General features: G+C 37.4%; 2 protein-coding genes across 3 annotated transcripts; one reads left to right on the top strand and one right to left on the bottom strand.

Annotated features, from left to right (window-relative positions):
* Window positions 1-45196: 45196 nt before the first annotated feature.
* LOC116625396 (shugoshin 1-like) lies at window positions 45197-46649 on the bottom strand. Of its 2 annotated transcripts, none has more exons than XM_032393899.1 (2): window positions 46184-46649; window positions 45197-45441 (listed from the first exon to the last, which is right to left on the bottom strand). In XM_032393899.1, the coding sequence occupies exons 1-2, from the start codon at window positions 46647-46649 to the stop codon at window positions 45197-45199; spliced, it is 711 nt and encodes a 236-aa protein (XP_032249790.1). The 2 variants fall into 2 exon arrangements, with proteins under 2 accessions (XP_032249790.1, XP_032249791.1); XM_032393900.1 differs by having other exon boundaries at window positions 45197-45446; window positions 46237-46649.
* Window positions 46650-55782: 9133 nt separating this feature from the next.
* LOC116625398 (transcription factor BTF3-like) lies at window positions 55783-56263 on the top strand. The gene has a single exon (XM_032393901.1). It carries the CDS (start codon window positions 55783-55785, stop codon window positions 56188-56190), a length of 408 nt encoding a protein of 135 aa, XP_032249792.1. The 3' UTR covers window positions 56191-56263.
* Window positions 56264-72089: the final 15826 nt, after the last annotated feature.

Below are 72089 nucleotides of genomic sequence, written 5' to 3'. Positions count from 1 at the left end.
TCTAATGCCAACAAAATTTAGACAATATTCATAATATATTTTTAAAAACCATAATTCCATGTATGCTAGAAAAATCCTCATGAATTTAGAAACTAAGAAACATAATTCTAAATAACTCATTGGTAAAAGAAGATAATAATGGATAATAGAAGATATTTAGATCTTGATAATGATAGCAATGTTACACATAAAAATTGTGAGATTTGAAAAATCTTTACAGCAAATTTTATAGCCTTAAATGCTTATATTAGAAAAAAAAAAGGTTAAAATTTAATGAACTAACCATTCAATTTAAGAAGTTAAAAAAAGGCAACAGAATAAAGCCAAAGTAGAAGAAAGGAAGAACTAAAGATAATTGAAATTAATAAAACGAACTAAATACACAGAGTATCAGCAAAGTCAAAGATTGTTGAAAAGACTAGTAATATGAACAAGTCTCTGGCAACATACATAAAAGAAACAACAAAGAAACAATTGTAAGAATGAAGAAGTGTAATAGTTACAGATGCAAAACATTAAAAGATAATAATATATTGAGTTTATGCTAAAATTTGAAAATTTAGATGACATGGACAAATTCTTAAAAATATATAACTTACTGAAATGGAATAAACTAGAAACAGAATATCTAAATAATTTTATAACAATTAGAGATAATAAATCTGTTATTTAAATTATCCTTCCCCACCCCACCACAAATACTGTAGATCAGACAATTTTACTGGACAGTCCTAATAAACATTTGAGGAAAAAATATATATAATTTGAGACAACTATATTCTTATAGTATAATAAGAAATATATTTGATCCTTATCCTCTATTCCTCACAGAGAGCTCCTAAAACTTTTGGAATTCCCTGAGTGATAGGAATATCTTTTGTTATTCATAATGAGCCCCTTTAAACACATCTGAGTTTATGCTAATAAGGTGACTTAGGGTGGGGCCCTTAGATAGCCGCAAGATGGGGCTGGTCACCAGAAACTAGTTTGGCTGCCCATCACTCAAAAGACCAGTACTCAAGAGATGAGCTTTGATTGGAAAGGAATATGAGCTTTAATCAGGAGGCTGGCCACATGGGGAGAAGGCAGACACTTGACTAAAGGCCAACTCCTAGGTTTCTGCCTGGCCCAGAGATTTTTAAAGGGGTTTAATCAGTTAAGAGCGTGCAGTGGTCTGTGACATACCTTTTTTTAAAAAAACATTTTATTTATTTGTCAGAGAGAGAGAGAGATCACAAGCAAGGGGGAGGGTAGAAAGAGAAGCAGACTCCCCACTGAGCAGGGAGCCCAATGTAGGACTCGATCCCAGGACCCTGAGATCATGACCAGAGCCCAAGGCAGCCGCTTAACTGACTGAGCCACCCAAGCACCCTGTGACATTTCTTGATTACATGTAGACTCAATGATGTCAGCTACAGAGTTATCTCCATGCTCAGAGGTTGTGCAAGAAGTTCTAGCTCTTTGGTGCCCAGGGGAGTTGTGCAAGAAGGTCAGGTTCCTTGGTACCCATGGGTTGTGCAAGAGTACTCTGTTCTTTCTGCAAAGTAGGACAAAGTCTACAGATGTGCAAAGGTATGTCAGTAAAGTCATTTGTGTGCCTTAAAAAAGAAAAACATTTTGCTAAAAGATTGCTTGGCTAATCAGAAAGCTAAGTGGGCTTCAAACAGACTTGCTGTCCTCTGTGGCCTGGGGATGTTCTGGTCCTTTATTCCCCAAGGCACAGTGGTCTTCAAGTCTCAAAGAAAGTAAATTAGTTCTGTTACAGATGAAAGACCTTAAGTCAGTCAGCAAGCAAGCAAGGAGTATGTTAACTTTAAGTAAGTTAGCCCTTAAGACCAGCTAGAGTGCTGTGATAATTAGAGGGTTTGAACTTTTGGCCCAACCCACCAATCTTCAGGAAGAGGAGGGGTTCTGTTTGGAGTTTCTCCAAGGAAGAATGCACTCATTGGTGGGTGCAATTTTTGTTCTCCATCTACCTTGCTAGTGTCCCACAGCCAAGATTTCACCCAGCCCTGATCAAGTAGATAAAGTCTGCAGACTTGCTCTGCCCCTGTGATCTCCCACAGGCCCCTTGAAGCCAGTGGAACTGCCCCACCCCCAGGCACACCTTTAGTCCTGCTGTAACTCACATGCTCACTCTGGCCCAGGCTTCCTTGTCACCCTGCTGCAGCCAGTGGGCTTGCACCTGACCCCAGGCTCGCTCAAAGCCCAAAGCCCTGCTGAAGCTGGCTGTGTTGGCCTGCTCCCACATGCTCCCATAGCTTTGCCATAGCCAGCAGGACTCTCTTGCCCTGGGCACCCCCATAGTTCCACTGAAAGCCAACAGCCTTGCCTGGACTCAGGCTCCCCCATGGCCCTGCTGAAGCTTGCAAGCCTGCCCTGACCCCAAGCTCCTTGGTGCTCCTGCTGAAGCTGACAGGCCTGCTCCAGCCCTAGGCTCCCAAAAGCCTATGCAGAAGCCAGCAGACTTGTGCATTCCACAAAGGGGACACCACTTAAACACCTGGCTCTGGTGACCAGGAGCACTTACATTGCTGAGCACCAGGGGACTGAAACAATTGGCAAAGTAGTTCTTGACAGGCTAACTACCCAGGGCACAACACAGCAGACTGAAACACATCCCCAGTCCTCCTGTGAAAAGGGCCTATTTACTTGTCCTAGAGCTCAGCCTGAGGGGCAGATTTCAGGTTAATCAAGTCTAGATGTTACAGAGGAGCTTTTAGAGAATATAGGCCAAGGGACACCTGTTTTGCATTCTCCCTAGGCCTCCCTACAGCTTGCTGGTACTGCTCAGAAAGGAGCTTATAAACTCATCTGGAGCCCCAGTTGTTGCAACTGTTGCCCAAGGGCCACCTTTAAATTACCTGGTCTGAAGACCAGCAGGGGTTATAATTGTAAAGTATGTTTGCATACTTTAGAAGCTGCTGCTGGTGAGTCTGCTTGAAATCAGCCTGAAATTACATGCTGTTATCCCTCCCTTTGGAACACTGACAGGTTTTGGCATAACCTCAACAAGTGAGACCTATCAAGAATAAATCAGGCTACTGAGAAATATGAAAGTATGAAAAATAGTGAGGCCAAGGAGTAATGAGGTGCCACACATAAGTGAAGAAGTCTTCTTGGAAGGGATCTTCCAGTCTCAGGTATCAGAGCAGGCATCAGGTAGATCAGAAACTACCTAACCAAAGTCCTTACCAAATTCCTGACCTAGAAAATCATGAAATATAATAAAAATGGTTGTTTGAAGTCACTAAGTTTTGGGGTGGCTTGTTAAGTAGCAATAGATAACCAGAGCAATATTATACCCCTTTGTCCTACATAATGGTTTTATCCTTTAACTCCACTTTTTCCAACAATAACATTTCTCCTTTAGTATGTCAAAACATTTTTTTTAAATTCTCCTTTTCACCTTTTTTTTTTTTTTTTAAATGTTTCTCATAAGCATCATAGTTTGTGTCTTAATCCAATATTACAGATTCTCTTTTGCTTGGAGAATTCAGTTCTTTAAATTTTTAAAAAAATATATTTATTTATTTGACAGAGAGAGAGCATGCACAAGTAGGGGGAGTGGCAGGCAGAGGGAGAAGCAAGCTTCCCACTGAGCGGGGAGCCCTATGCGGGTCTCGATCCTAGGACTCCAAGATCATGACCTGAGCCAAAGGCAGACACTTAACAAACTAAGCCACCCAGGTGCCCTGTTTGTTTACATTTATGTTGATAACTGAGACTTGGTTAATACTTCTATCTTTTTAAATATTTATTATACCTTGTTGTCATTTCCTCTTCTCTTTCTTTCTTTGGCTGACTCACTTTTCCCCTTTCCTTAATTTTTCTGGTTTTGTCAGCTTTCATTTATTCCCATTTTCCCCAATGTTATTTTGAAAGTTCTACTAGTTTTTTAAATTCAGTTTTGATAATGGCTTCATTTTCATGTCTCACAACCTTAATTTTCTCTATTACTATTAATTGATATTTAATAACTGTATTTTTGCCAGGATGCTTTACTTACCCATAACCCTCTTCTCACCCATAGACTAAATTGGGACCTTTGCTCACTTAAACTTCCCTATTACCCAAGATTCATCTTTCTCTGCACTCTGACACAAACTGCCATCAGCCACATCGACTACCAATAGCAACAAGAAGAACAAAAATAACTACTACAGTGATTGCAAAGACTTTTAGACGTTTTAATTCCAGGTAATCATTATGTTTTCCTTATATCATTTTCATGACTCTTCTGTTTCAACAATCTTTAATTAACATTTAAATATTTTTGGCAGTATAGTATCATTACTCACTTAACATTAATTATATACACACACATTACAAGATTAATTGCTAACTACTCTTTTTTTTTTAAAGATTTTATTTATTTATTTGACAGAGAGAGAGAGGGAACACAAGCACGGGGGAGCTGGAGAGGGAGAAGCAGGCTCCCCTCCGAGCAGGGAACCTGATGCGGGGCTTGATCCCAGGACGCTGGGATCATGACCCGAACCGAAGTCAGACGCTTAAGGACTGAGCCACCCAGGTGCCCCTAACTACTCTTTTCTTATACTTTTCATCATAGGTTAGCTTAAGAACACTGTTAACATTCCATTTACATTTGTTTAGGGCACTTCCTTAAATATTTTCCTCAAATAGAGGAAAGTAAGTGGCACTGTATCTCATGCTATATATGTACACATTTTTTTTTCCTTTTCCTATTTTAGCTTATTTCAGGATTCATTGCTCTTTTTCTCTTAATCATCTACATATATTGATTGTTTCACTGTCTTCTGGCTTTCTGTGTGTATTAGTTAGGATACAGATTAGGTTTCTGCAACAAAGGGAACATACAAAGAGTTATCTAAATAAGATGTAAGTTTATTTTTCTTTCATATAAAAGTCAAGGTAGGTAATCTAATGTAGGTATGTCAATTCAACAGTGGAAGAGACCCATGCTTCTTGTATTTTATTGCTCCTTCATTCTCAAAACATGGCTTACATCTCATGTACAAGTTGGAATAAATAGCTTTCACTATCATATTTAAAGTCCAGGCAACAGGAAGGCAGAGTAGAAGAGGGGAGGGCTTGTTTCTTCCCTCTAAGTGTATGACCCATATTTTGCACAAGTTACCTCCATTCCCACCAAATTAGTCACAATTTAGTTTTATTGCTGTTTAACTACTAAGAAAGAAGGTTAAAATGGATATTGGGGGATTTGTAGTTTTTTTCAACATTCTACCCTATTGACCATCTAAATGTGTACCCTTCCTCCCACATATAAATATGTTCACCCCTGTCCTCAAGAGACACACTTGCATCAAGCTCAAAGTATCTGAATGATGAGAAGTTATTGCCATCTTGTCTAGATGTGGCTTCCTGTAGCAGTGACCAATACACTAATAGACAAGTTATCTGTACACACACAATATACAATGGAGGAAAAGAGACAATATGCCTGCATTAAAACACCAATGTGGAAAAAAAAAAAAAAGGGTCCATAAAAATTATAAGATCTTACTGAGTAGAAATTGTAACAATTCTCTTTCTTAATTGTGAAGTAATCTTGGTGAGCCCATGTTTCTTTAATCTTGGAGGCATTCATTCCCTTGTCCATTGACTTTCTTATTGCCTGGCTTTTCTTTCTGGGAGGTTCTCCCTTATCAGTTACCTTACAGGCACTGTTGGAAATGTCTTTCTTTTCCGCTTCTAGAATACTGTCTCTCTTTTGGTAGCATGGAAGATTAAATCCCATGCCAGCCCTTTCTTCTGTAAATCTCAGAAGAACCTATAGCCTCAAATGTGTACTACAGGACCAGAAAGCATGTCAATTGGTTGTTGTGCTAGTGCAGATAAAAAATTACAGGGGAGGGGCGCCTGGGTGGCTCAGTCATTAAGCATCTGCCTTAGGCTCAGGTCATGATCCCAGGGTCCTGGGATTGAGCCCCACATCGGGGTCCCTGCTCCACGGGGAGCCTGCTTCTCCCACTCCCCCCCTGCTTGTGCTCCCTCTCTCACTATCTCTCTGTCAAATAAATAAATAAATAAATAAATAAATAAATAAATAAATAAATAATATTTTTTAAAAATTACAGGGGAGATGTGCCCTGAGGCCACAACCTTCCAGGATCCTTATTAGACAGCACTATTGTTTGGATTATAAAAATCTGGAATTAATTAAATGTCCCTCAATATGCAAATGGCTAAATTGCAGTACATCCACATTATGCATAAGGAGCCATTAAATAGTATGGTATCAGCCTACATGAACTAGCATGCAAAAATGACTCATATACTACTAAGTAAAAATCATAAGTTTCAGAAGCATATGTATTGTATTTTTCCATTTATAGTAAGAAAACCATGTATCCATATATATGTTAAAAGGCATAGGAAAGTATCAGAAATATACCAAAATAGTTAATACTGGTTATCTCTGGTAGGAGAAAAGAATAAGGTGAGAGTAGTAAAGGGGGAATCTTCCATTTTTTTTCTGAGTATTCATATTATGGCAATATTTTAATATTAGACAAGTCAGTTTTAGTCCCTTTAATTCCTGTTGTCCTACACCCTCTCTCCTTTTTAGATAATGTTTGTGAAATATTAGTTTACTCTTTGAAAAGGAGGCCACAGAAGAATAACAAATGACAAGAGTTCATTTTTGGATTCTGATTTTCAAAATACGCTTTTGAATACTAACAGTCAAGATATATTCAATAGTTTATAGATTAGGAAGAATGAATGAACACATAAGAGTTAGTTATCCCACTCTAGTGGTGGGAGTTATCCATCTAGAGATGGAGATAGAGAGAGGGAAGTAAGAGGTACAGACTAGTGAGGGTCACTGAAAAAAGTGTCAATCTGATCCCTCTAAGAAATGGAACATCGGAAACCTCTAGATGGTTTTGTGCAGATGAGAAAATTATATCTTTATCTTGCTTCTCACTGCTTTCTTAGGAGGTGAATGAGAGAATAGAGTTGGTGGAATGGGGAGCTTAGTACAAATGGGCCTATGTTAGGCTCATGGAGCCTATCCTCTGTGTTCAAGGATAAAAAGTTTATATTAGATACAGTAAAATTGAGGTAAGGCTTAGAGGTATTATGGTCAGGCTGAGAACTCCAGAGATTTGTTTAGACCAATGAAAAGATGTTGGTTGAGGTTCCACACTTTTCAGTAGAAGTCAGTTGGCATAGATGTCAACCACTATGGACTAGGTAGTTCCTCCGACATGAAATGGACCATGTTGTTAATTTCCTGGAACTTAAAAACAACCCAGGAAAGATGGGAGAAAAATAACCTTAAATTACTTTGGACTTAACTGAAAAAAAAAAAAAAAAAAAAAGCAACCCTAATTTGATGGGATTTTGATCTAGAAAATAATATCATCCTTTGCAACCAGAGTTTGTAGCCTATAAGAACTATTTTCAGTTAAGATGGTGGAGGAGTAAGGGACCCTAAGTTTGGTCCCTGGAATTCAGCTAGATAGTTATCAAATCATTCTGAACACCTGTGAAATCAATCCGAGATCTGAGAAAAGAAATGTTGCAATTCTACAAATAGAAAAGCAACCACTTTTGGAAGGTAGGAACTGCAGAAACTTGAATCCGGGTTGATATATCTGAGGATATGGGGGAAGAGGAGGTTAGGGAGCCAGCTTAAGAAGGCTACCACAAAGTATTATAAGCAGCAGAGTGCAAAATTGGAACTTTTAGAAATCTGTTACAGTGGGGGATGTCCCTAGCTTAAAGTTGCTCAAGTGGCAAAGCAGGGCAGAATCTGAGGTGGGACAGCATGGACTCAGGATCCCCGGAGTCATAAGAAGAATGGGGGTGCCTGAGTGTGGCAGAGTTCTCAGGCATTGGAGCAGGAAAGCCGGCTGAAAACAGTGAGTGTAGGTGCTGGCTTTATGCTCTGTATTGCCATAAACTGCAAACTGCTGCACAGTCATGCAACTGCTTTCAGGTCAGGAGACCAGCAAAAGGCAGAAGCATGGCGAGATCCCCCTCCCCCCAGGAGAAATGGTATGGGTCCTTGCTGCAGGAGTCCATAAAATTTGGAGTCTTGAAATTCAGTTCCATGTTTGAGATAAAAAAAGCTCCATCACAGGCTGGGTGAACAGAGTTCGGATGGAAACCAGGGATACAAGAGTTAATGACTGCTTTTCTGTGAGGGCTCACTAAAGAGTGGGGGGCATGAGCTATCAGTTCCAGGGCTAAAGAGCGGGGGCCTGCCATTTTAACCCTGCCCATCCGTGCTGAATGCCTTCAGGGAGCAAAACAGCACCACATAGTGGAATCAAGGGCCAGTTACACTGATCCTGGCCCCCTGGCAAGGGAGGCACATTTCCACAAGAGCAAGGGCAACTGAGAATCAGCACAACAGGCCCCTCTCAAAGAACAACACAAAGTTTACTGACCATAGAGAACTGCAAAGTTTCAGTTCCTGGGGAAAAGAGTATATAGCATTTGTGGGGTTTTTTATTATTATTATTATTTAGTCTTTCAGATTTATTTTTTCAGTTATTGTCTTATTTTTTCAATATTTTATTCTTTTTAAAATTTTTATTTTCATATATATGATATATATATCAGATATACATATAGTTTTATTTTTGGTTTCCTTTCATTATATTTTATTTTATCTTTGTAAATATATGTTTTTCTTTCTTTCCTCTTTTGGGATCTAGTTTGTTTTAACAAGCAGACTGAAACACACACAGAATCTAGTTTTTTGTTTTGTTCTGTTTTGTTTCTTGTTTGATTTTTCTTATTTTGTTTAGTTTTTGGTTTTTTCTGGTTTGTTTTGGGTTTTTTTTTTCTTGTTACTGTTGTTGTGATTGTTGTCTTTTCTCTTTCTTTCTTCTTTTCATTTCTGGACAAAATGACAAAATGGAGAAATTCACCCAAAAAGAAAGAACAAGACAGAGTAGTACTCAGTGCTAGGGATTGAATTAATACAGATATAAGTAAGATGTCTGAACTACAATTTAAATGATTATAAAGATACTAGGTGGGCTTGAAAAAAGCATAGAAGACACTAGAGAATCCTTACTGTAGAAATAAAAGAATTAAAATCTACTCGGGCCAAAATTAAAAAATGTTATTACTGAGATGCAGTCCCAAATGGAGGCTCTAAAAGAGAGGATAAATGAGGCAGAAGTGAGAGTCAGTGATATATAAGATAAAATGATGGAAATAAGGAAGCTGAAAAGAAGAGAAAAAAGACAACTACTGAATCACAAAGGGAGACTTCGACAACTCAGCAATTCCATAAAGCAAAATAGTATCTGGATAATTGGGGTCCCAGAAGATAAACAGAGGGAGAGAGGGGCAGGAGGTTTATTTGAACAAATTATAGCTGAGAACTTCCCTAATCTGGGGAAGGAAACAGGCATTCAAATCCAGGAGGAACAGAGAACACCCCTCAAAATCAATAAAAATAGGTCAGCACCTTAACATATAATAGTGAAGCTTGCAAATTTCAAAAATAAAGAGAAAATCCTGAAAGCAGCTTGGGACAAGAGGTCTTTAACCTACAAAGGTAGAAACATAAGGTTGGCAGCAGACCTATCCACAGAGACCTGGCAGGCCAGAAAGGACTGGCATAATATATTCAATGGGCTAGATGGGAAAAATATGTAGCCAAGAATACTTTATCCAGCAAGGCTGTCATTCAGAGTAGAAGGAGAAATAAGGAGTTTCCAAGAAAAAAAAAAGGAATTTGTGAACACTAAACCAGCCCTGCAAGAAATATTAAAGGGGATCCGTTGAGCGGAGAGCCCAAAAGTAACAAAGACCAGAAAGGAACAAAGGAACAAAGACAATCTACGGAAACAGTGACTTTACAGGTAATACAATGGCACTAAATTAATATCTTTCAATAATTACACTGAATGAAAATGAACTAAATGCTCTAATCAAAAGACAAAGGGTATCAGAATGCTTAAAAAAAAAAACAAGACCCATCAATACACTATTTACAAGAGACTTTTTTATTTTATTTTGTTTTGTTTTTTTACAAGAGACTTATTTTAGACCCAAAGGCACCTCCAGATTGAAACTGAGGGGGTGGAGTACCATTTTTCAAGGTAATAAACATCAAAGGAAAGCTGGAGTAGCAATCCTTATATCAGGAAAACTAGATTTTAAACCAACAACTGTAATAAGAGATGAAGAAGGACAGTATATCATAATAAAAGGGTCTGTCCAACAAAAAGATCTAACAGTTGTAAATATTTATGCCCCTAACTTGGGGGCAGCCAAATATATAAGCCAATTAATAACAAACTTAAAGAAACTCAATGATAATAATACAATAATAGTAGGGGATGTTAGCACCCCACTCACAGCAATGGACAGATCATTAAAGCTGATCAAGAAGGAAACAAGGGCTTTGAATGACACACTGGACCAGATGGACTTCACACATATATTCAGAGCATTTCATCCAAAAGCAACAGAATACACAATCTTCTTGATATACAATCTTCTTGAGAGCACACGGAACATTGTCCAGACTAGATCACATACTAGGTCACAAATCAGGTTTCAACCAATACAAAAAGATTGAGATTTTTTTTTTTTATTATCCAGCATATAGTTTTATTGTCATAAGGGTTTTTTTTTAATTTTTTATTGTCATGTTAATCACCATACATTACATCATTAGTTTTTGATATAGTGTTCCATGATTCATTGTTTATGTATAATACCCAGTGCTCCGTGCAGGACGTGCCCTCTTTAATACCCATCACCAGGCTAACCCATCCTCCCACCCCTCTCCCCTCTAGAACCCTCAGTTTGTTTTTCAGAGTCCATCGTCTCTCATGGTTCATCTCCCCCTCCAATTTCCCCCCCTTCATTCTTCCCCTCCTGCTATTTTCTTCAAAGATTGAGATTTTATCATGTATATTTTCAGAATAGAATGCTTTAAAACCTGAACTCAATCACAAGAAAAAATTGGAAGGAACACAAATACATGGATGTTAAAGATCATCCTACTAAAGAATGAATGGGTCAACCAGTAAATTAAAGAAGAATTTAAAAAATTCATGGAAGCAAATGAAAATGAAAACACAGATCTTCAGAACCTTTGGGATGAAGCAAAGACGGTCCTAAGAGGGAAGTGTATAGCAATACATGTATTTCTCAATAAACAAGTAAAGTCTCAAATACACAACCTAGTCTGACACCTAAAGGAACTGGAAAAAGAACAGCAAATAAAGCCTAAACCCAGCAGGAGAAAAGAAATAATAAAGATTAGAGCAGAAATCAATGATATAGAAATAAAAAATCAGTAGAACAGATCAACAAAACTAGGAGCTGGTTCTTTGAATGAATTAATAAGATCAATAAACCCCTAGTCAGACTTATTAAAAAGAAAAAAGACCCATGAAAGAGGAGAGATTACAACCATCACTGAAGAAATACAAATAATAAGAGACTATTATGAGTAATTGTATGCTAACAAATTAGGCAATCTGGAAGAAATGGATATATTCCTGACTGATACATGAAAAGATGCTCAACATCACTCATCATGAGGGAAATACAAATCAAAATCACAATGAGATGCCACCTCACACCAGTCAGAATGGCTAAAATTACCAACACAGGAAACAACAAATATTGGTGAGAATTCAGAAAAAGAGGAACCTTCTTACAATTTTGGTGGGAATGCAAACTGGTGCAGCCACTCTGGAAAACAGTACAGAGGTTTCTCAAAAAGTTTAAAATAGAACTACTCTATGACCCAGCAATTGCACTACTAGGTATTTACCCAACGGATACAAAAATACAGATTCAGATGGGTACATGTACCATTATCAACAATATCCAAACTATGGAAAGAGCCCAAATGTCCATCAACTGATGAATGCATAAAGATACTTTGTGTCTATATATACATGTGTGTATTATATATATAATGGGATATTACTCAGCTATCAAAAAGAATGAAATCTTGCCATTTGCAATGATGTGGATGGAACTAGAGTGTGTTATGTTAAGTGAAATAAGTCAGAGAACTACAAATCCCATATGATTTTACTCATATGTGTAATATAAGAAACAAAGCATGAACATATGGAGAGGAGAAAAAAGAGAAAGAGGGAAGCAAACCATAAGAGACACTGATAGAAAACAAACTGAAGGTTGATGGAGGGATGTGGGTGGAGTATGGGCTAAATAGGTGATGGGTATTAAGGAGGGCACTTGTTATAATGAGCAATGGGCATTGTTATATGTAAGTGATGAATCACTAAATTCTACTCCTGAAAACAGTATTGCACTATATGTTAAAGAAGTAGAATTTAAATAAAATTTGAAAAAAATTAAAAAATAAGTTTAAAAAGGAGATCAAGGTTTTCTTGTTTGTCTTTTCTCCTTTGTTAATTTTTTGTTTCTTAAATTGCACATATGAATGAAATCATATGGTATTTTTCTTTCTCTGACTTATTTCACTTAGCATTATACTCTCCAGATGAATCCATGTTGTTGCAAATATCCATTGATAGATGAGTGATTAAAGAAGATACACACACACGCACACACACACACACACACACACACTGGAATATTCCTCAACCATAAAAAGAATGAGATATTCTAATTTAAAAAAATTAATTCTACAAATAAATGAGATCATAAGGTATTTGTCTTTTTTTTTTTACTTATTTCACTTATAATACCCTCCATGTCTATCCATGTTGTCATAAATGGCAAGATTTCCTTCCTTTTAGTGTATGAATAGTGTTCCATGGTATATATACTACATTTCCATTAACTATTCATTTGCTGATGCACACTTAATTTGCCTCTATGTCTTTGCTATTATAAATAAAGCTACCATGAATATGTTGGTACATATATTTTTTTGAGTCAGTATTTTCCATCCCTTCAGAAAATGGGTATAGAATTGCTGAAAATCTTAAAAAAAAAAAAAAAAAAAAAAGGAAGCATCTGGGTGGCTCAGGTGGTTAAGCGTCTGCCTTCAGCTTAGGTCATGATACCAGGGTCCTGGGATGGATCCTTTGTGGGGCTCCCTGCTCGGGGTGAAGGGGGGGGTCTGCTTCACCCTCTGCCCCTCCCCCCACTCATGCTCTCTCTCTCTCTCTCTCTCTCTCTCTCTCTCACACACACACAAAGATAAATAAATAAAATCTTTTTAAAAAATAAAAAAAGAATTGCTATAGCATATGCTAGTTCTAGTTTTGATTTTTTGAGATATCTCCATACTGTTTTCTATAGTGGCTGTACTAGTTTACATTTCCTCCACTGCTGCACAAAGGGTCTGTTTTCTCCACAGACTCACCAACACTTGTTACTTCTTGTCTTATTAATAATAGGTATTCAAAGAGGTCTGAGGTGATATTTCACTGTGGTTCTGATTCACAATTCCTTTATTAGTAATGCTGTGCAACTTTTCATGTACCTGTTGGACATCTTTATGTCTTTTTGGGAAAACTTCTGATTCTTTGCTTACACTTTAATTGGATTGTTTTTATTTTCTACTTATTTTTATTTCTTATTGTTGAGTTGTATGAGTTCTTTACATATTTTGGATATTAACCCCAGACAGATAAATGATTTTCAGATATTTTCTCCCATTCTGTAGGTGGCCTTTGAATATTACTGATGGGTTCCTTTGCTATGCATAAGTATTTTAGCTTTTTTCAATTGAAAGACAATTAAAATACGGTGTTATAATAGTTTCAGTTGTATAAATAATGATTCACCAATTTTACACATTATTTAGTGCTCATCAGGATAAGTGCACTCTTAATCCTCTTTATTTTACTCATTCCCCAACCCACCTCCCCTCTGGCAACCACCAGGTTGTTCTTTATATTTCAGTCTGGAGTTTTTGTTTGTTGCTTTTTCCCTTGTTCATTTGTTTTGTTTCTTAAATTCCACATATGAGTGAAATAATGTTTTTCTCTTTCTCTGACTTATTTCACTAGGCATTGTATCCTCTAGGTCCATCCATGTTGTTGCAAATGGGAACATCACATTCTTTTTTATGGCTGAGTAATATTTCATTATATACATATAAGATATATAATGAGTATATATATTAAAAATATAAATATATTTATATATATGAAACATATTTATCCAATTATCTATGGATGGACACTAGGTTTGCTTCTTTATGTTGGCTATTGTAAATACTGCTGCAATAAACATAAGGATACAAATATGTTTTTGAATTAGTGTTTTCATTTTCTTTGGGTAAATACCCAATAGTAAAATTACTAGATCTTACAGTAATTCTATTTTTAATTTTTTGAGGAAACACCATACTGTTTTCCATGATGACTGCATAAATTTGCATTTGCACCAACAGTGCCTGAGGGTTCCTTTTTCTCCATGTCCTCACCAACACTTGTTATTTCTTGTCTTTTTGATTCTGGCCATTCTAGTGTGAGGTGATATCTCATTGTGGTTTTGATTTGCATTTCTCTAATGATTAGTGATGTTGAACATCTTTTCATATGTCTGTTTGCCATTTGTACATCTTCTTGAAAGAAAATGTCCATTCAGTTCCTCTGCCCTGTTTTTAATCAGGAAAAAGCTTTTTAGGTTCATATAATTCCACTTATTTATTTTTGTTTTTATTGCCTTTGGTTTTGGTGTCAAATAAAAAAAAAATCATCTCCAAGACTAATGTCAAGGTTTACCTACTCCCTTTGTTTTCTTGTAGGATTTTTATGGTTTTGTAAATGTAATTTCGCATAAGGCATAAGAAGTGGTCCAGTTTCATTTCTTAGCATGTAAGTTGTCTGGTTTCCCAAAGTATACAAATATATATACTCCTGTGGGATTTGAGCATAAGCCCCACTGGCCACCATATCTGGTATTGTAGAGTTGTTCTCTAGGCAGTAGCCACAAAAATCAGGGTGCAAGATAAGGTTAGAAGTTCCTTTTCAGAAGATACCAAGGGTCTTAAATGAGGCAGAAGGATAGAAAAAGATGGTATCTACCAACCACTTTCCCAAGAGAGACCCCCCTCAGGAGGGTCCTGGATGTGTGCCAATCTAGTATCCTGCCTTTTAGGTCAAAGCTCCAAATTCAGAAAATAGGCATTTTTCACATAAAGAGCAGGTGTGCATTTCAGTCTGCTGTTTGTGCTAATAGGTGGCCATGAAATGCCTCTCCATCTGTTAAACTCTGATGGAACACATGAGCAGAATCCTTATTCATCACTGAGCATGAGATCAAGGGACATCTACTTGGTGGTATACATAAAAACCAAAGTACCAGATATAAAAACAAGGGCACAAGATGTGTGTGCAAGTTCCCCTCCAGGTGATAATGGAAGAGGAATTTTATAGCAATAAATGCATACATCAAGAAAAAAAAGATCTCAAATAAACAATTTAACTATATTCCTCAAGAACTAGAAAAAGAAGAAATTTAGCATAGAGCTAGTGGACACAAGAAAATAGCAAAGATAAGTGAAGTAAGTGAAATAGAAACAGAAAATTAATAAAGATTGATACAAGTAAGCGTTGTGTTTTTTGAAAGGATAAACAAAATTTAAAAAATTTAGCTTGACTAAGGAAAAGAGAACATGTAAATAAATAAAAACAGAAAAGAAAGGAGTAATTAAAACATATCACAGAAGTACAAAGAATCAAAAATAAGTACTTTGAATAATTATATACTTACAAAATAGAAAACCTAGAAGAAATAAATTCCTAGAACATTCAACCTGCCAAAAATGAGCCATGAAATTGAAACTCTGAACAGATGAATAAAATGCAAGGATATTGAATCACTAATCATAAACTTCCCATCAGGGAAAATGCCACGGCCAGGTGGTTTCAATGGTTACAAATGCACCAAAAAAAAAACAATAAAATAGCTAGGAATAAACTTAACCAAAGGGGTAAAAGAACTGTGCTCTGAAAGCTATAAAATATTCATTAAAGGAATTGAAGATGAAACAAACAAATGAAAATATATATCATGCTCAGGGATTGGAAAAATTAATATTGTTAAAATGTCCATATTACACAAAGCAATCTACTGATCCAATACAATCTCTGTAAAAACACCAACAGCATTTTTCATAATACTAGAACAAATAATACTAAATTTGTATGGAGCCACAAATGACCCTGAATAGCCAAAGCAATCTTGAGAAAGAAAAACAAAGCTGGAGGTATCAATGCAAGAGTTCAAAATATACTACAAATCTGTAGTAATTGAAACAGTATGGTAAAATTCTAGGGAAGATGGCAGAGTAGGAGGATGCTAAACTTACCATGTCCAGTGAATACAACTAGATAACACCCACATCAGTGTAAATAACCCAGAAAATGACCCAAAGACTGGCAAAACAGACTCTCTACAACTAAATGTAGAGAAAAGGCCACATTAGTAGGCTGGGCACAGACAGCTGGTCTAACAGAAGGCCCTACCCACCAACAAAAGCTTCTCAGGTGACAACACAGGAAAAGTGCCTGCTACTTCAGTGGTATTGCATTTCTGGCAAATGGCTGGTCTGACTTAACTCAAACACAAGGTGGCCCCAGACTGGGCCACTAAATACAGAGGGACAAAACTCTGCTCACAGGGCAGATATTATAGAGAACTGGACTAAAGACAAAAGCTGTTCAGCCTCAAAACAGGACACATGCAACACATGGAAGGCACCCCTGAAGAGCCAGGGTCTGGTGAACAGGGGACAGTGTACTGCAGGGCACTACAGGAACTTTTCATCATAAAGCCACTACTCTCAAGGGCGGGAGACACAGCTGACTTTCCTGCATGCAGAAACAGTAACAGAGAGTTACACAAAAGGAGGAGACAGAGGAATATGTCCCAAGTGAAAGAACAGGGCAAAATCACAGCAAACGACCTAAGTAAAAGGGAGATAAGTAATATGCCTGATATACCTTTAGGTATGTAATGTATAACACCATATACATAAAATATGTGGAGGAGAGGAGTAAAAATGTGTTCAAACTTTAGTTGCCATCAACATAATATAGACTTATATATGCATAATATGTTATATACAAACTTAATGGTAATCACAAATCAAAAGCTAATAATAGATAAGCAAAATATACAGAGAAATGTATCCCAGCACATTGCTAAAGAAACCAGCAAACTGTGAGAAAAGAGAGCAAGAGAAGAAAGGAAGAGAGAAGAACTACAAAAACAACCATAAAACAACCATACAAAACCTCATGATAAAGAGGGAATTTTAAAAGCAACACATGAAAAGAAAGCAGTTACGTATAAAGGAAACCCCATAAGGGTACAAGGTGACTTTTAGGAGAAACTTTGCAGGCTAGAAGGTTGAGTCATGATCTATTCAAAGTGCTGAAAGAAAAAAAAAAACTTGGAACCAAAAATATACTATCAAGGAAGGCTACCATTCAAAATAAAAGGAACAATAAAGAGTTTCTCAAACAAAAGTTAAAGAAATTCATGACCACCAGCATCCCGATCAGAAATGTTAAAGGGCTTATTTGGGTGGAAAGAAAAACAAAAACAACCAAGATGGCAATAAGTACACACCTATCAATAATTATATTGAATGAAAATGGACTAAACATTCCAATTAAAAGACATAGTGTGATGGAATGGATAAAAACACAAGACCCATCTATATGCTGCCTACAAGGAACTCAATTCACACCTACAGACACATACAGAGTAAAAAGAAAGGTATGGGAAAGCATCATGCAAATAGGTGTGAAAAGAAAGCCAGGGTAACAATGCTTATATCAGATAAAATAAACTTTATAAAAAAGATCGTAACAAGAAACAAAAGAGGACACTAATAATAAAAGGAACAATACAAGAAGATAAAACAATTGTATATATTTATGTACCCAACATAGGAGCACTCAAAAACATAAAGGAGCTAGTAACAAACATAAAGAAGTAATTGATATTAATACAATAATAGTAGGAGACTTTAACACCCCACTTACATCAACAAATAGATGATCCAAATAGAAAATCAACAAGGAAACAGTGGCTTTGAATGACATATTGGCATGATGGATCTAACAGATATGTTGAGAACATTCCATCCTAAAACAGCAGAATATAAATTATTTCAAGTGCACATGGAAGCGTTGTGCTTATATTAGGTCACAAAACAAGTCTCAACAAATTCGAAAAGGTCAAAGTCATACCATGAATCTGTTCCAACCACACCACTATGAAACTAGAAATTAAGTACATGAAAAAAATCTGAAAAGAAAACAAATAAATGGAGGTAAAATAATGAATGAGTGAACTAAGAAATCAAAGAGAAATTAAAAAATACATGGAGAAAAAATGAAAACACAATAGTTCAAAAACTTGAGTTCACCAAAAGTTGATTTAAGAGGGAAAATTAACACTGTATAGGGGAGGAGCTAAGATGACGGCATAGTAGGAGAACCTTAGGCTTGTCTCCACCCTCCAACACAACTGGATACCATCAAATCATTCTGAATACCAAAGAAATTGATCTGAGGACTGACAGAACAAACTGCACAGCTAGAGAAGAGAAGAAACCACATTGAAGAAGGTAGTAAGTGCAGAGATGTGGTTTGGGGGAGAATTTGATTGTTGGTGCTGCCAATGGGAGGGAGAAAGGTGAGAGAGAGGAGTTCACAGGCAAATGCACAAGGAGAACACTACTCCAAAGCCGTTGGCTGGGAAAACAAGAGGGGCTTTTTCATGAGTTTTTGCAACCAGTGGGGCTCAAAGAATGGAGTTTTAAATGTAGGTGGGCTTGGCTGAGATAGAGCCCTAAGGGCATTCCCCTACTTCTGGAGAAAAGGCAGGCAAACAATCCGTGGGAAGACAGAATGATCTAAGGATCACCCAAAGCACATCGGGGAAAGACTGTTCCTACTTCTTGGAGTCCATCTGTGAGAGGTGGTGTTCACAGATGTCTCTCTTGGGACAGAATAGCTGGTGGGAGCCATTTCCTTCCTCTGACCCTCAGCATAGGTGCAGAGATACCTGCTGAGGGCAGCTAACCCTAACACTGGCTGTTTAGCTTACTTGCTCCAAATCCCACAACCCTGCACTCTGGTGTGACTGCCCTTCTCAGTCAAACCTGCATCTGTCTGAGTGTGGTGAGTCCGTCCCCCAGAAGACCAGTGCAGGCCCCTGCCACAGCATGACCCTAAAGTATGGAGTTTTAAAAGTCAGTAGGCTTGGCTGGGATAGAGCCCAAAGTGCACTACACTGCTCCAGGCAGACAAGCAACAAGAACAGACAGCATGAAAACGGTGATCTGAAAAAAGCCTGGGACACACAAGGGGAAGTTATTTGCTCTACTGGGAGTGCTTCCCTGAGAGCAGCAAGCATGGAGATCACTCTCCAGGGACAAAGGAACTGGCTGGAACCCTTTCTCTCCCCTGCCCCTCAGTATAACCACAGGGCCATGTGTGGGAACCACTGCAGCACCAACACTCACTACCTAACTTGCTTACACCAAGCCCTGACGCCCCACATTCAGGTAGAACTGCCCTTTCTAGTTATGCTTGCCTCAGTCCCAGCGTGGCATCAGGTCTCATTTAACAAACAGACCAGAGCACACCTAGTTAAAACTCCCCACACTCTGACCAAGGTCCAAACACTGCCCACTGCAGACAAGGAGAGCTTCTGCAGACAAATGGTCTGAAGGATAAGTCAGAAAAACACAGCAGCAGAATACGTGCAACACACACCAGAGACAGTCCCTGAAGAGCTAGGCTCTGGACACTATATGAAATGTTCTTTATAAAGCCTTTCTCTCAGAAGCAAGAAATATAATAGACTTTGATTACACACAGAAGAAGACAGAGACTTAGACAAAATGCCAAGATGGAGGAACTTATCCCAAAACAAAAAACAGTAAAAGGTCACAACGAGAGATCTATTCAAAACAGATATAATTAATATACCTGATGGAGATTTAAAGCAACAATCATAAGGATACTTGCTGGGCTTGAGAAAAGCATAGAAGACATCAGGAAGACCCTTACCACAGAGACAAAAGAACTAAAAAAAATAATCATGAGCAATACAATACAAAAATGAGCAATACAAAAAAGAGCAACACAATAACTGAGATTCAAAACAGGGTAGATGTAATTACCACAGGGGTGCAAAAAGCACAGGAATGAATAAATGATATAGAAGATAGAATAATGGAAAATAATGAAGCTGAACAAAATAGAGAAATTATGGATCACGAGAACAGATGTAAGGAACTCACTGACTTCATGGAACATAATATTCATATCATAGGAGTCCCAGATGAAGACAAGACAGGACAGAAGGTTTATTTGAGGAAATAATTGCTGAAAACCTCCCAAATCTGGGGAAGGAAATAGACATCCAGATCCAGGAGGCACAGAGAACTCCCATTAAGGAGTTCAACAAAAGCAGGCCAACACCAAGACATATTGTAGATAAATTTGCAAAATATACTGATAAAGAAAAAATCCTAAAAGCAGCAAAAGAAGACCCTAACTTACAAGAGAAGAACCATAAAGGTAGCTGAACATGTTTCCACAGAAACTTGGCAAGCCAGAACGAGTGGCTTGATATATTCAAAGTGCTGAGTGGGAACAATCTGCAGCCAAGAATACTCTATCTAGCAAGGCTATCTATCATTCAGAATAGAAGGAGAGATAGTTTCCCAGACAAACAAAATCTAAAGGAGTTTGTGACCACTAAACCAACCCTGCAAGAAATATTAAAGGAGACTCTTCAAGTGGGAAGGATAGACCAAAGTGACAAAGACAAGGAAGGATCAGAGAAAATCTCCAGAAACAATGACAAAACAAGTAATAAAATGGCAATAAATACATATCAATCAATAATTACTGTGAATGTAAATGGACTAAATGCTCTAATCAAATGACATAGGGTGTCAAAATAGATTAAAAAACAAGACCCATCTATATGCTGCCTAAAAAAGACTCGTTTTACACCTAAAGACACCTGCAGATAGAAACCAAGGGATGGAGAAACACTTTTCATGCAGATGGAAGTCAAAAGAAACCCAGTGTAGCAATAATTATATAAGACAAACTAGATTTTTTTTTCTTAAGTAGGCTCCAGACACTACATGGGACTTGAACTCATGACCTTGAGATCAAGAGTTGCATGCTCTATAGACAGAGCAAGCCAGGTATCCAGAAACAAATTAGATTTTTTTTGTGCTTTTTTTATTGTTATGTTAATCCCCATACATTACATCATTAGTTTTTGATGTAGTGTTCCATGATTCATTGTTTGTGCATAACACCCAGTGCTCCATGCAGAACGTGCCCTCCTCAATACCCATCACCAGGCTAACCCATCCTCTCACCCCCCCTCCCCTCTAGAACCCTCAGTTTGTTTTTCAGAGTCCATCATCTCTCATAGTTCATCTACCCCTCCGATTTCCCCCCAAATTAGATTTTAAGACAAAGACTGCACAAGAGATAAAGAAAATATCTATATCATCATAAAGGGGGCTATCCAACAAGAATATCTAACAATTGTATATATTTATGCCCCCAACATGGGAGCATGCAAATATATAAAACAATAAGAAACATAAGAGAACTCATTGATAATAATACAATAATAGTAGGGGACTTGAACACCCCACTTACATCAATGGACACATTATCTAAGCTGAAAATCAACAAGGAAAAAATGGCATTGAATGACACTCTGTTCCAGATGGGCTTAACAGACATATTCGGAACATTTCATCCCAAAGCAGCAGAATACACATTCTTTTCAAGTGCACATGGGACATTCTCCAGAATAGATCACATACTAGGTCACAAATCAGGCCTCAACAAGCATGAAAGAATGAGATCATACCATGCATATTTACTCACCAGAACGCTATGAAACTTGAAGTAAACCACAAGAAAAAGTTTGGAAACAACACAAATACATTGAGGTGAAACAATATGCTACTAAAGAACAAACGGGTCAACCAGGAAATCAAAGAAGAAATAAAAAATACATAAAATAAATGCAAATGGAACCACAACAGTCCAAAACATTCGTGATGTGGCAAAAGCAGTGATAAGAGGGAAGTATATAGAAATACAAGCTTACTTCGATAAGCAAGAAAAATCTCAAATAAAAAACATAACTATACCTAAAGGCACTAGGAAAAGAACAACAAACAAAGACTGAAGCCAGTACATGATGGGAAATGATAAAAATGAGAGTAGAAATACAGGATATAGAAATTTAAAAGAAAACATCAATGAAAGCAGGAACTGGATCTTTGAAAAAAAACTGATAACCCCCTAGCCAGACTTATCAAAAAGAAAAGAGAAAGGACCAGAATAAATAAAATCACAGAGAGGAGAAATAGCAACCAATACCACAGAAATACATACAATTATAAGAGAATATGATGAAAAATTATATGCCAACAAATAGGAGAACCTAGAAAAAATGATAAATTCCTAAAAATTTATACACTAGAAAAGTGAAACAGGAAGAAATAGAAAACTTGAACAGACTGATAACCAAAGAAAATGAATCAGTAATAAAAAATCTCCCAACAAAAGTCCAGGCCAGAATGCTTCACACATGAATTCTACCAAACATTTAAAGAAGACTTAATACTTATTCCTCTCAAATTAAAAAAAAAAAAAAAAAGAAAGAAATGGAAAGAAACTTCCAAATTCTTTCCATGAGGCCAGCATTACCCTGATTCCAAAACCAGACAAAGACTCCAATAAAAAGGAGAACTACAGTCCAATATTGTTGATAGATATGGATGAAAAACTTTTCAACATGCTACTAAAAAATCGAACCCAAAAATACTTTAAAAGAATCATTTACCATGATCAAGTGGGATTAATTCCTGGATTTCAAGTGTGGTTCAGTATTCACAAATCAATCAACATGATACACCACATTAAGAAAGAGAGGATATGAACCATATGATCCATTCAATAGATGCAGAAAAAGCATTTGATAAAGTACAACATCCATTCATGATTAAAAAAAAAAAAAACACCCTCAACAAAGTAGGGATGGAGGGAACACGGAAGTCCACTCTCATCACTATTATTTAGCATAGCACTGGGAGTACAAAGATTGTGAAAACAACTCTATTACCCAAAGCAATCTGCACATTTAATGCAATCCCTATCACAGAACTACAAGAAACCATCCTAAAATTTGCATGGAACCACAACAGACCCAGAATAGCAAAAGTAATCCTGAAAAAGAAAAGCAAAGCTGGTGGCATCACAATTCTGGACTTCAAGTTATATTACAAAGCTGCAGTGATAAAGACAGTATGGTACTGGCACAAAGACAGACACATAGATGAATGGAACAGGATAGGAAACTCAGAAATAAACCCACAATTACATGGTCAACTAATCTTCAACAAAGCAGTAAAGAATATCCAATGGAAAAAACACAGTCTCTTTAACAAATGGTATTGGGTAAACTGGACAGCCACATGCAGAAGAATGAAACTGGACCACTTTCTTACACCATACACAAAAATAAATTCAAAATGCATGAAAGACCTAAATGTGAAACAGGAAACCATCAAAATTCTAAAGGAGAACACAGGCTGCAATCTCTTTGACATTGGTCGTAGCAACTTCTTACTAGATACGTCTCTGGAGGCAAGGGAAACAAAAGCAAAAATGAACTATTGGGACTCCATCACAATAAAATCTTCTGCACAGTGAAGCAAACAATCAACAAACTAAAAGGAAACCTTCAGAATGGGAGAAGATATTTGCCAATGACATATCTGATAAAGGGTTAGCATCAAAAATCTATAAAGAACTTTTAACAGTGAACACCCAACAAAAAATAATTCAGTCAAAAAATGGGCAGAAGACTTGAATAGACATTTTGCCATAGAAGACACAGTGATGGCCAACAGACACATGAAAAGATGTTCAACATCACTCATCATCAAGGAAATACAAATCAAAACTATAATGAGACATCACCTCGCACTAGGCAGAATGGCTAAAATAAATGACACAAGAAACAACAGTTGTTGGTGAGGATGCAGAGAAAGGGGAATCCTCTCACACTATTGATGGGAATGCAAACTGGTGCAGCCACTATGGAAAACAGTATGGAGTTGAAAATAGAACTACCTTATGACCCAGCAATTGCACTGCTAGGTATTTATCCAAAGGATACAAAAATACTGATTCAAAGGGATACATGCACCCTGATGTCTATAGCAGCGTTATTAATAATAGTAAAATTATAGAAAGAGCCCAAGTGTTCATGGACTGATGAATGGATAAAGAAGTGATATATAGGTAATGGAATATTACTCAGCTATAAAAAAGAATGAAGTCTTGCCATATGCAATGACATGGATGGAGCTAGAGAGTATTATGGTAAGTGAAATAAGTCAGTCAGAGAAAGACAAATACCATGTGATTTCACTCATACATGGAATTTAAGAGACAAAAGAAATGAACATGGGGGGGCGGGAAGAGCAGCCAACTAAGAAACAGACTCTTTACTATAGAAAACAAACTGATGGTTACTGGAGGGGAGGTGGATGGGGGATAAGTTGAACAGGTAATGGGTATAGCAGGGGGCACTTATGATGAGTACCAGGTATTGTGCGTACATGTTGAATCACTAAATTCTACACCTGGTACTAATATTACACTCTATGTTAACTAACTGGAATTTAAATAAAAATTTGGAGAAGACAAAAAAATAACAGGGAAGATAATAGCAATATAGGCCTACCTGAAGATAAAAGAAAAATCTCAGATAAACAATCTAACTTTACACCTAAAGGAGCTAGAAAAAGAGGATCAACAACAAAAGAGAGGGAAGGAAATAATAAAAAGTAGAGCAGAAATAAATGATATACAAAATTTTAATAAACACAATAGAAGAGATCACTGAAACCAGGAGTATGTTCTTTGAAAAGATCAACAAAATTGAAAAACCTTTAGCAGACTTGAGAGAGAGAGAGAGAGAAGATTCAAATAAACAAAATCAGAAATGAAGGAGAAATTAAAAACTGACACCACAGAAATACAAAGGAATAGAAGATAATATTATGAAAAATTATATGCCAACAAATTGGATAAACTAGAAGAAAAAGATAACTTCCTAGAATCATATAAACTCCCAAAACTGAATCAGGAATAACCAGAAAATTTGAACAAATAGATTGCCAGGAATGAACGTGAATCAGTAATCAAAAAATTCCCAACAAACTAAACTCTAGGACCAGATGCCTTCACAGGTGAATTCTACCAAACATTTAAAGAAAGAAGAGTTAATACTTATTCTTCTCAAACGATTCCAAAAAATAGAAGGGGAAGGAAAGCTTCCAAATGTATATTCTATGAGACCATCATTACCCTGATAACAAAGCCAGCTAAATATAAAATGAAAGAGAACTACAGACCAATATCTCTGATAAGTATAGATGAAAAAATCCTCAACAAAACATTAGTAAACTGAATCCAACAATACATTAAAAAAAATCATTCATCATGGGATGCCTAGGTGGCTCAGTCGGTTAAGTGTCTGCCTTCAGCTCAGGGTCCTGGGATTGAGCCCTGCATCAGGCTCACAAGCAGGGAGCCTGCTTCTCCCTCTCCCTCTGCCTGCTGCTCCCCCTGCTTGTGCTCTCTCTCTATCAAATAAATAAAATATTAAAAAAAGAGAAAGTGGTCAAGTTTCATTCTTGTGCATGCTGCTGTCCAGTTTTCCCAGCACTAAACATTTAAGAGACTGTCTTTATTCATTCAGATATTCTTTCCTGCTTTGTTGAAGATTAGGTGACCATATAGTTGTGCTTTCATTTCTGGGTTTTCTATTCTGTTCCATTGATCTCTGTGTCTATTTTTGTGCCAGTACCATACTGTCTTGATGATCACAGCTTTGTAATATAGCTTGATGTCTGGAATTTTGATGCCTCTAGCTTTGCTTTTCTTTTTCAGGATTGCTTTAGCTATTCAAGGTCTTTTGTGGTTCCATGCAAATTTTAAGATTGTTCTAGTTCTGCGAAAAATGCTAGTGGTATTTTATAGGGATTGCATTAAATACGTAGATTGCTTTAGGTAGTATAGACATTTTAACAACATTTGTTCTTCCAATCCATGAGTATGGAATGTTTTCCCATTTCTTTGTGTCATCTTCAATTTCTTTCATCAGAATTTTATAGCTTTCAGAGTACAGGTATTTTACCACCTTTGGTTAGGTTTATTCCTAGGTATCTTATGGGTTTTGCTCTAATTGTAAATTGGATTGATTCCTTGATTTATTTTTCTGCTGCCTCATTATTGGTATATAGAAATACAACAGATTTCTGTACATTGATTTTGTATCCTGTGATGTTACTGAATTCATGTATCAGTTCTATCAGTTTTTTGATGGACTTCTTAGGGTTTCTATATAGAGTATCATGTCATTTGCAAATAGTGGAAGTTTTACTTCTTCCTTGTTGATTTTGATGCTTTTTATTTCTTTCTGTTGTGTAATTGTGGGGGCTACAACTTCCAGTTCTATGTTAAATAACAGTGACAAGATTGGAATCCCTGACTTGTTCCTGACTATTGAGGAAATGCTCTCACTTTTTCTCTATTCAGGATGATATTACCTGTGGGCTTTTTCATATATGGTTAAAAACCACTGGGATACAGCAAATGGGCTCCTAGCTATACAGGCCCACCTCAACAAGCATGAAAATTCTCAATTAAACAACCTAACCTTACACCTCAAGAGCTAGAAAAATAACAACAAACAAAGCCTAATGCCAGCGGAAGAAAGGAAATAAGGAAAATTAGACAGAAATAAATTATATAGAAACTAAAACAAAGGGCGCCTGGGTGGCTCAGTTGGTTAAGCGACTGCCTTTGGCTCAGGTCATGATCCCGGAGTCCCGGGATCAAGTCCCGCATCGGGCTCCCTGCTCAGCGAGGAGCCTGCTTCTCCCTCTGACCCTCCCCCCTCTCATGTACTCTCTCTCTCATTCTCTCTCTCATTCTCGCTCTCTCAAATAAATAAATAAATCTTTTTAAAAAAAAGAAACTAAAACAAAAACAAAAACAGAAAATATCAATGAAACCAGGAGATGGATCTTTGAAAAAAAATAGTAAAATTGATAGAGCCCTCACCAGATTCATCAAAAAGAAAAGAGAAAAGACCCAAGTAAATAAAATAACAAATGAAAGAGGAGAAATAACAACCAGCACCACAGAAGTACAAACAATTATAAGAGAATATTAGGACAAACTATATGCCAACAAATTGGACAACCTGGAAGAAATGGATAACTTGCTACAAACATATAAATTACCAAAAGTGAAACAGGAAGAAATATAAAACTTGAACAGACCAATAACTAGCAAAGAAATTAAATCAGTAATCAAAACATTTCCTTGAAACAAAAGTCCAGGGCCAGAATGCTTCACACATGAATTCTACCAAACATTTAAAGAAGAGTTAATACTTATTCTCAACCTATTCCAAAAAAAAAAAAAAAAAAGAGAAAGAAAGAAATGGAAGGAAAATTTCCAAATTAATTCTATGAGGCCAGCATTACCCTAATACAAACCAGATAAACACTCTACTAAAAAAGAGAACTACAAGCCAGTATCCCTGATGAACATGTATGCAGAAATTCTGAATGAAATACTACCAAACTTAACCCAATAGTACATTTAAAAAAATCATTCACCATGATCATATGGGATTTATTCCTGCATTGCAAGGGTGGTTCAATATTTGTAAATCAATCACATTAATAAAAGAAAGGATAAGAAACATATGATCATTTTAATAGAAGCAGAAAAAGCAATTGACAAAGGTCAATATTCATTTATGATAAAATCCCTCAATAAAGTAGTTTTATATGGAATGTACTTCAAAATAATAAGGTCATATATGAAAAACCCACAGCTCGTATCATCCTAAATGGGGAAAATCTGTTGCATTTCTTTACAGTAATAATGAAGGAGCAGAAAAAGAAATTAAGAAAATAATCCCTTTTACAACTGCACCAAAAAAATAAAATACCTAGGAATAACCTTAAGCAAGGAGGTGAAAGTCCTGTACTCTGAAAAGTATAAAACACTGGTGAAAGAGATTGAAGACAACAGAAGCAAATGGAAAGATAACTCCATGCTCATGGAATGGAAGAACAAGTATTTTTTTAAATACACATACCACCCAAAGCAATCTACACATTTAATGCAATTTCTTTCAAAATACCAACAGCATTTTTAACAGAACTAGAACAAACAATCCTAAAGTTTTATGGAACCACAATATACCCCCAAATAGCCAAAGCAATCTTGAAAAAGAAAAGCAAAACTGGAGGTATTCCAGATTATACTACAAAATTGTAGTAATCAAAACAGTATTGTACTAACACAAAAATAGACACAGATAAAATAGAACAGAATAGAAAACCCAGAATTAAACTTACAATTATATGGTAAATTAATCTTTGACTAAGGAAGGAAGAATATCCAATGGGGAAAAGATGGTCTCTTCAACAAATTGTGTTCAGAAAACTGGACATCTTCATGCAAAAGAATGAAACTGGACCACTTTCTTACACCAAACACATAAACAAATTCAATGGATTAAAGACCTAAGTGTGAGAGCTGAAGCCACAAAAATCCTAGAAGAAAGGACACACAGTAGTTTCTCTGGGATTGTTTATAGCAACAGTTTTCTAGATATATCTCCTGAGGCAAAGTAACCAAAGCAAAAATAAACTTGGGACTACATGAAAATAAATGGTTTCTGCATAACAAAGGAAACAATCAATAAAGCTAAAAGATAACCTACCAAATGGAAGAAGATATTTATAAATGACAAGTTTAATAATAGGTTAGTATCCGAAATATATAAATAACATATAAAACTCAATACCCACAAAACAAATAATCCAATTTAAAAATGGGCAGAAGACATGAGCAGTCATTTCTCCAAAGAAGACATCCAGAAGGCCAACAGACACATGAAAAAATGTTCAACATCACTCAGCATCAGGGAAATAGAAATCAAAATCAAAACCATAATAGATATCACCTCACATTCATCAGAATGTTTAAAATAAAAAAACAGAAGAAACAAGTGTTGGAAAGGATGTGGAGAAAAATGATCCCCCTTGCTTTGTTGGTGGGAAGGCAAACTGGTGCAGCCACTGTGGAAAACTGTAGAATTTCCTCAGAAAGTTAAAAATAGAAGTACCCTATGATCCAGTAATCACACTACTAGGTATTTACTAAAAAACAAAAACAAAAAGCAAAATCAAAAACAAAAACCACACACACACACACACACACACACACACACACATACACACACTAATTCAAAAGGCTACAGGCACCCTTATGTTTATTACAGCATTATTTACTGTAGCCAAATTATGGTAGCATCCCGTGTCCACTGATAGATGAATGGATAAAGAAGATGTGATATATTGTGTGTGTGTGTTATATATTATATATTATATATTATATATTATATATTATATATATATATAATGGAATATTACTGAGACATATAAAAGAATGAAATCCTGTATTTTGCAACATGATGGATAGAGACACTAAAATGCTAAGTGAAATAAGTCAGTCAGAGAAAGACAAATATGATTTCACTCATATGTGGAATTTAAAAACAAAACAAATGAACAAAGTAAGAGACAAACCAAAACACAGACTCTTAATTATTGAGATAAAAATGATGGTTACTGAGTGGAAGTGGGTAGGAGGATGGGTGAAATAGGTGAAGAAGATTAAGAATATACTTGTCATGATAAGCACTGAGTAATGTATAGAATTGTTGAATCAAAGGGAGAGGAGCAGGGGGGCGGAGCAAGATGGCAGAGGAGTAGGAGACCTGGATTTCATCTCCTCTCAGGAATTCAGCTGGATAGGGATCAAACCATTCTGAACACCTACAAACTCAACAGGAGATCGAAGAAAAGAATAGCAACAACTCTCTGAACAGAAAAGCGACCACTTTCTGGAAGGTAGGACATGCGAAGAAGTGAATCCGAGGCGATATTCGGGAGGATAGACGGCGGGGGAGGGGCCTCCGTCGGCCGCTTCTGGCAAGTGATAGAGCAGCGGAGCACAAAATTGGAACTTTTAGAAGTCTGCTCCGCTGAGGGACGTCACTCTGGTGGCTAAGTGGGTGGTGGAACCCTCGCGGGACAGGGTGATCTCAGGACCCTCGGGGTCACAGAAAGACCGGGGGTGCCTGAGTGTGGCAGAGCTCCCAGGTATCGGAGCGGGGAAGCCGGCTGCAGAGACAGAGCCCAGGCGCGGGCTCTCAGCTCGGGGTGGCCATAAACCGTGATCCGCGGCACAGTCGGGCCACTGCTCCTCCAGCAGGGACCCAACGAGCGGCAGATCTGGGGAGACTCCCCTTCCTCCCCCGGGAGGAGCGATGCGGGAGCACACCGCAGGGATCTGCTGGGTTTGGAGATTCCACCCGGGGTCGGGTGCCAGAGATAGAAATGCACGGTCACAGGCCGGGTGAGCACGGAGTACGGCCGGAGACTGGGGACGTGGGAGTGACTGAGGGCTTTTCTCTGGGGGCGCGCTGAGAAGCGGGGCCCCGAGTTCTTGGCTCCGCCGGGGCGGAGATTGGGAGGCTGCCATTTTCACTCTCCACCTCCAAAGCTGTACAGAAAGCTTGCAGGGAACAAAAGCTCCGGAGAGCAAACCCGAGCAGATTACTTAGCCTGGACCAGCAAGGGTGGGGCAATTCCGCCTTGGGCAAAGACATTTGGGAACCACGGCAACAGGCCCCTCCCCCAGAAGATCAGCAAGAACAGCCAGCCAAGACCAAGTTTACCAATCAATGAGAACAGCAGAACTCCAGTGCTAGGGGAATACTGCACATAGAATTCATGGCTTTTTTACCATGATTCTTTAGTCTTTCAAAGTTAATTATTTTTTTTAACTGTCTTTTTTTTTTTTTTGAATTTTTCTTTTTCCCTTTTTCAACCAACATCTTATCAATCCCTTTTTTAAAAAACATTTTTATTTTTCATTTTTAGAGTCATATTCTATCCCTTCATAGTAGTTACCCGTATTTCTGGCATATATATATAATTTCCTCTCTCTTTAAAATTTTGAGATAGTTTCTTCTAACAGATCAAAATATACTCTAAATCTCTAGTGTATGGTTTTTTTCTACTCCCCTGCCTGATCACATTCTCTCCCTTTTTTTTTTCTTTTTTTTAAATCCTCTTCTTTCTTTTTTCAAACAACTTATCAATTCCTTTTATAAAATTTTTTATAATTTCCATCTTTACAGTCATATTCCATCCCTTCATCATATCAACCCTTATTTTTGTACATATATAAGTTTTTCTTTCTTTAAAATTTTGGGAAGCACTTTCTTTTAACAGGCCAAAATACACCCAAAATCTAGTGTGTGGCACTGATCTGTATACCAGCCTGATCACATTTGATCACATTCTGTTTTTGTTTTGTTTTGTTTTGTTCTGTTTTTGTTTGTTTTTATATTTATCTTTTTCTTTTTCTTTTTTCTTTTTCTTCTTCTTCTTTTTTCTCTCTTTCCCTTTCTTTTCCAACTGCTTCAGGTCTTTTCTGATTTGTTTAGAGTATATTTTCTGGGGACGTTGTTACCCTGCTAGCATTTTGTTCTCTCATTCATCTATTCTCCTCTGCACAAAATGACAAGATGGAAAAAATCACCTCAACAAAAAGAACAAGAGGTAGTACCGACTGCCAGGGACCTACTCAATACGGACATTAGTATGATGTCAGATCTAGAGTTCAGAATATCACTTTAAAGATACTAGCTGGGCTTGAAAAAAGCATGGAAGTTATTAGAGAAACCCTTTCTGGAGAAGTAAAAGAACTAAAATCTAACCAAGTAGAAACAAAAAGGCTATTAATGAGGTGCAATCAAATATGGGGGCGCTAACTGCTAGGATAAATGAGGCAGAAGAGGGAATCAGTGATATAGAAGACCAAATGATGGAAAATAAAGAAGCTGAGAAAAAGAGAGATAAACAACTACTGGATCACGAGGGCAGAATTCGAGAGATAAACGATACCATAAGATAAAACAACATTAGAATAATTGGAATCCCAGAAGAAGAAGAAAGAGAGAGGGGGCAGAAGGTATAATGGAGCAAATTATAGCAGAGAACTTCCCTAATTTGGGGAAGGAAACAGGCATCAAAATCCAGGAAGCACAGAGAACCCCTCTCAAAATCAATAAAAATAGGTCAACACCCCGACATCTAATAGTAAAACTTACGAGTCTCAGAGACAAAGAGAAAATCCTGAAAGCAGCTCGGGACAAGAGATATGTAACCTACAATGGTAGAAACATTAGATTGGCAACAGACCTATCCACAGAGACCTGGCAGGCCAGAAAGGACTGGCAGGATATCTTCAGAGCACTAAATGAGAAAAATATGCAGCCAAGAATACTATATCCAGCTAGGCTGTCATTGAAAATTGAAGGAGAGATAAAAAGCTTCCAGGACAAACAAAAACTAAAGGAATTTGCAAACACAAAACCAGCCCTACAAGAAATCTTGAAAGGGGTCCTCTAAGCAAAGAGAGAGCCTAAAAGCAACATAGACCAGAAAGGAATACAAACAAGATACAGTACCAGTCACCTTACAGGCAATACAATGGCACTAAATTCCTATCTTTCAATAGTTACCCTGAATGTAAATGGGCTAAATGCCCCAATCAAAAGACACAGGCTATCAGATTGGATTAAAAAACAAGACCCATCGATATGCTGTCTGCAAGAGACTCATTTTAGAACCAAAGACACCCCCAGATTGAAAGTGAGGGGGTGGAAAACCATTTACCATGCTAATGGACACCAAAAGAAAGCTGGGGTGGCAATCCTTATATCAGACAAATTAGATTTTAAACCAAAGACTGTAATAAGAGATGAGGAAGGACACTATCCTCCTTAAAGGGTCTATCCAACAAGAAGATCTAACAATTGTAAATATCTATGCCCCTAACATGGGAGCAGCCAATTATATAAGGCAATTAATAACAAAAGCAAAGAAACACATCGACAACAATACAATAATAGTGGGGGACTTTAACACCCCCCTCACTGAAATGGACAGATCATCTAAGGAAAAGATCAACAAGGAAATAAAGGCTTTAGATGACACACTGGACCAAATGGACTTCACAGATATATTCAGAACATTCCATCCCAAAGCAACGGAATACACATTCTTCTCTAGTGCCCATGGAACATTCTCCAGAATCGATCACATCCTAGGTCATAAATCAGGTCTCAACCGGTACCAAAAGATTGGGATCATTCCCTGCCTGTTTTCAGACAATGCTTTGAAACTAGAACTCAATCACAAGAGGAAAGTCGGAAAGAACTCAAATACATGGAGGCTAAAGAGCATCCTACTGAAGAATGAATGGGTCAACTAGGAAATTAAAGAAGAATTAAAAAAATTCATGGAAACCAATGAAAATGAAAACACAACTATTCAAAATCTTTGGGATGCAGCAAAGGCAGTCCTAAGAGGAAAGTATATAGCAATACAAGCCTTTCTCAAGAAACAAGAAAGGTCTCAAGTACACAACCTAACCCTACACCTAAAGGAGCTGGAGAAAGAACAGCAAATAAAGCCTAAACCCAGCAGGAGAAGAGAAATAATGAAGATCAGAGCAGAAATCAATGAAATAGAAACCAAAAGAACAGTAGAACAGATCAACGAAACAAGGAGCTAGTTCTTTGAAAGAATTAACAAGATTGATAAACCCCTGGCCACACTTATCAAAAAGAAAAGAGAAAGGACCCAAATAAATAAAATCATGAATGAAAGAGGAGAGATCACAACCAACACCAAAGAAATACAAACAATTATAAGAACATAATATGAGCAACTCTATGCCAGCAAATTAGATAACCTGGAAGAAATGGATGCATTCCTAGAGATGTATCAACTACCAAAACTGAACCAGGAAGAAATAGAAAACTTGAACAGACCTATAACCACTAAGGAAATTGAAGCAGTCATCAAAAATCTCCCAAAACACAAAAGCCCAGGGCCAGATGGCTTCCCAGGGGAATTCTACCAAACATTTAAAGAAGAATTAATACCTATTCTTCTGAAACTGTTCCAAAAAATAGAAATGGAAGGAAAACTTCCAAACTCATTTTATGAGGCCAGCATTACCTTGATCCCAAAACCAGACAAAGACCCCATCAAAAAGGAGAATTAGAGACCAATATCCCTGATGAACATGGATGCAAAAATTCTCACCAAAATACTAGCCAATAGGATCCAACAGTACATGAAAAGGATTATTCACCACGACCAAGTCGGATTTATCGCTGGGCTGCAAGGTTGGTTCAACATCCGCAAATCAAACAACGTGATACAATACATTAACAAAAGAAAGAACAAGAATCATATGATCCTCTCAATAGATGCAGAAAAAGCATTTGACAAAGTACAGCATCCTTTCTTGATCAAAACTCTTCAGAGTATAGGGATAGAGGGTACATACCTCAATATCATAAAAGCCATCTATGAAAAACCTACGGCGAATATCATTCTCAATGGGGAAAAACTGAGAGCTTTCCGCCTAAGGTCAGGAACGTGGCAGGGATGTCCAGTATCACCACTGCTATTCAACATAGTATTGGAAGTCCTAGCCACAGCAATCAGACAACAAAAAGAAATAAAAGGCATCCAAATCGGCAAAGAAGAAGTCAAACTCTCACTCTTTGCAGATATGATACTTTACGTGGAATATCCCAAAGACTCCACCCCAAAACTGCTAGAACTCATACAGGAATTCAGTAAAGTGGCAGGATATAAAATCAATGCACAGAAGTCAGTGGCATTCCTATACACCAACAACAAGTCAGAAGAAAGAGAAATTAAGGAGTCGATCCCATTTACAATTGCACCCAAAACCATAAGATACCTAGGAATAAATCTAACCAAAGAGGCAAAGAATCTGTACTCAGAAAACTATAAAATACTCATGAAAGAAATTGAGGAAGACACAAAGAAATGGAAAAATGTTCCATGCTCATGGATTGGAAGAACAAATATTGTGAAGATGTCAATGCTACCTAGAGCAATCTACACATTCAATGCAATCCCCATCAAAATACCATCCACTTTTTTCAAAAAAATGGAACAAATAATCCTAAAATTTGTATGGAACCAGAAAAGACCCCTCATAGCCAGAGGAATGTTGAAAAAGAAAAGCAAAGCTGGCGGCATCACAATTCCGGACTTCCAGCTCTATTACAAAGCTGTCATCATCAAGACAGTATGGTACTGGCACAAAAACAGACACATAGATCCATGGAACAGAATAGAGAGCCCAGAAATGGACCTTCAACTCTATGGTCAACTAATCTTTGACAAAGCAGGAAAGAATGTCCAATGAAAAAAAGACAGTCTCTTCAACAAATGATGTTGGGAAAATTGGATAGCCACATGCAGAAGAATGAAACTGGACCATTTCCTTATACCACACACAAAAATAGACTCCAAATGGTTGAAAGACCTCAATGTGAGACAGGAGTCCATCAAATCCTAAAGGAGAACACAGGCAGCAACCTCTTCGACCTCAGCCGCAGCAACTTCTTCCTAGAAACATCGCCAAAGGCAAGGGAAACAAGGGCAAAAATGAACTATTGGGACTTCATCAAGATAAAAAGCTTTTGCAAAGCAAAGGAAACAGTCAACAAAATCAAAAGACAACTGACAGAATGGGAGAAGATATTTGCAAATGACATATCAGATAAAGGGCTAGTATCCAAAATCTATAAAGAACTCATCAAACTCAACACCAAAGAACAAAGAATCCAATCCAGAAATGGGCAGAAGACACGAACAGACATTTTTCCAAAGAAGACATCCAAATGGCCAACAGACACATGAAAAAGTGCTCAATATCGCTCGGCATCAGGGAAATCCAAATCAAAACCTCAATGAGATACCACCTCACACCAGTCAGAATGGCTAAAATTAACAAGTCAGGAAATGACAGATGTTGGCGGGGATACGGAGAAAGGGGAACCCTCCTACACTGTTGGTGGGAATGCAAGCTGGTGTAGCCACTCTGGAAAACAGTATGGAGGTTCCTCAAAAAGTTGAAAATAGAGCTACCATATTATCCAGCAATTGCACTACTGGGTATTTACCCCAAAGATACAAAAGTAGGGATCCGAAAGGGTACGTGCACCCCGATGTTTATAGCAGCAATGTTCACAATAAACTGTGGAAAGAGCCAAGATGTCTATCAAAAGATGAATGGATAAAGAAGATGTGGTATATATATATAGTGGAATATTATGCAGCCATCAAAAAGAATGAAATCTTGCCATTTGCAATGACGTGGATGGAACTGGAGGGTATTATGCTGAGTGAAATAAGTCAAACAGAGAAAGACATGTATCATATGACCTCACTGATATGAGGAATTCTTAATCTCAGGAAACAAACTGAGGGTTGCTGGAGTGAGGGGTCGGGTGGGAGAGATGGGGTGACTGGGTGATGGACACTGGGGAGGGTATGTGCTCTGGTAAGCGCTGTGAATTGTGCAAGACTGTTGAATCTCAGATCTGTACCTCTGAAACAAATAATGCAATATATGTTAAGAAAAAAAAAAAGAAGAAGAAGAATGTAGCAGGAGGGGAAGAATGAAGGGGGGGAAATAGGAGGGTGAGAAGAACCATGAGAGACAATGGACTCTGAAAAACAAACTGAGGGTTCTAGAGGGGAGGGGGGTGGGAGGATGGGTTAGCCTGGTGATGGGTATTGAGGAGGGCACGTTCTGCATGGAGTACTAGGTGTTATGCACAAACAATGAATCATGGAACACTATATCTAAAACTAATGATGTAATGTATGGGGATTAATATAACAATAAAAAAATTAAAAAAAAAAAGGGAGAGGAGCAAGATGGCAGAGGAGTAGGAGACCTAAATTTAGTCTGGTCCCAGGAATTCAGCTAGATAGTTATCAAACCATTCTGAACACCTACAAACTCAACAGGAGATCAAAGGAAAGAATAATAACAATTCTGTGAACAGAAAAGCAACCACTTTCTGGAAGGTAAGGTGTGCAGAGACATGAATCTGAGGTGATATTTGGGAAGACAGACCGCAGGGGGAGGGAGCTTCTGTCAGCCAGCTACCAGAAAGTGATACAGCAAGTGACATCGCTCCAGTGGCTAAGCGGGGGGTGGAACTCTTGCTGGGACAGTGTGATCTCAGGACCCTCGGGGTCACAGAAAGACTGGGGGTGCCTGAGTGTGGCAGAGCTCCCAGGTATTGGAGCAGGGAAGCCAGCTGCAAAGACAGAGCCAAGGAGTGGGCTCTCAGCTCGAGGTTGCCATAAACTGTGATTCTTGGCACAGTTGGGCCACTACTCTTTGAGCAGGGACCCAACAAGTGGCAAATCCAGGGAGACTCTCCTTCCTCCCCTGGGAGGAGCAGCGCAGGAGTGCACCTCAGGAATCTGCTGGGTTTAGAGACTCCAAACGGGGTTGTGTGCCAGAGATAGAAATGCTCAGTCACAGGCCGAGTGAGCATGGTGAGTGGCTGGAGACCAGGGAGATGGGAGTGATTGACTGCTTTTCTCTGAGGGCTTACTGAGAAGTGGGGCTCCAGGTTCACAGCTCCTCCAGGGTGAGAGATTGTGAAGTCACCATTTTCATTCTTGTCTTCCAAAGCTCTACAGAAAGCTTTCAGGGAACAAAAGCTACCGAGAGCAAACCCAAGCAGATTACTTAGCCTAGCCCCTGGCAAGGGCGGTGCAATTCCACCTTGGGGAAAGACATTTGAGAACCACTGCAACAGGCCCCTCCCCCAGAAGATTAGTAAGAATATCCAGCCAAGACCAAGTTTACCAATCAATAAGAACTGCAAAACCCAGCGCTAGGGGACTACAGCACGTATAATTCATGGCTTTTTTCCCCATGATTCTTTAGTCTTTCAAAGTTAATGTTATTAATTTTCTGTATTTTTTCTTTTTCTATTTTTTTAAATTTTTATTCTTTCTTTTTTCAACCAACATATTACCTTATCAATTCCTTTTTTAAAAACTTTTTAAATTTTCATTTCTATGGTCATATTCTATTCCTAAGTTTTTCTAACTTTAAAATTTTTGGATACAGTTTCTTCTAGCAGACCAAAATATATCCTAAATCTAGTGTATGGCTTTGTTCTAGTCTCACACCTGATCATATTCTCTCCTTTTTTTCTTTTTAATTTTTTTCTTTCTTTTTTCAACCTTCTTATCTTATCAGTTCCTTTTTAAAAATCGTTTTTAATTTTCATCTTCACAGTCATATTCCATTCCTTCATCATATTTACCCTTATTTTTGTATATAGATAAGTTTTCTTTCTTTAAAATTTTGGGAGTCAGTTTCTTCTAACAGACCAAAATACACCCAAAATCTAGTGGGTCGCTCTGGTCTATTCACCAGCCTTATCATATTCTTTCTTTTTTTTTTTTTTAATTCTTTTCCCCCTGGTTTCGGGTCTCCTCTGATTTGTTTAGTGTATATTTTCCTTCTAGGATTTTTTTCTCTCATTCATCTATTCATCTCTGGACAAAATGACAAAATGGAAAAACTCACCTCAAAAAAAAGAACAATAGGCAGTACCGACTGCCAGGGACCTAATCAATACGGACATTAGTAAGATGTCGGAACTAGAGTACAGAATGACGATTATAAAGATACTAGCTGGGCTTGAAAAAAGCATAGAAGATACAAGAGAATCCATTTCTGGAGAAATAAAAGAACTAAAATCTAACCAAGTCAAAATCAAAAAGGCTATTTATGAGGTGCAATCAAAAATGGAGGCTCTAACTGCTAGGATAAATGAGGCAGAAGAGAGAATTAGTGATATAGAGGACCAAATGATGGAGAATAAAGAAGCTGAGAAAAAGAGAGATAAACAACTACTGGATCACAAGGGCAGAATTCGAGAGATAAGTGATACCATAAGACAAAACAATATTAAAATAATTGGGATCTCGGAAGAAGAAGAAAGAGAGAGGGCAGAAGGTGCAAATTATAGAGGAAAACTTCCCTAATTTGGGGAAAGAAACAGGCACCAAAATCCAGGAGACACAGAAAACCCCCCTCAAAATCAATAAAAATAGGTCAACACCCCAACATCTAATAGTAAAACTCACAAGTCTCAGAGACAAAGAGAAAATCCTGAAAGCAGCTCAGGACAAGAGGTCTGTAACCTACAATGGTAGAAACATTAGATTGGAAGCAAACCTATCCACAGAGACCTGGCAGCCCAAAAAGGACACTGGCATGATATAATCAGGGTACTAAACAAGAAAAATATGCAGCCAAGAATACTATATCCAGCTAGGCTGTCACTGAAAATAGAAGGAGAGATAAAAAGCTTCCAGGACAAACAAAAACTAAAAGAATTTGCAAACAGGAAACCAGCCCTACAAGGATTGCCACCCCAGCTTTCTTTTGGTGTCCATTAACATGGTAATAGATCACATCCTGGGTCACAAATCAGGTCTCAAACAGTACCAAAAGATTGGGATCATTACCTGCATATTTTCAGACCACAGTGCTTTGAAACTAGAACTCAATCACAAAAGGATAGTTGGAAAGAACTCAAATACATGGAGGCTAAAGAGCATCCTACTAAAGAATGAATGGGTCAAGCAGGAAATTAAAGAAGAATTTAAAAAATTCATGGAAACCAATGAAAATGAAAACACAACTGTACAAAATCTCTGGGATGCAGCAAAGGCGGGCCTAAGAGGAAAGTATATAGCAATACAAGCCTTTCTCAAGAAACAAGAAAGGTCTCAAATACACAACCTAACCCTACAACTAAGGGAGCTGGAGAAAGAACAACAAATAAAGCCTAAACCCAGCAGGAGAAGAGAAATCATGAATATCAGAGCAGAAATCAATGAATTAGAAACCAGAAGAACAGCAGAATAGATCAACAAAACTAGGAGGTGGTTCTTCAAAAGAATTAATAAGATTGATAAACCCCTGGCCAGACTTATCAAAAAAAAAAAAAAAGAGAAAGGACCCAAATAAATAAAATAATGAATGAAAGAGGAGAGATCAACAACCAACACCAAGAAATACAAACAATTATAAGAACATATTATGAGCCAATATATGCCAGCAAATTAGACAATATGGTAGAAATGGATGCATTCCTAGGTATGTATAAACTACCAAAACTGAACCAGGAAGAAATAGAAAACATGAACAGACCCTAACAAGTAAGGAAATTGAAGCAGTAATCAAAAATCTCCCAACAAACAAGAGCCCAGGGCCAGATGGCTTCCCAGGGGAATTCTACCAAACATTTAAAGAAGAATTAATACCTATTCTTCTGAAACTGTTCCAAAAAATAGAAATGGAAGGAAAACTTCCAAACTCATTTTATGAGGACATCATTACCTCGATCCCAAAACCAGACAAAGACCTCATCAAAAGGGAGAATTACAGACCAATATCCTTGATGAACATGGATGCAAAAATTCTCACCAAAATACTAGCCAATAGGATCCTACAGTACATTAAAAGGATTATTCACCACGACCAAGTGGGATTTATTCTTGGGCTGCAAGGTTGGTTCAACATCTGCAAATCAATCTATGTGATACAATACATTAATAAAAGAAAGAACAAGAACCATATGATCCTCTCAATAGATGCAGAAAAAGCATTTGACAAAGTACAGCATCCTTTCTTGATTAAAACTCTTCACATCGTAAGGATAAAGGGTACATACCTCAATATCATAAAAGCCATCTATGAAAACCCACAGCGAATATCATTCTCAATGGGAAAAACCTGAGAGCTTTCCCTTGAGGTCAGGAACACAGCAGGAATGTCCACTCTCACCACTGTTGTTCAACGTAGTACTGAAATTCCTAGCCTCAGCAATCAGACAACAAAAAGAAATAAAAGGCAGGGCGCCTGGGAGGCTCAGTTGGTTAAGCGGCTGCCTTCGGCTCAGGTCATGATCCCAGAGTTCTGGGATCGAGCCCCACGTCGGGCTCCCCACTCAGTGGAGAGCCTACTTCTCCCTCTCTCTCTGCCTGCCTCTCTGCCTACTTGTGCTCTCTCTCTCTGTGTCAAATAAATAAATAAAATCTTTAAAAAAAAAAAAAAGAAATAAAAGGCATCCAAATTGGCAAAGAAGAAGTCAAACTCTCACTCTTTGCAGATGATATGATACTTTATGTGGAAAACCGAAAGGACTCCACCCCAAAACTGCTAGAACTCATACAGGAATTCAGTAAAGTGGCAGGATATAAAATCAATGCACAGAAATCAGTGGCATTCCTATACACCAACAACAAGACAGAAGGAAGAGAAATTAAGGAGTCAATCCCATTTACAATTGCACCCAAAACCGTAAGATACCTAGGAATAAATCTAACCAAAGAGGCAAAGTATCTGTACTCAGAAAACTATAAAATACTCATGAAAGAAATTGAGGAAGACACAAAGAAATGGGAAAACGTTCCATGCTCATGGATCGGAAGAACAAATATTGTGAAGATGTGAATCCTACCTAGAGCAATCTACACATTCAATGCAATCCCCATCAAAATACCATCCACTTTTTTCAAAGAAATGGAACAAATAATCCTAAAATTTGCATGGAACCAGAAAAGACCCCAAATAGCCAGAAGAATGTTGAAAAAGAAAGGCAAAGCTGGTGGCATCACAATTCTGGACTTCAAGCTCTATTACAAAGCTGTCGTCATCAAGACAGTATGGTACTGGCACAAAAACAGACACATAGATCCATGGAACAGAATAGAGAGCCCAGAAATGGACCCTCAACTCTATGGTCAACTAATCTTCGACAAAGCAAGAAAGAATGTCTAATGGAAAAAAGACAGTCTCTTCAACAAATGGTGTTGGGAAAATTGGACAGCCACGTGCAGAAGAATGAAACTGGACCATTTCCTTACACCACACACAAAAATAGACTCCAAATGGTTGAAAGACCTCAATGTGAGACAGGAGTCCATCAAAATCCTAAAGGAGAACACAAGCAGCAACCTCCTCAACCTCAGCTGCAGCAACTTCTTAGAAACATCACCAAAGGCAAGGGAAGCAAGGGCAAAAATGAACTATTGGGGCTTCATCAAGATAAGAAGCTTTTGCACAGCAAAATAAACAGTCAACAAAACCAAAAGACAACTGACAGAATGGGAGAAGATATTTGCAAATGACATATCAGATAAAGGGCTAGTATCCAAAATCTATAAAGAACTTATCAAACTCAACCCCCAAAGAACAAATGATCCAATCAAGAAATGGGCAGAAGACATGAACAGACATTTCTCCAAAGAAGACATCCAAATGGCCAACAGACACATGAAAAAGTGCTCAACATCGCTCGGCATCAGGGAAATCCAAATCAAAACCTCAATGAGATACCACCTCACACCAGTCAGAATGGCTAAAATTAACAAGTCAGGGAACGACAGATGCTGGCGGGGATGTGGAGAAAGGGGAACCCTCTTACACTGTTGGTGGGAATGCAAGCTGGTGTAGCCACTCTGGAAAACAGTATGGAGGTTCCTCAAAAAGTTGAAAATAGGACGGCTGGGTGGCTCAGTTGGTTAAGTGACTGCCTTCAGCTCAGGTCATAATCCTGGAGTCCCAGGATCGAGTCCCACATCAGGCTCCCTGCTCAGCAGGGAGTCTGCTTCTCCCTCTGATCCTCCTCCCTGTCATGCTCTCTATCTCTCATTCTTTCTCTCTCAAATAAATAAATAAAATCTTTTTTAAAAAAAAGTTGAAAATAGAGCTACCCTATGATCCAGCAATTGCACTACTGGGTATTTACCCCAAAGATAGAAATGTAGGGATCCGAAGGGGTACGTGCACCCTGATGTTTATAGCAGCAATGTCCACAATAGCCAAACTGTGGAAAGAGCCAAGATGTCCATCGACAGTTGAATGGATACAGATGTGGTATATATATATAATGGAATATTATGCAGCCATCAAAAGGAATGAGATCTTGCCATTTGCAATGACGTGGATGGAACTGGAGGGTGTTATGCTGAGCGAAATAAGTCAATCAGAGAAAGACATGTAGCATATGACCTCACTGATATGAGGAATTCTTAATCTCAGGAAACAAACTGAGGGTTGCTGGAGTGGTGGGGGGTGGGAGGGACGGGGTGTCTGGGTGATAGACATTGGGGAGGGTATGTGCTATGGTGAGTGCTATGAATTATACAAGACTGTTGAATCACAGATCTGTACCTCTGAAACAAATAATACAATATATGTTTAAAAAAAAAAGAAGAAGAAGATAGCAGGAAGGAAAGAATGAAGGGGGGGAATCGGAGGGGGAGATGAACCATGAGAGACTATGGACTCTGAAAAACAGACTGGGGTTTCTAGAGGGGAGAGGGGTGGGAGGATGGGTTAGCCTGGTGATGGGTATTAAAGAGGGCACATTCTGCATGGAGCACTGCATGTTATACACAAACAATGAATCATGGAACACTACATCAAAAACTAATGATGTAATGTATGGTGAGTAACATAACAATAAAAAATTTAAAAAAAAGAATTCCTCATATCAGTGAGGTCATATGATAAAAAAAAGAACATATACAATTAGTATTTGAATTTAATAAAGTTTCAGGTTATAAAATAAATATACAAACATCTAATAATGAACTATCAAAAGAGAAATTAATAAGACAATCCCATTTATAATTGCATCAAAAAGAATGAAATACTTACAAATAAATTCAGTGAAGGTGGTTAAAGACCTGTATATTGAAAACAAGACATAAATGAAAGAAATAAAAGACACAAATGAATAGGAAGGTATTCCACGCTCATGGATTGGGAAAATTAACATTGTTACAATTTCCATACCACCAAAAACAATTAACAGATTCGTTGCAATCCCTATAAAAATTTCTTTTTTTAATCTCTCAAAAGAATAAGTTCAGTTTATTTATATAATAAAATACTGATGAAAATAATCTACATCTGCCAACATGGATAAATCTCAAAAGCAATGGTGAATTAAAAGTCATTTGCAAGAAAATATATACAACATAACATTCATGTAAAATGTTAAAATATAAAGCAATTCTTAACAATCTATGGATAATCACAACAGCAAGAATACAGAAATATTAAAAGTACAAAGACGCCAAATTTGCAATCACCCAATAGAGAGCTTTCTGTGGTGATGAAAATGTTTTATAGCTGCATTGACCCCAACATGGTAACCACTAATTAGGGAACTATCCTGAAAGTCCAAAACAAAAATTAGTGATTTTGCTGAGGTATCACTGAACAATGTACACGTAGAGCTTGGTATTCAGAGCTAGTCACTTACCTATTCCCTGAGCCTAAGCAACCATTAATTCTTTAATAATGATCTCAGATTTTATTTGAAATTTTAAATATAACAGTGTTATAACAGATCCACAAATAACTTAGGGTATACCCTACTGTGCGTGTCAAGGACTTATTTATTCAAATATTATATAAAGAGTTTCAAAACATCCTTGGACTGTCTTCAAAAATCATTCATTCTAGTATTTTCCTCTTAAGGGAAAAATAAAGACACCAGAACCTTATAATTAAAACATCTTAATTTGATTATTCATTTCTAAAATTTTTGTAGAAGATACATTCTGAGTAAAATTAAGAGTTTTAGGCAGTTTAAGAAATAGGGCTTATGGGACACCTGGATGGCTCAGTCGTTAAGCATCTGCCTTCTGCTCAGGTCATGATCCCGGGATCCTGGGATCTAGCCCCGCATTGGGCTCCCTGCTCCATGGGAAGCCTGCTTCTCCCTCTCCCGCTCCCCCTGCTTGTGTTCCCTCTCTTGCTGTCTCTCTCTCTGTCAAATAAATAAAATAAAATCTTAAAAAAAGAAATAGGGCTTAGGTCCAGTTATTTATATTTAAAAGAAAAAATAAACCAAATTTAGTGTGGAAAAAAGCATCACATTTGAAATATAGTTGTGAAGAAATTTTTGTGATCTACAGTTCGGTCAGAGAATATTCCATGGCAACAGTCCCATCCTATTGTATACTATCTTAGAGATTCTCTCTTGGAGAGATAGAAGGAGGTGTAGTAGGATGAATTTAAACAGCATCCAACAAACACTTCACTGTATTTGCTTCATACTTTTTTTTTTTTTTTTTTTTGGAACTGCTTCTGGAATCCTTTTTCTATTTGAAAATCAGAGAATTCAAGAAACATAAATATGTAAAATGATATCCTCTTCTCAGTTTTGAAGCGAGTGTGTGTTCCTTGTAATTCATACTGACTGCACACCTGCGCTTAGGCAGAGACACTGCTGGGTTTTCTTTCTTTTTTGGAGAACAAGAAAGTTTACTGATTTTCACTACAGGATACAAGGGGACATTGGTGATATCCTTCAGGCTAAAATGAAGTGAGCAGTGAGTTTTAGGTAGTGCACTGATAGTTGTTTTTGTAAGCTTAGAATCTTCCATCTCTTTTTCATCTCCATATTTTAGTGCTTTTTTAGGTTGAGACCTGGTGACTGGGCTCCTATCTGATTCACTGGAGAGATCTTGACTCTACTTGCAAGTGGGCAAATAGAGGTCGTCAGAATAATCTCCTGAACTACTTGATTCACAGATGCTCACTTCAAATTCATTGTTTTCTTCTCTGTTAGAATCGTTGCTCATTTTTTGTCAGAAAGGAGTGAGATGAATACCCTCTTCCAAATTAAAATTGTAAGCATCACTGGAAGTGACAGATTCATCCAACTTTTTTTTTTTTTGGAAACAGGTTTTTTTTTTATTTTCACTTTTGCTCCCTTCATACTCTGATACAGATTTTGATTTTCTCCTGTTAGCTTTTGTTTTCTCCTTTTCTTCCTTGTGCACCTCTATGCTTACTTTTAGTTTGTTCAAGTTTATATTCTAAAATGTTTTCTTTTGTTTTAGTAGGTCTTCCTGGGTCAATCAACTTTGGTGATAAGTTAATTTGATCCTTATTTCATTGACAAACACTTTGTTCTACGTTTTCAGGGTCTACACATCTAATTCTTTTGGATTCAAAGGGCTGCACTGAGAAATGACTGATTTCAAAATCATCCAAGGTATTGAACTGACATAGATTGTTAAAATGTTTCTTTAAACTTCAATGGACAGATACAGTTCTAGGGAAGACATTATCAACAGATTTATGTTCATCTGAATCCAAATCAAACCCCAGTCTATCTTGAGAAATAGGTATTTGCTCTTCTATTTGGAATGATTCTCCTTGTCTTAGAAGGTGAGCTTCCTGAAGAGGAACTTGTGTTATATACTTCACAAATAAATCCCCAGAGTTGTTGTCACTATTGGAGTTCATTCCAGAGGGACATATTTCCTGGTTCTGAGAAGTTTCTTCTGTTTGTTGTGAAGTCAGTTTTTCTTTCAATGCATATAGCTGACACATGAGGTAGTAACATTCTTTTCTAAGTTGGAGGATGGTATCTTGGGCTTTTCTCACTTTGGATTTTTCATTTTCCAAAGCTAAAATTAACATTCTGTTGTTGTCATGGTAGTTTTTTAGCAGTATAGAAGTGTTGGAGATTATTTGGCATGGTGCAGTTATAAAAGAATTTTGTTTGCCAATCTCTGCCAAATTTTTATTCCTTTTCTCTTTCATCCATTTCTTTATGTCTTCAAGATTGTCTTGAAACGACTTTTTAAGGCACCTTTCCTTGGCCACCACTTCTGCCACAGCTGTCGCCCTCCTTCTTACATTCTAAGGTTCCGTGAGGCTGTCCAGCTGGTGTATCCCACACTTTGGACCCTCTGGGTCTAGGTTCCATCTACTATCCCCCATCAAAATTTCAATGGCATTTTTCACAGAAATAGCAGACAATCTTAAAATTTGTATGTATCTGCTAAACATGAATACCCAAAACAGTGTTGAGAAAGAAGAACAAAGATGGAGGCATCACATTCTTTATTTATAAGTGTATTACAGGGTATAGCAATTAAAACAGTATGATATTGTCAAGAAACAGACACACAAATCAATGGAACAAAATAGAAAGCTCACAAATAAACCCACCTGAATTTTATGACAAAGAATCTATGTATGTACAATGGGGAAAGTATAATCTCTTCAGTAAATGGTGTTGGGGAAACTGGACAGCCTCATGCAAAAGAATGAAACTAGACTATTATCTTACACCATACACAATGAACTGAAATGTTTTAGACTTAAAAGGAAGACCTAAAAACATAAAACTCCTAGAATAAAACACACACAATAAGCTCCTTGACATTGGTTCTAGCAATGATCTTGTACCTGACCATAAAAGAAAGGTAAAAAAAAAAAAAGAACAAAAACAAAAATAAGCAAATGGGACTATATCAAACTGAAAAACTTCTGCTCAGCAAAGGAAACCAAGAAAATGATAAAGAAACCTACTGAATGATGGGGTACCTGGGTGGCTTAGTTGGTTAAGCATCTGCCTCTGGCTCGGGTCGTGATCCCAGGATCCTGGGATTGAGCCCACCATCGAGCCCTGCATAAAGCCCCACATGAGCAGGGAGCCTGATTCTCCCTCTCCCTCTGCCACTCCCCCTGCTTGTTCTTTCTTGCTCAAATAAATTAAAAATCTTAAAAAAAAAAAAAAAGAAACCTACTGAATGAAAGAAAATATTTGCAAGTCATATCTGGTAAAGGATTAATATCCATAATATATAAAGAACTCATAGAACTCAACAGCAAAAAAAATCTGATTGAAAAATTGTCAGAGGACCTGAATAGACTTCTTTTTTGCAAATAAGACATATAGTGGCCAACAGGCCTATGAAAAGATGCTCAACATCACTAATTATCAGGGAAACGCAAAAGAAATTCACAACAAGATACCGCCTCACATCTGTTAGAATGGCTAGTATCAAAAAGACCAGAAATAATGAGTGTTGGCTAATATGTGGAGAAAAGGGGACTCTCATGCACTGTTGGTGGGAATTTAAATTGGTGCAACCACTATTTAAAACAATATGATTTCTTCCCAAAATGAAAAATGAAACTACCATCTTATCCAACAATTCCACTACAATGTTTTTATCTGGAAAAATAAAATGAAAACACTACTTCTAAAAGATATGTCCACCCCTATGTTCATTGCAGTATTATTTACAATATCCAAGATATGGAAATACCTAAGTGTCTATCAGTGGATGAATGGATAACAAAGATGTGGTATATAAATGCAATGTAATACTACCCAGCCATTAAAAAAGAATGAAATCTTGCCATTTGTGACAACACTAATGGACCTTGGGGGAATTATGGTAAATGAAATAAGTCAGACAGAGAAAAACAAATACTATATTTCACTTATATGTGGAATCTAAAACCAAAACAAAATTCATTGATACAGAGAACAGAACTGTAAGTGCTAGAGTGGAGGGGGCTTTGGGCTGGGTGAAATGGTTAAAGGGGGTCAAGAAGTAAAAAGTTTCAAATATAAAATACATGTTATGGAGATGTAATGTACAGCACAGAGACTATAGCCAATAACACTGTAGTACATATTTGAAAGTTGCCAAGAGAGTAAATCCTAAAAGTTCTCATCACAAAAAAATTATAACTTTGTATGGTGAAAAATGATAACTAGGCTTATTGTGGTGATCATTTAGCAGTGTAGGCAGATATTGAATCATTATGTTGTATATCTGAAACTAATATAATATTATATGTCAATTATACTTCAATTAAAAAAAAAAACTTCAGGTCAGGGTTAAAAAAAAATCAAATTATCACCTATACAAATGAAGAAAGAGCATTTGACAAAATTCAACATGCGTTCTTACTAAAACTGTCAATAAGTTGAGTATAGAAGGAATGTATCTTAAATGAAGGCTAAATATGACAAACCCACAGCTAACATAATACTTAATGGTGAAAAGTTGAAAAATTTTCCGCTTAAGAGATCAGGAACAAGATATGAATGACCACTCGAACCACTCTTAATTATCTTAGTACTGGATGTCCTAGCCAGAGCAATCAGATAAAAACAAGAAATAAAAAGCATCTAAATCACAAAGGAAGAAGTAAAATTATCTTTGTTTGCAGATGACGTGATTTATATATTGAAAATCCTACAGATTCCACCAAAAAACATTTAGATCTAATCAATAAATGCCATAAAGTTGCAGGATATAAAATCAACATTAAAAAATCAATAACGTTTCCATACACTAACAACAAAATATATTAAAAAGAAATAAAGTGAACAATCCCATTTACAAAAGCTTCAAAAAAACACTTTAGGAATAAATTTAACCAAGGAGGTGAAAAATCTCTACACTGAAAACTGACATTGGTGAAAAATTTGAATAAGACATAAATAAAGGAAATATCATGTTCATGGCTTATAGAATTAATATTGTTAAAATATCCCTACTACCCAAAGTCATCTGTACATTGAATGCAATCTTTGTAAGATTCAAGTGGAATTTTTATAAAAATAGAAAAAAAATCCTAAAATTTATGTGAAACCACAGAAGGTTGTGAATAGAAGATTGAGAAAGAAGAACAAAGCAGAAGACATTATGCTTCCTGATTTTAAACTATATTACAAATCTATAGTAATCAAAACAGTATACTATTTGCATGAAAATAGATATATGGAAGAGAATCAAGAGCCCATAAATAAACCCATGCACATCTGTCCAACTAATATTTGACAAGGGGTTCAAGAATATTTAATGGTGAAAAGATCATTTCTTCAGTAAATGGTACTGGGAAAATTGGATGTTTACATGCAAAAGAATGAAATTGGACCACTATTTACACCATTCACAAAAATTAACCTGAAATATATTAAGGACTATATGTATGACCTGAAATCATAAAATTTCTAACAACAACAAAAACAAAGGCAAACACATCCTTGACATTGGTCTTGGAAATTATTTTTGGACATGACACCTAAAGGACAAGCAATAAAAGCACAAATAATTAAGTGGGATTATGTCAAAATGAGAAGGTTTTTTAGATAGTGAAAGAAAATAATCAGATTCAAGAAGATGGTAGTGAAGTAGGAGGACCCTAGGCCCATCTCTTCCATGAACTCAACTAAATAACTATAAACTCATACTAAATACCCCAAAAATCAATCTGAACACTGACAGAAGAAACTCCATAATGTAAGGGAGAGAAGAGGCCACGTGAAAGAAGGTAAGACATACAGGGACTGCAGGTGATACAGAGGAGAGGGAGCAGTGGGTGAGGAGAAGGGCAAGAGAGAGAGGAGCATACTGGGAAATGTACAAGGAGAACATTTCCCCAAAGCAATTGGTTTGGAAAGTGAAAGGAGCTGAATTATCTGAATCCTTAACAACCAGCAGGGCTTAAGAGTTTTAAAGAACAGTGGGCTTGGCTGGTATTAGCCTGGAGGGCACTGGGCTGCTCCTGGAGAGAAGGCAGGCAAACAACCTGGGGGCAGACAAAGTGGAAACAGTGATCTGAAGAATGCCTGGGGCACACTGGGAGGAGATTATTCACTCAAAGTGCTTCCCTGAAAGGCAGCATTCAGGGAGACTCCTCTCCAGGAACAAAGGAGTTGACTGGTGCCATTTCCCTCCCCCTCCCCTCAGCATAAACACAGAGCCACCTGGGGGAATCAGCTCAGGGCTGATACAGGCCACCTAACTTGGTTACATCAAGTCCCACACCCATGTGCTCTGGTGTGATCGCCCTTCTCTCTCAAGCTCACCTCAGTACCAGTGCTGCAGGCCACTCCTCCAGAAGACCAGCACAGGCCCCTGCCCAAACCACTTCCCTAAACCCTGGAGTTTTAAAGGTCAGCAGGCTTGGCTGGGATAAAACCAGGAAGGCACTGCGCTGCTCCTGGAGAGAAAGCAGGCAAAAACCTGGAGGCAAACAGCATGGAAACAGCAATCTGAATAATGCCTGGAGTTCATGTGGTGGGGGGCAAGGGGGTTTATTCACACCTCTGGGAGTGCTTCCCTGAGTGGCAGCATTCAAGGACATGCCTCTCCAGGGAGAAAGGACCTGGTCAGTGCCATTCCCCCCACTCCCACCCCTCAGCAGACACACAGAGGCACTTGCTAGTAGCAGCACAGAGCTCACACTGGCTGCCTAACTTGCTTACACCAAGCCACACACCCTGCTCTCTGGTGGAGCTGCCCTTCTCAGTCAAGCTTGCTTCAGTTCCAGCATGGCAGGCCCCTCCCCCAGAACCAGCACAAAATCCAACCCACACCACATCTCCCAACCAGAGATCTGCAATGCCTCAGTTCTAGTGGAACTAGTATCAGGTCTCATTTCACAAGCAAACCAGAGTACAGCTAGTTAAAACTTGCCACATTCTGACCAAGAAACAAACACTGCACGCAGCAGGCAAGGAAAGCCTCTGCAGACGACTGGCCTGAGGGACAGAGCAGCCAAAACACAACAGCAGAGCACAGGCAGCACACACCAGAGTCTCTATGAAGCACCAGGTTCTGGACACTACATAGCCTCTTCATAAAGCCATTACCTTCAGGAGCAGAAGCATAATTGGCTTTTCTAATACATGAAAGAAGAAGGCAGAGATTTAGACAAAATGCCAGGAAAATAAATTTATCCCAAATGAAAGAACAAGTTAAGGCTATAGCCAGAGATCTAAGTGAAACAGATATAAGTAACACACCTGATGGAGAATTTAAAGGAAAAATCATAAGGATATTCACTGGGCTTGAGATAAGAATAGAAGATATCAAAAAGATCCTTACCACAGAGATAAAAGAGTTAAAAAAAATCGATCAGAAATGAAGAAAGCAACAAATGAGATTGTAAACAGGTTTGATGCAATAACAGCAGGCTGGAAGAAGCAGAGGAATGAATTAGTGATATAAAACACAAAATAGTGGAAAATAATGAAGCTGAACAAAAGAGAGAAAGAAGACTTATGGAATACGAGAATAGACTTAGGGAACTCAATGACTCCATCAAACATAATGACAAGCATATTATAGGAGTCCCAGAAGAAGAGAGAGGAAAGTGTGCAGAAAATTTATTTGAGGAAATGATAGTTGAAATCTTCCCTAATCTGAGGCAGGAAACAGACATCCAGATCCAAGAGGCACAGAGAACTCCCATCAAAATCAACAAAAGCAGGCCAACACCAAGACATATTGTAATTAAATTTGCAAAATATACTGATAAAGAAAAAAATCTTAAAAGCAGCGAGAAAAAGTCATTCACTTACAAGGAAGACCCATAAGGCTAGCTGCAGATTTCTCAACAGAATCTTTGCAAACCAGAAGAGAGTGACATGATATATTCAAAGTGCTGAATACGAAAAATCTACAGCCTACAATACTCTATCCAGCAAGGCTACCATTCAGAATAGAAGAAGAGATAGAGTTTCCCAAACAAACAAAAACTAAAGGTGTTCTTGAAGCCATCCCTGCAAGAAATATTAAAGGGAATTCTGAGTGGAAAGGAAAGACCAAAAATGACAAAGACAAGAAAAGATCAAAGAAAATCTCCAGAAACAACAACAAAACAAGTAATAAAATGGCACTAAATACGTATCTGTCAATAATTACTCTGAACACAAATGGACTAAATGCTCAAATCAAAAGACATAGGTTGTATGAATGGATTAAAAAGAAAGAAAAAAAAAACTAGACCCATCTATATGATGCCTACAAGAGAGTCACTTTAGACATAAAGACATGGCAGATTGAAAGTGAAAAGATGGAGAAATATTTATCATGCAAAAGGATATCAAAAGAAAGCCAGGGGCACCTGGGTGGCTCAGTTGGTTAAGTGACTGCCTTCGGCTCAGGTCGTGATCCTGGAGTCCCGGGATCGAGTCCCACATTGGGCTCCCTGCTCAGCGGGGAGTCTGCTTCTCCCTCTGACCCTCCTCCCTCTCATGCTCTCTCTCATTCTCTCTCTCGCAAATAAATGAAATCTTAAAAAAAAAAAAAGAAAGCCAGAGCAGCCATACTTATATCACACAAACTAGACTTTAAAACAAAGATTATAACAAGAGACAAAGAAGGACACTATGTAGAATAAAGGAGATAATCCAACAAGAATATCTACCAAATGTAAATATTTATGCACCCAACATGAGAGCACCCAAATATATAAAACAATTAATAACAAATAAAAAAGGAACTCCTTGATAATAATACAATAATAGTAGGGGACTTGAACACCCCACTTACATCAATGGACAGATTATCTAAGGAGAAAATCAACAAGGAAACAATGGCTTTAAATGACACTCTGGACCAGATGGACTTAACAGATATATTCAGAACATTTCATTCTAAAGCAGCAGAATACACATTCTTTTCAAGTGCACATGGGGTATTCTCCAGAATAGATGACATACTAGGTCACAAATCAGGCCTCAACAAATACAAAAAGATTGAAATTACACTATGCATCTTTTCTGACAATATTGCTATGAAACTTGAAGTCAACCATAAGAAAAAATCTGGAAAGACCACAAGTACATGGAGGTAAAGCAAAATGCTAACAAACAATGAATAGGTCAACCAGGAAATCAAAGAAGTAATAAAAAATACATGGGAAAAATGAAAATGAAAACAAAACTGTCCAAAACCTTTGGGATTCAATGAAAGCCATCCTAGGAGGGAAGGACAGAACAATAATGGCCTACAACAAGATGCAAGAAAAATCTCAAATGAACAACCTAAACTTACACCTAAAGGAGAAAAAGAAAAACAAATTAAGCCTGAAGCCAAAACAGAAAGTAAGTAAATAATAAAGATTAGAGCAAAAATAAATGATATAGAAACTAAAAAACAGTAGGGGAATATGTGTGGCTCAGTTGGGTAAGTGTCTAACTCTTGATTTCAGCTCAGGTCATGATCTCAGGGTCCTGGGATTGAGCCCTAAGAGGGGATCAGTCCTCAGTGGGGAGTCTGCTTGAGGATTCTCTCTCTCCCTCTCCCTCTGCCCTCCCCCTGCATGTATGCACACACACACTCTCTCTCAAATAACTAAATCTAAAAAAAAAAAAAGAAAGAAACTAAAAAACAAAACAAAACAAAACAAAAAACAATATAAATGATCAGTGAAACCAGAAGCTGGTTCTTTGAAAAAATTAAGAAAATTGATAAGCCTTTTGCCAGGCTCATCCAAAAGAAAAGAGAAAGGACCCAAATAAATCAAATCACAAATGAGAGAGGAGAAATAACAACCAAAACCACAGAAATATAAAGAATTATCAGACAATATTTTGAAAAACTATATGCCAACAAATAGGAAAACCTGCAAAAAATGGATAAATTCCTAGAAATATATAAACTAGTAAAACTGAAACAAGAAGAAATAGAAAACTTGAACAGACTGATAACCAGCAAAGAAATTGAATCATTAATCAAAAAACTCTCAAAAACAAAAATTCAGGGCCAGAATGCTTCACACATGAATTCTACCAAATATTTAAAGAAGAGATAATACTGATTCTTCTCAAATTATTCCAAAAATAGAAAAGGAAAGAAAACTTCCAAACTCATTCTATGAGGCCAGCATTACCCTGATAGCAAAACCATATAAAGACTTCACTAAAAAAGAGAACTATAAGCCAATACCCCTGATGAGCATGGATGCAAAATTTCTCGATAAAATACTTGCAAACAGAATCTAAAATATATTTAAAAAATCATTCACCACAACAAAGTGGGATTTGTTCCTGGTTTGCAATGGTGGTTCAATATTCACAAATCAATCAACATGATACACCAGATTAATAAAACTAAGTATAAGAGCCATATGATGTTTCAGTAGATGCAGAAAAAGCATTTGACAAAGTGCAACAATGATTCATAATAAAAACCCTCAACAAAGTAGGTTTACAGGGAATGTACCTCAACATAATAAAGGCCTTATATGAAAAAAAACACAGCTAATATCATCATAAATGGGGAAACACTAAGAGCATTTCCTCTTTAGTCATGAACAAGACAGGCATGTCACTCTCACCACTGTTATTTAACAGTACTAGAAGTCCCAGACTCAGCAAATAGACAACAAGAAGAATTAGAAGATATCCAAATCAGCAAGGAAGAAGTAATACTTTGACATGATATTCTATATAGAAAACCCAAAAGACTCCACAAAAAATTGCTAGAACTGATGCATGAATTCAGTAAAGTTGCAGATAAGAAAATTAGCATACATAAATCTGTTGCATTTCTATACACTAGTAATGATGCAACAGAAAGAGAAATTAAGGAATCAGTCCCATTTACAATTGCACCAAAAACAATAACATACCGAGGAATAAACCTAACCAAAGAGGTGAAAGACTTGTATTTTGAAAACTATAAAACACTGATGAGAGAAATTGAAGAGGATACAAAGAAGTGGAAACACATTCCATGCTCATGGATTAGAAAGACAAATATTTTTAAAATGTCTATTCTACCAAAAACAATCTACACATTTAATGCAATCCCTATCAAAATACTAACAGTGCCTCTAGCTGCCATCTTGCATCCCTGCGTGTGTGCACCTAATCTCAGCTGGTCCACAGGAGACCCCCTGAACACCAACCCTATTCCTCCGTGCCATCCCATTTCTGCTCCAAGATGAAAGAAAAACTATCATGAACCGGGAGAAACTCACCAAATTGCAAGCACAAGTGTGCATTGGTGGGAAAAGAACTGCTCCCTGAAAGAAGATGGTTCATAGAATGGCTACAGCAGGTGATAAAAAACTTTAGTTCTCCTTAAAGAAGTTAGGGGTAAACAACATCTCTGGTATTGAAGAAGTGAGTATGTCCACAGACCAAGGAACAGCGATCCACTTTAACAACCCCAAAGTTCAGGCATTGCTGGCAGCAAACACTTTCACCATTACAGGCCATGCTGAGATAAAGCAGCTGACAGAAATGCTACCCAGTATCTTAAACCAACTTGGTGCAGACAGTCTGACTAGTTTAAGAAGACTGGCTGAAGCTCTGCCCAAACAATCTGTGGATGGAAAAGCACCACTTGCTACTGGAGAGGATGATGATGATGAAGTTCCAGATCTTGTGGAGAATTTTGATGAAGCTTCCAAGAATGAAGCAAACCGAATTGAGTCAACTTCTGAAGAAGATAAAACTCGAAGAAGTTACTGGGAACTGCTATTTTATATTATGATTGCTTTTTACAATTTTGTTCATGGATCTGATAAATTCTAGATCTCTAATATTTTTAAGCCCAAGCCCCTTGGACATTGCAGCTCTTTTCAGGTTTTGCTTATACACAATTCATTCTTTGCAGCTAATTAAGCTGAAGAAGCCTGGAAATAAAGTTTGAAAAAAGGTTAATAAAGTTCTTTGCCTAGGATATGGTTTTATTTTTTATTCCATTGACACTGATTTGTACACAGAAAGCAAAGTTGTTTATAGAAAGCTAATCATGGCATATAATATGGCTGGTAATCTTTGATGAAATTTGATTAAAGATTTTAAATGGCCATATAATATATAAAAAAAATTCTAACAGCATTTTTCACAGAACTAGAACAGACAATCCTGAAACTTGTATGAAACCCCAAAAGACTCCAAATAACCAAAGCAACCTTGAAAAAGAAAAGTAGAAGGAGGCATCACAATTCCTGACTTCAAGTTATATGATAAAGCTGTAGCAATCAGAACAGTATGGTACTGGCACAAAAATAGACACATAGATTGATAGAACAGAATAGAAAATCCAGAAATGAACATAGAACTATATGGCAAATTAATCTCAAACAAAGCAGGAAAGAATATCCAATGTGAAAAAGACAGTCTCTTCAACAATTGGTGTTGGGAAAAGTGGACAACAATATGCATAAGAATGAAATGGGACCATTTTCTTATACCATACACAAAAACAAATTCAAAATGGACTAAAGACCTAAATGTGAGACAAGAATCCATCAAATTCCTAGAGGAGAACACAGGCAGTAACCTCCTTGGCCTCAGCTGCAGCAACTTCTTGCTAGACATGTCTCCAGAGGCAAGGGAAACAAAAGTGAAAATGAACTCTTGGGACTTCATCAAGATAAAAAGCTTCTGCACAGCAAAGGAAACAGCCAACAAAACTAAAAGGCAATCTACAGAATGGGGGGAAGATATTTGCAAATGTCTTATCAGACAAAAGGCTAGTATCCAAAATCTATAAAGAACTTTTTTTTTTAAGATTTTATTTATTTATTTGACAGAGAGAGACACAGGGAGAGAAGGAACACAAGCAGGGGGAGTGGGAGAGGGAGAAGCAGGCTTCCCACAGAGCAGGGAGCCCAATGCAGGGCTTGATCCCAGGGACTGAGCCACCCAGGCGCCCCAAAATCTATAAAGAACTTATCAAACTCACGCCCCCAAAAAATCCAGTCAAGAAATGGGCAAAAGCCATGAACAGACATTTCTCCAAAGAAGACATACAAATGGCCAACAGACACATGAAAAAATGCTCAACATCACTTGGCATCAGGGAAATACAAGTCAAAACCACAATGGGATACCACCTCACACCAGTCAGAATGACTAAAATTAACAACTCAGGAAACAACAAATGTTGGTGAGGATGCAGAGAAAGGGGAACCCTCTTACACTGCTGGTGGGAATGCAAACTGGTGCAGCCACTCTGGAAAACAGTGTAGAGGTTCCTCAAAAAGTTAAAAATAGAACTGCCCTATGATCCAGTAATTGCACTACTGGGTATTTATCCAAAGGATACAAAAATAGTGATTCAAAGGGGCACATACACCCCAATGTTTATAACAGTAATGTCCACAATAGGCAAACTATGGAAAGAGCCCAGATGTCCATTGACAGATGAATGGATAAAGAAGATGTGGTGTATATATATACAATAGAATACTACTCAACCATGAAAAAGAATGAAATCTTGCCATTTGCAATGATGTGGATGGAACTACAGGGTATTATGCTAAGTGAAATAAGTCAGTCAGAAAAAGACAAATACCATATGACTTCACTCATATGTGGAATTTAAGAAACAAAATAGATGAACATAGGGGAAGGGATGGAAAAATAAAATAAGATAAAAATAGAGAAGGAGGTAAACCATAAGAGACTCTTAACTATAGGACAGAAACAAGGTTGCTGGAGGGGAGGTAGGTCGGGGGGATTGGGTAATTGGGTGATGGGCATTAAGGAGGGCACATGATGTAATAAGCAACTGATGAATCATTAAATTCTACCCCTAAAACTAATAATACACTATATGTTAATGAAATTGAATTTAAATAAAAATTTTTTAAAAAGATAATAAAAAGGTGACAAAAAAAGGGAAAAAATCAATGGAATAGAAAAGGGAACCTATGGAATGGGAGAAAATATTTGCAAATCACATATCTGATAAGGGGTTAATATCCACAATACATAAAATATTCATGACATTTAACAGGAAAAACAAATAATAAACAAAAAACTGAGATAATCTAATTTAGAAATAGACATAGGTCCTGAGTAGTCATTTTTCTAAATAAAGTATTCAAATGGCCATCAGACATGAAAAGGTGCTAATATCACTAATCATGAGGGAAATGCAAATGAAAAATACAATGAGATATCACTTCACACCTATTAGAACAGCTTATGAAAAAGACAAAAGATAACAAACACTGGCAAGGAAATGAAGAGGGAACCCTTGTACACTCATACTAGGCATGTAAATTTGTGCAGGCTCCATGGAAAACAGTATAGAGGGCTTTGAAAAATTAAAAATCAAGTTATCATATGATCCAGCAATTCTACTTCTGGGTGTATATCCAAAGGAAATTAAATCGCTATCCCAACATGATATTTGCATCCCTATTCTCATTGCAGCATTATTTATTTATTTATTTATTTATTTATTTATTTATTTATTTATTTTAAGATTTTATTTATTTATTTATAGGACAGAGAGAGACACAGCGAGAGAGGGAACACAAGCAGGGGGAGTGGGAGAGAGAGAAGCAGGCTTCCCGCCCAGCAGGGAGCCTGATGCGAGGCTCGATCCCAGGAACCCAGGATCATGACCCGAGCTGAAGGCAGACGCATAACGACTGAGCCACCCAGGCGCCCCTCATTGCAGCATTATTTAAAATAGCCAAGTCATGAAAACCTAAGTGTTCGTCGGCAGATAATGTATGGATAATGTGGGATATATATATATATATCCCTCATCAACCTACACTCTCATGGTATACATGGTACTCTCATGTACCATGGTACTCTCTCCCACCAAGCCCAGATAGAGCCACACAATCCTTTCCAAAATGGTACACAACACAGTCACAATTAATTAGTTAGTACATGCAATGTTGTTCATGTTTCACTCTAGGACTGGGTAGAAAGGGAGAATGTGGATGTAAAGGCAGTGATGTGGTAAATGGGGATCAAGACAAAAGCAAAAGGATTAAAAATGGAGTGCAGAATTGTGGCTTTCAAAAATCAGCTGATACAGAGAGGGTGGATACAGAAGCTCTGTGGAGGGTAACTAAGGCTGAGAGAGAGTCAAGGACAAAATTGTTAGGATTCCTGGCTCAGCCTAGGTAGGAGTACCTCAACAGTGCTGTCTCACAGGAATCTTGTGGACACAGGCCTCTGCGGAATGCAGGCAGAGGTGAAAGTCAGATCACAGAACTGTGATATTGGGGCTATAGAGAGAAGAAAGAAAACAAGAAGAGAGGACTATAGGTTTCTAGTATATGTTTAGTTTAGTCCTAGTTACTAGGAGTTTAAACATTCTATCCCTACCTCTTAGCCTTCCTTCACTGGACTATGACCTGTGACTTAGTATTTTAAAATTTTCCTCAAAATCCCTGAATTGGGTGCTGCACTATTTGGCCCTTGCTAAAAGGCTGTTTTATATGTTTGGTTCCTTCAGTTTCTTTGAGGTCTATTGATGTTGATTTCTCGTTTTCAACCTCCGAGGCTAATTCTGGAAAACAGAATCTGTTCAACTTCTCCTCAGAAGGTTGCCTTCTTGAATGGACTTCAGTTCTCAATGCTAGCTTTTGGAAATCCCTCTTTATAAGACCAGTTATTTGGAGGCCCCCAAAAGGCTTCAAATTTTTTCAGAAACTTGTCAGAAGAAACTCCTTAAGGACAGACCACCATCTTTTGTTATGGCCCAAACATCTTTCACAAGATAAATAACTCATGGTTCTAAGAATGGGTACATGTTTGTTTGTTTCCCTCTTTTCTCAGGGTGAGCATTATACCTCTCCTGGAGCAATGGTTTCCCTCTTAACTAAATCGGCTCACTTTTTGTCCTCTCTTTTTGTTCCAGAGTTTGTATTCAGTTACAAAGTTGTCTCACTGCGTTTATCGGGAGGGCTTGGGCCCTGCCTGGTTGAACCAATTCTCCAGGTCTTAGGCTCTACTAGCTCAAAATTCCAAGGGTGGATGTGCAGATTAAACCCTATGACATAATAATAACACATGTGTAAATAGAGCAGTAAAGCTTTTAAAGCACGCATGCCCATGATTTATTTTAATCCTTCCCTGTGAAATAAGTAGATCAGAGGTTATTACCCCCACTTTCAAAAGAAAAAAACCGTGTTCCAGAGAGGGGCTTTGACTTGTGCAAGGACACATTGTATGACTACATAATTCCCCCTCTAATGTTCTTTCTGCTCTACCATGGGCCTCTGAATCAGGGTAGTTTACACCCACAGTGGGATCAGCCTTCTCTTAACAAGCCCCTTTTACCACAGCCAAGGAGCTGGAGGCCTTAAAGCCCATCTGGTCTCCAGTGGATAAAGCTTTTAGTGATTGGTGACAAGCCACACCCTCCAGTCCACACCATTAGGGAATGTTCTGTCTGAACTGCTGGAGACACGCAAAGCTCTGTGGTATGTGAGTGTGTAGTCAAAATCTGCTTTGCATTTGCAGACTGCAAACCCCAGAACATTGGCATGGGGCTTAAAAGCATGAGAATGTTTGAGTGTGCCCACACTTTAAGAAAGGGAAACATTTCCCGTGCCAGATTCCTGGAAGAAGACAGGGAAGATGTACTTAAAACAGAAACTCAAGATATGGAAGCAAGTGGGAAAGCACTTCATTGAAACCCACTTTACACCATTTTCCAGATGAAGGAACAGTGAGTCTCAGAAAGATGAAAGGACCTAGTAGAGGTTCTAATATCAATACTTGACAGCGGTGGGATTTTAACTCAGTCTGTGTGTTCTCAGACCTGGTAATCTCTCCACTGTACCACACTGCCATGCTAGGTGCCCTCAAGGAAAAGTTTCTTATTCTGGTTCACTTCCTTCCTCCCCTTTAGTCAAGGTTTAGGGTGCTCAACTTTCAAGTCCACGAGAGAAACTTGGTGAGGAGGAAGTAGGGAGCAGTGGCAAAATGACTTGGGCTTATCCTGCATGCATGATGAACAAAGATGAGGGCTCCTCTTTTTAGCAGGCTCACAAGGGGTGCAGTTCCTGCTGGCTTTCAGGCTGGCTTATTTCTTTTTATCACTTTTAAAGCATTTAATAATTCATTAGGAGTGATTGATAGTGTGCCTGACTCACAGGGAGGGATGCAATAGGGAGAGATTTCCAATAACTTCATTTTGTAAGTGAAATAAGAAACAACCTAGTCTCGGCAAGTTTATGACCTGGGGCCTAAGCTAGAGAGCTATGTGACTGCTTGCACCTAAATGTCTGGAAGATGGTGTTCTAGCCAGGTTCAGACCCTGAATGGGCTTTTCACTTGCTTTGTGAATTCTGAGTAGTCACTGAAGTCTCTGTTACCTCAGCGGGGAGAAGATGCTCACCATTCTTCCAGTGCAGGGCGCTGAAGGATCAGGATTAGCTCACATTCGATTTTGCAATATAACATAAATATTTACCCTGCTTCTTGGAATTGGTGAGTATAGACATTCCAGGTGGTTGCTGTCTATTCCTGACTACGTTTAAACTAAGATGTTTAATTAAATGAGGTAGTAAGAGAGATCAGGGGGCTAGAAGTCAGGACATCAAAATTCTAATCTTAGCCAAGTGTCTACTTTTTTGGGCATTTGTTTCCACATGAGAACACCAAGAGGTAGATTACCTAGTATCTAGGGGCCTTTCTATTTCTGACAGTCTCCTTTGGGCCTCTTCATACTCTCATACAGATTTAAGAATTTTTAATATAGTTTATTTTAATTTAAAAATATTACACAAGTATTACAAGGTCACTGCACAACAATAAAAAAATATAAACAACAAAAGAAAAAGAAAAATAAATTAGAATTTCATTTCTTAGAGATAACTACAATTAAAATTGAGAGGTATATACCCTTCTGAACATTTTCTATGCACCTTTATCTATGCTTATATATTGAGTTTGTACTTTTCTTTTTTTTAAATAGATTCATACCATACAGACTACTATTTTGTAATCTACTTTTTTTCAATTCACAATGCATAATGAATATTGTGCAGAGATGGAAAATTTATGCCACTCTCTTCATGTTGTGGATTTGAAACATAGGAGATCTCTGTTCTCTCTCTTTATACAGGTATAAGGTAGAGAGGGATTATTTACCCCTCTTGTCACAATCTCACTAATTCCTTATTTGCTCCTTCCCAGTAGTTACTTTTTTAAGTTTTTATTTTAATTCCATTAATTAACATACAGTGTTATACCAGTTCAGGTGTACAACATAGTGATTCAACAATTCCGTACAACACCCAGTGCTCTTCACAATGTGCACTCCTTAATCTTCATCACCTATTTAACCCATCACCTCAACCACCTGCCTTCTGGTAACCACCAGTTTGTTCTCTATTGTTAAGAGTCTGTTTCTTGGTTTGCCTCATTCTCTTTTTCTTTTTACCCTATGCTCCTTTGTTTTGTTAAATTCCACATATGAGTGAAGTTGTATTTGTCTTTCTCTGACTGACATTTCACTTAGCATAATACTCTCTAGCTCCATCCATGTTGTTGCAAATGGCAAGATTTCATCATTTTTATGGCCAAATAGTATTCAACGGAATATATATTCCATGAAATACTATATATATACCATGGAATACTATTTGGATATATATATATATCATGCCCTCTTTATCCATTCATCAATCCATGTACACATGGACTGCTTCCATTGCTTGGCTATTGTACACAAGCTGCTATAAACATAGGGGTGTATATATCCCTTTGAATTAGTATTTTTGTATTCTTTGAGTAAATATCCAGTAGTGCAATTGCTGGATGATAGAAACGTTCTATTTTTAAATTTTGAAGCACCTCCATACTGTTTTCCATGGTGGCTGCATCAGTTTGCATTTCCAACAACAGTGCAAGAGGGTTTCTTTTCCTCCACATCCTTGCCAACACCCTGTTTCTTTCTTTCTTTTTTTTGTAGAAAAAAAATTATTTATTTATTTTTTTACTTTCCTCCAAATATTTGTGGGGTTTTTTTTGTTTTTCTTTCTTTATTTTATTTTTTAATTAACATATAATGTACTATTTGTTTCAGGGGTACAGGTCTGTGATTCATCAGTCTTAACACAACAGCCAGTGCTCACCACAACACATACCCTCCCCAATGTCCATCACACAGCCAACCCATCCCCTCACCCCACGCCTCCCCTCCCCTCCAGCAACCCTCAGTTTGTTTCTTAAGATTAAGTCTCTTATGGATTGTCTCCCTCTGTGGTTTTGTCTTGTTTCATTTTTCCCTCCCTTCCCCTATGATCCTTTGTCTTGTTTCTCAAGTTCCTCATATCAGTGAGATCATATGATAATTGTCTTTCTCTGGCTGACTTGTATTTCACTTAGCATAATACCCTCTAGTTCCATCCATATCGTTGCAAATGGCAAGATTTCATTTTTTGATGGCTGTGTAATATTCCATTGTATATATACGCCACCTCTTCTTTATCCATTCATCTGTTGATGGACATCTGGGCTCTTTCCATAGTTTGGCTATTGTGGACATTGCTGCTATAAATATTGGGGTACAGGTGACCCTTTGGATCATTATATTTGTATCTTTGGGGTAAATATCCAGTAGTGCAATTGCTGGGTTGTAGGGTAGCTCTATTTTCAACTTTTTGGGTAATCTCCATACTGTTTTCCAGAGTGGCTGCATCAGCTTGCATTCCCACCAACAGTGTAAGAGGGTTCATTCCCCTTTCTAGAAATCCTTGCCAATACCTGTCATTTCCTAACTTGTTAATTTTAGCCATGTTTCTTGTGTTTTGATTTTAGCCATTCTGATAGGTGTGAGGTGATATCTCATTGTAGTTTTGATTTGCACTTCCCTGATGGTATGTGATGATGAAAATCTTTTCGTGTGTCTTTTGGCCTTCTATTATTCTTCTTTGGAGAAATGTCTGTTCAAGTCTTCCACCCATTTTTTAATTGGATTATTTGTTTTTTGGATGTTGAGTTTTTAAGTTCTTCATATATTTTGGATACTGACCCATTATTGGATACATAATTTGCAAATATCTTCTTTATATTTTTTGGATACTGACCCAGTTTTGGATATGTAATTTGCAAATATCTTCTCCCACTCATCAGGTTGTCTTTTACTTTGGTGATTGTTTCCTTCATTGTGCAGAAGCTTTTTATTTTGATGAAGTCCCAATAACTTATTTTTGCTTTTGTTTCCCTTGCCTGAGGAGACTTTTCTAGAAAAAAATGTTATAGCTGCTGTGAAAGAGGTTACTGCCTATGTACTCTTCTAGGATTTTTATGGCTTCAGGTCTCACATATAGGTCTCTAATCCATTTTGAATTTACTTTTGTGTATGGTGTAAGAAAATGGTCCAGTTTCATTCTTCTGCATGCTGCTGTACAGTTTTCCTGACACCATTTGTTGAAGAGACTCTTTTTTCCATGGGATATTCTTTCTTGTTTTGTTGAAGATTAATTGACCATATAGCTATGGGTTCATTTCTGGTTTTCTTATTCTGTTACATTGATCTATGTGTCCATTTTTGTGCCGGTGCCATACTGTTTTGATTATTACAGCTTTGCAATAATAATGTGAAATCCAGAATTGTGATGTCCCAGCTTTGCTTTGCTTTTTCAAGATTACTTTGGCTATTCAGGGTTCTTTTGTGGTTTCATACAAATTTCCAGATTGTTTGTTCTAGCTCTGTGAAAAATGTGTGCATTTTGATAGGTATTACATTAAAAGTGTATGTAGATTGCTTTGGGTAGTATAGATATTTTAACAATATTTGTTCTTTCAATCCATGAGCACGGAATGTCTTTATATTTCTTTGTGTCATTTTTAATTTCTTTCATCAGAGTTTTATAGTATTAGAGTACAGGTCTTTCACCTTTTTGGATAGATATATTCTTAGGTATGGCATGATTTTTGGTGCAATTATAAATGGGATTGATTCCTTAACTTATCTTTCTGCTGCTTCATTATTGTGTACAGAAATGCAATAGATTTCTGTGTGTTGATTTTTGTGTCCTGTGACTACTGAATTCATGTAAAGGTTCTAGCAGTTTTTTGGTGGAGTCTTTCAGGTTTTCTATATAAAGTATCATGTCATATGCAAATAGTGAAAGTTTTACTTCTTCCTTATCAATTTGGATTCCTTTTATATCTCTTTGTTGTCTGAAAGCTGTGGCTAATACTAATACTTTGTGCAATAAAAGTAGTGAGAGTGGACTACCTTGTCTTGTGTTGACCTTAGGGGAAAATCTCTCAGTTTTTCCCCCTTGAGGATGATATTGTCTGTGGGTTTTTCATATATGGCCTTTATTATGTTGTGGTATTTTCCCTGTAAAACCTACTTTGTTGAGTTTATACCATGAATGGATGTTGTACTTTGTCAAATGCTTTTTATGTGTCTATTGAAGTGATCATATGGTTCTTATCCTTTTCTTATTGATGTGATGTATCACGTTGATTGTTTGTGAATATTGAACCATGCTTGAAACCCAGAAATAAAGCCCACTTAATTGTGGTGAATAATTTTTTTAACATATTGTTGAAATGCATTTACTAGTATTTTATTGAGGATTTTTGCATCTATGTTCATGAGGGATATTGGCCTGTAGTTGTCTGTTTTAGTGATGTCTTTATCTGTTTTTGCTATCAAGGTATTACTGACCTCATAGAACGAATTTGGAAGTTTTTCTTCCTTTTCTGTTTTTTGGAATAGTTTGAGAAGAATAGGTATTAACTCTTCTTTAAATGTTTGTTAGAATTCATGTGTAAAGCCATCCAGGGCTGGACTTGTGTTTGTTGGGAGTTTTTAATTTTTATTTTATTAATTTTTATTTTTTATTCTTTTAAAGATTTTATTTATTTATTTGAGAGAGAGAGAGTGAGTGAGAAAGAGAGACAGAAGTGGAGGGAGAGGCAGAGGGTGAGGGATAAGCAGACTCCCTGCTGAGCAGGGAGCCCAATGTAGGGCTCTCTCCCAGGACTCTGGGATCATGACCTGAGCCAAAGGCAGACACTTAAGTAACTGAGCCATCCAGGAACCCCTGTTGGGAGTTTTTAATCACTCATTCAATTTATTTACTTTTATTTATTTGTTTATCAGTCTGTTCAATTTTACTATTTCTTTCTGTTTCAGTTTTGGTATTTCTAAGTTGTCCAATTTGTTGGCATACAGTTTTTCATCATATTCTCTTTTAATTGTATTTCTGTGGTGTTGGTTGTTACTTCTCCTTTCTCATTTGTGATTTTACTTATTTGAGTCCTTTCTCTTTTTTTGTTGATAAATCTGAGTAGAGGTTTATCAATTTCATTGACTTTTCAAAGAATGAATTCCTGGTTTCATTGAACTGTTCTATTGTTTTTTTACTTTCTATATTATTTATATCTGCTCTAATATTTACTATTTTCTTCCTTCTGCTGGCTTTAGGCTTCATTTGTTGTTCTTTTCCTAGCTCCTTTAGGTGCAAGGTTAGGTCATTTATTTGAGACTTTCCTTGCTTCCTGAGGTAGGCTGCTTTGCAATAAACTTCTTTCTTAGAACAGCTTCTGCTACATCCCAAAGGTTTGGACCACTGTATTTTCATTGTCTTTTGCTTCCACATACTTTTTATTTCTTCTTTCATTTCTCAATTGACCCATTCATTGTTTAGTAGTATGTTATTTAACCACCATGTCTTTGTGGTCTTTCCTTTTTTTTTTTTTTTCTTGTGTTTGACTTTTAGTTTCATAACATTGTTGTCAGAAAAGATCCATGGTATACTTTCAAACTTCTTGAATTTTTTGAGGCTTGTTTTGTGGTCTAATATGTGATCCATTCTGGAGAATGTTCCATGTGCACTTGGAAAGAATGTGTATTCTGCTGTTTTAGGATGGAATGCTCTCAATATATATGCTTAGTCCATCTGGTCCAATATGTCATTCAAAGCCCTTGTTTCATTGTTGATATTCTGTTCAGATGATTTGTCCTTTTATGTACGTGGGGTGTGAAAATCCCCTACTATTATTATATTATTACTAATTAGTTTCTTTATGTTTGTCTCCTGTTACAGTTGTAAAAGTCTATTTTGTTCAATATAAATATTGCTACTCCAGCTTTCTTTTGACATCCATGTCCATGATAAATGTTTCTTCATCTCCTCATTATCAATCTACAGGTGTCTTTAGGTTTATAATGAGTCTCTTGAAGGCAGCATATAGATGGGTCTTCTTTTTTTATTCATTCTTTCACCCTATGTCTTCTGATTGGAGCATTTAGTCCATTTACATTCAAAGTAATTATTAATAGATATGTACATATTGCCATTTCATTACTCTTTTTGTCATTGTTTCTGAATATTTTCTCTGATACTTTCTTGTCTTTCTTTATTTCATGTTTTGCTGATTTTCTTTAGTATATTTGGATTTCTTTCTCTTTATTCTTTGCATATTTATTAGTGGTTATTCATATATGATTACCATTAGATTTGTATATAACCTCTTCTGCATACAGCAGTCAGTATTAAGTTGATGGTTGTTTAAGTTTGAATCTATTTTTTTTCTCTCCTCCCCACATTTTAGGTATATATTATTATATTTTATATCATTTTTTATTTCCTTGACTGATTTTTTACAGAACTATTCATTCTTACTGGTTTTCTATTTCTTACCTTCATACAGTCACTTTTGGTCTCTCCTTTCCATTCACAGAGTCCCCTTTAATATTTCTTGCAAGGCTGTCTTATTGTTCATGAACTCCTTTAGTTTTTGTTTGTCTGGGAAATTATCTTTCTGTTCTGAATGATAGCCTTATTGGACAGAGTATTCTTGGCTGCAGATTTTTCATGTTCAGCACTTTGAATATATCATGCCACTCTTTTCTGGTTTGCAGAGTTTCTGGTGAAAAATCTCCTGCTAGCCTTATGGGGTTTCCTTTGTAAGTTACTGACTTTTTTTGCCTTGCTGCTTTATTAAATATTTATTTCTTTGCCACTATATTTTGTCACTATATTTTGCCAATTTAATTACAACATGTCTTGGTGTGGATCCACTTTTGTTGATTTTGATGGGAATTCTCTGTGCATCCTGGATCTGGATATCTATTTCCTTCACCAGATTAGGGAAGTTTTCAGCTATTATTTCTTCAAATAAATTTTCTGTCCCTTTTTTTCCTCTCTTCTTTTGGTACTCCTACAATATAAATGCTATTATGTTTGATGGAGTCACTGAGTTCCCTTAGTCTATTCTCGTTTTACATAATTCTTTTTTCTCTCATTTGTTCAGCTTAATTACTTTCCATTACTCTGTGGTCTAGGTGACTAATCTGTTCCTGTTTCCTCCATCCTGCTGTTCATTCCATCATGCATGTTTCTCATTTAGTTTATTGAGCATGTTATCTCTGTTATGTTATTCCTTATCTCTGTGTTAAGGGTTTCACTCATGTCTTCCACTGTTTCCTCAAGTCAGGTAAGTATCCTTATGATCATTGCTTTAAATCCTCTATCAGGCATGTTACTTATATCTGTTTCACTTAGATCTCTGGCCATGGCCTTGGTTCTTTCATTTGAGATAAAATTCTCTTTCTCATTTTGTTTGCCTCATTGTGTTAAGAAAGTCATCTATGTTCTGCTCTTGAAAGTAGTGCCTTTATGAAGAGGAGGTCCTGGAGGGCCCTGTAGGGAGGTGTCCCTTGTTCACCAGAACCTGGCACTTCAGGAGAGTATCCTATGTGTGTTGCTTATGCTCTGCTCTTTTGTCTGAGTCACTTTTCCTTACAGTGAAGTCATCTGCACTGACTCTCTGCCTTTTAGGGGCTGTGCTTGCTCTCTGTTGTATTAGTGGGACACAGGCAGGGCAGTTCTGGGGGTGCATGCCTGCTGGAGAACTTAGGAGTAGGGCAGAGGTGTTAGCAAAATTTGTACCAGGCCAGTAGTCTTATGCCAGAACCCATGAAGTACTACAGTGGCTGGGGGCTGTGTGTCAGTGTAGCTGGGGACATGAGGCTTAGCATAGTATTTGATGATGCCTGGGTTCAGTATGGCCCAGTGCAGGATGCTGGCTGGAGAGTGCAGCTGGGCATGGTTGCTGGGTGTAGTGCACATTGGGCTTTACCAGAATTTGCCCTGAGCCCAGGCCTGAGGCTAGCCATCTTGGAATGGGCCATTTTACAGAACTCATGGCTGTGGTGCACTGCTAGCAAGTTAGGTAGCAAGTGTCTGTGCAGCACCACCTCATGCAGATGGTTCTGTGTTTTTGCAGGGGGATGGGGGAGGAATGTGGAGCCTTCCAGCTCCTTTGCTTTCAGAAAAGTCCTCCAACATGCTCCAAAATCAATATGAACAGATTTATCTCCCATTTGCCTTTTGCATTATGTAAACTGCCATTTTAATGTTGCCTTTCAACACAGGCTGCTAAGGGCAGCAACCCAGTTATCAGTCACCATCCCTGCTCGCCTAGTGCTGAGTCAACTGACTTTTAAAGCTTCAGGCTCCAAATACCACTGGTTATACAAACTCATGGAATTCAGTCCCTCTGGTTTGTAAAGCCAAATATTATGGGGATTAGTCTTCCCCATGTGAACTCCCTGGTGAAAGGGCCCATTTCTTTGTCCTCTCCATGCTTATAGCATCCTTCCTCCTGAGGGCAGCCTCCCTCAGGCTTTCTGACCTTCCTAACTTTTCAGATGCAACTTCTTCCCTATATTTAGTTGTGGTGTTTGTTCTTGCAGTCTTCAGATCACTCTCTGGCTTATTGACTTGAATGTGGATGATATCTAGTTGTAAACATGGGATGGGTTGAACACAGGGTCCTCCTACACTGCCATCTTCCCAAGTGCTTATAGTAGTTATTAATTCAGAAAAATTTGGAGTGGACATATGTATTGATGGGCAAGGTTACAATAGTTAAAAAGTAACATCCTTCTTTCCTTTCATTTGCAATACTTATGCATTTCTGGCCCTCCTCCACATTCTGGACACTATAAGGTAAGGGCACTAGGTAAAAAACACAAACTTGCCTTTTAGTTATCCTCCCAACTCACTTTCTTCTGCTTGCAATTGATGTATATGGCAAACTCTAATCTTCATCTATAGAACTTGTTGGGTAAATGTACCCAGACCAGTTTTGCAGATTCAAGAGAGTGTAAAATGCAGCAATTCAGCCTCAAACCTACACTACTTTCTCTAAACTATAGCTCTACACTGGGGGTATAAACATCTTGCCCAAGTGAATACAATTAACACTTGTTTTCCTTTTGAGTAATTATCTTCTTGTGTGCTTTCCATTTGCCAGAAAAATGGAGAACAAAAAAGGTAAATGGTATTCTGATATTTAACAGTGAAGATCTATGTCAATAACTATATTTCTGTCTTGTCACTTAACCAGCTACAGGGTATCCCATTGCAAAGATGTTTTGTATTCATTTAAACAATTCCCTATAATTGAACATATAAGCTATTTCTTTTTATCCCTGGCTATAGAATCTGTATGCTGAAAATTTAAAAATTCTGATACAAGAGATCAAAGAAGACATAAATAAATGGAAAGAAATACGATGGTCATGGGTTGGGAGAATCAGCACAGTAAAAAATGTCAATTCTCCCCAAATTCATATAAGTTTAACATAATTCTTATAAAAATCTCAGCAATATTTTTTGTATATACAGAATAGATAATTCTAAAATGTGGATGAAAAGGCAAAGAAATTAGAACATCTACAACAGTTTTGAAAAAGAAGTATGAAGTGGGAGGAATAACTCAGATATGAACTGTTCATATATAGCTGCAGTAATCAAGACTGTAGTATTGAGGGACAGACATATAGTTGAATAGAAAAAAATAGAGAAACCAGAAATAGACCCACACAAATATGTTCAACTGATTTTTGAGGAGGGTACAAAGCAATTCAATGCAAGAAGGTTAGCCTTTTCAACAAATGGTGCAGGAGCAATTGGATATTCATGGGCAAAAAATATGAAATTTGACTTGAATTCCTTTACACAAAACAACTCAAAATGTATCACAGACTTTAATGTAAAACATAAAACTCTAAAACTTTTAGAAAAAAAGGACAAAATCTTTGGTATCTGAGACTAAGAAAAGAGTAATTTGTTGCCAAAGCATGATCCATCAAAAGCAAATTTGATTAACTGAACCTCATCAAAATTATAAAAAAATTTGTTCTGTAAAAGCCCATGAGAAAAGGATGAAAAGACAAATTGAAGCCTAGGAGAAAAGATTTTCAAAGCACATATCCAAGAAAAGGTACATATACATATATGACATGCCAGTGTGAGGAACTCCATAGTCCCACTCCCTGGTGAAACTCTTGAACATTATTTTAAAACAACCATTTAAAAGCTCTGGAAGTTGTCCTGAAGGAAAACAGCAAATGAAGCAACAAGTATTCAAGAAAAATACGCAAAGATTAGGTAAGAAAGTAGAGTATGTGGTATTTGAACCAAAACCACTCCCTCCCATTCTGCTCCCAGATTAACAAGGTAAATACTCCACTCCAAACAGCTGAAGCCAAAAACACAGTGTTCCCTCTTCCCTCAGCTACCAGTCAGAGGGCATTCTTCCCTAGAGAAACAGGAATTCAGCATTTTTCACATTGCCTTCAGATATCTGTTGCTGAGGCTCAATAAATAGGAAGCTCAGTCTAGATTTGGGACCAGCGGGCTTTTTTCTTCTGCCTAACCTCCACTTCTGAAAGGGTGACCTTG

This window comes from Phoca vitulina, unplaced genomic scaffold (genome assembly GCF_004348235.1).
Source record: "Phoca vitulina isolate PV1807 unplaced genomic scaffold, GSC_HSeal_1.0 scaffold77, whole genome shotgun sequence".
NCBI lineage: Eukaryota > Metazoa > Chordata > Mammalia > Carnivora > Phocidae > Phoca > Phoca vitulina.
This window is presented reverse-complemented; position numbering and strand designations above follow the sequence as displayed.

Coding starts and splice junctions, on each gene's coding strand:
- LOC116625396 (XM_032393899.1), bottom strand. CDS start 46,649: ATGAAAGAGAAAAGGAATAAAAATTTGGCAGAGATTGGCAAACAAAAT. Junction 45,442..46,183: donor TGATTTGGATTCAGATGAAC/ATAAATCTGTTG, acceptor CTATCAGTGCAC/TACCTAAAACTCACTGCTCA.
- LOC116625398 (XM_032393901.1), top strand. CDS start 55,783: ATGTCCACAGACCAAGGAACAGCGATCCACTTTAACAACCCCAAAGTT.